The sequence below is a fragment of the Lissotriton vulgaris genome, unplaced genomic scaffold (genome assembly GCF_964263255.1).
Source record: "Lissotriton vulgaris unplaced genomic scaffold, aLisVul1.2 SCAFFOLD_9681, whole genome shotgun sequence".
NCBI classification, from domain to species: Eukaryota; Metazoa; Chordata; class Amphibia; order Caudata; family Salamandridae; genus Lissotriton; species Lissotriton vulgaris.
The window spans coordinates 1-59,787 of NW_028241932.1; the positions used below are offsets into that span (position 1 = coordinate 1).

Below are 59,787 nucleotides of genomic sequence, written 5' to 3' on the forward strand. Positions count from 1 at the left end.
AAGTGGTTCAGACAGGTATGTATGCTGCTGTTTTTCAGTTAAGGTAAGCCATTTTGTTTATTTTTCTAATCTTATGTTTATTACTTTGTTTTTCAGGTCCAATATGGCCCGTGGCGTCTCCGTGCAGCTGTGTGCACTGCTGTGCACGAAGTGGGTCAGACAGGTATGTATGCTTCTGTTTTTCACTTAAGGTAAGGCATTTTGTTTATTTTGCTAATCTTATGTTTATTTCTTTGTTTTTCAGGTCCAATATGGCCCGTGGCGTCTCCGTACAGCTGTGTGCACTGCTGTGCACGAAGTGGTTCAGACAGGTATGTATGCTGCTGTTTTTCAGTTAAGGTAAGGCATTTTGTTTATTTTGCTAATCTTATGTTTATTTCTTTGTTTTTCAGGTCCAATATGGCCCGTGGCGTCTCCCTGCAGCTGTGTGCACTGCTGTGCACAAAGTGGTTCAGACAGGTATGTATGCTGCTGTTTTTCAGTTAAGGTAAGGCATTTTGTTTATTTTGCTAATCTTATGTTTATTTCTTTGTTTTTCAGGTCCAATATGGCCCGTGGCATCTCCGTGCAGCTGTGTGCACTGCTGTGCACGAAGTGGTTCAGACAGGTATGTATGCTTCTGTTTTTCACTTAAGGTAAGGCATTTTGTTTATTTTGCTAATCTTATGTTTATTTCTTTGTTTTTCAGGTCCAATATGGCCCGTGGCGTCTCCGTGCAGCTGTGTGCACTGCTGTGCACGAAGTGGTTCAGACAGGTATGTATGCTGCTGTTTTGTTGTTAGAGGTAAGCCATTTTGTTTATTTTGCTAATCTTATGTTTATTTCTTTGTTTTTCAGGTCCAATATGGCCCGTGGCGTCTCTGTGCAGCTGTGTGCAGTGCTGTGCACGAAGTGGTTCAGACAGGTATGTATGCTGCTGTTTTCCTGTTAGAGGTAAGTCATTTTGTTTATTTTGCTAATCTTATGTTTATTTTTTTGTTTTTCAGGTCCAATATGGCCCGGTCTCCGTACAGCTGTGTGCTTGGCTGTGCACGAAGTGGTTCAGACGGGTATGTATGCTGCTGTTTTTCAGTTAAGGTAAAGTATTTGGTTTTTTTTGCTAACCTTATGTTTATTTCTTTGTTTTTCAGGTCCAATATGGCCCGTGGCGTCTCCCTGCAGCTGTGTGCACTGCTGTGCACAAAGTGGTTCAGACAGGTATGTATGCTGCTGTTTTTTGTTAAGGTAAGGCATTTTGTTTATTTTGCTAATCTTATGTTTATTTCTTTGTTTTTCAGGTCCAATATGGCCCGTGGCGTCTCCGTGCAGCTGTGTGCACTGCTGTGCACGAAGTGGTTCAGACAGGTATGTATGCTGCTGTTTTTCAGTTAAGATAAGGCATTTTGCTAATCTTATGTTCATTTCTTTGTTTTTCGGGTCCAATATGGCCCGTGGCGTCTCCGTGCAGCTGTGTGCACTGCTGTGCACGAAGTGGTTCAGACAGGTATGTATGCTGCTGTTTTTCAGTTAAGGTAAGGCATTTGGTTCATTTTGCTAATCTTATGTTTATTTCTTTGTTTTTCAGGTCCAATATGGCCTGTGGTGTCTCCGTGCAGCTGTGTGCACCGTTGTGCACGAACTGGTTCCGATATGCTGCTCTTTTGATGTTCGAGGTAATCTATCTTTTTGATTTTGCTAATCTTAGGTTTTTTCTCTCTTTTCTAGATACAACATGGCCCGTGGCGTCTCCGTGCAGCTGTGTGCACTGCTGTGCACGAAGTGTTTCAGACAGGTATATATGCTGCTGTTTTTCAGTTAAGGTAAGGCATTTTGTTTATTTTGCTAATCTTATGTTTATTTCTTTGTTTTTCAGGTCCAATATGGTCCGGTCTCCCTGCAGCTGTGTGCACGGCTGTGCACGAAGTGGTTCAGACGGTTATGTATGCTGCTGTTTTTCAGTTAAGGTAAGGCATCTAGTTTATTTTGCTAATCTTATGTTTATTTCTTTGTTTTTCCGGTCCAATATGGCCCGTGGCGTCTCCCTGCAGCTGTGTGCACTGCTGTGCACAAAGTGGTTCAGACAGGTATGTATGCTGCTGTTTTTCAGTTAAGGTAAGGCATTTTGTTTATTTTGCTAATCTTATGTTTATTTCTTTGTTTTTCAGGTCCAATATGGCCCGTGGCGTCTCCCTGCAGCTGTGTGCACTGCTGTGCACAAAGTGGTTCAGACAGGTATGTATGCTGCTGTTTTTCAGTTAAGGTAAGCCATTTTGTTTATTTTGCTAATCTTATGTTTATTTCTTTGTTTTTCAGGTCCAATATGGCCCGTGGCGTCTTCGTGCAGCTGTGTGCACTGCTGTGCACGAAGTGGTTCAGACAGGTATGTATGCTGCTCTTTTGTTGTTAGAGGAAAAACATTTTGTTTATTTTGCTAATCTTATGTTTATTTATTTATTTTTTAGGTCCAATATGGCCTGTGGCGTCTCCCTGCAGCTGTGTGCACTACTGTGCACAAAGTGGTTCAGACAGGTATGTATGCTGCTGTTTTTCAGTAAAGGTAAGGCATTTTGTTTATTTTGCTAATCTTATGTTTATTTCTTTGTTTTTCAGGTCCAATATGGCCCGTGGCGTCTCCCTGCAGCTGTGTGCACTGCTGTGCACAAAGTGGTTCAGACAGGTATGTATGCTGCTGTTTTTCAGTTAAGGTAAGGCATTTTGTTTATTTTGCTAATCTTATGTTTATTTCTTTGTTTTTCAGGTCCAATATGGCCCGTGGCGTCTCCGTGCAGCTGTGTGCACTGCTGTGCACGAAGTGGTTCAGACAGGTATGTATGCTGCTGTTTTTCAGTTAAGGTAAGGCATTTTGTTTATTTTGCTAATCTTATGTTTATTTCTCTGTTTTTCAGGTCCAATATGGCCTGTGGCGTCTCCGTGCAGCTGTGTGCACTGCTGTGCATGAAGTGGTTCAGACAGGTATGTATGCTGCTGTTTTTCAGTTAAGGTAAGGCATTTTGCTAATCTTATGTTTATTTCTTTGTTTTTCAGGTCCAATATGGCCCGTGGCGTCTCCGTGCAGATGTGTGCACTGCTGTGCACGAAGTGGTTCAGACAGGTATGTATGCTGCTGTTTTTCAGTTAAGGTAAGGCATTTGGTTCATTTTGCTAATCTTATGTTTATTTCTTTGTTTTTCAGGTCCAATATGGCCCGTGGAGTCTCCGTGCAGCTGTGTGCACCGTTGTGCACAAACTGGTTCCGATATGCTGCTCTTTTGATGTTCGAGGTAATCTATCTTTTTGATTTTGCTAATCTTAGGTTTTTTTCTCTCTTTTCTAGATACAACATGGCCCGTGGCGTCTCCGTGCAGATGTGTGCACTGCTGTGCACAAAGTGTTTCAGACAGGTATATATGCTGCTGTTTTTCAGTTAAGGTAATGCATTTTGTTTATTTTGCTAATCTTATGTTTATTTCTTTGTTTTTCAGGTCCAATATGGTCCGGTCTCCCTGCAGCTGTGTGCACGGCTGTGCACGAAGTGGTTCAGACAGGTATGTATGCTGCTGTTTTTCAGTTAAGGTAAGGCATCTGGTTTATTTTGCTAATCTTATGTTTATTTCTTTGTTTTTCAGGTCCAATATGGCCCGTGGCGTCTCCCTGCAGCTGTGTGCACTGCTGTGCACAAAGTGGTTCAGACAGGTATGTATGCTGCTGTTTTTCAGTTAAGGTAAGGCATTTTGTTTATTTTGCTAATCTTATGTTTATTTCTTTGTTTTTCAGGTCCAATATGGCCCGTGGCGTCTCCCTGCAGCTGTGTGCACTGCTGTGCACAAAGTGGTTCAGACAGGTATGTATGCTGCTGTTTTTCAGTTAAGGTAAGCCATTTTGTTTCTTTTGCTAATCTTATGTTTATTTCTTTGTTTTTCAGGTCCTATATGGCCCGTGGCGTCTCCGTGCAGCTGTGTGCACTGCTGTGCACGAAGTGGTACAGAAAGGTATGTATGCTGCTGTTTTGTTGTTAGAGGAAAAACATTTTGTTTATTTTGCTAATCTTATGTTTATTTATTTGTTTTTTAGGTCCAATATGGCCCGTGGAGTCTCCCTGCAGCTTTGTGCACTACTGTGCACAAAGTGGTTCAGACAGGTATGTATGCTGCTGTTTTTCAGTAAAGGTAAGGCATTTTGTTTATTTTGCTAATCTTATGTTTATTTCTTTGTTTTTCAGGTCCAATATGGCCCGTGGCGTCTCCCTGCAGCTGTGTGCACTGCTGTGCACAAAGTGGTTCAGACAGGTATGTATGCTGCTGTTTTTCAGTTAAGGTAAGGCATTTTGTTTATTTTGCTAATCTTATGTTTATTTCTTTGTTTTTCAGGTCCAATATGGCCCGTGGCGTCTCCGTGCAGCTGTGTGCACTGCTGTGCACGAAGTGGTTCAGACAGGTATGTATGCTGCTGTTTTTCAGTTAAGGTAAGGCATTTTGTTTATTTTGCTAATCCTATGTTTATTTCTCTGTTTTTCAGGTCCAATATGGCCCGTGGCGTCTCTGTGCAGCTGTGTGCACTGCTGTGCACGAATTGGTTCAGACAGGTATGTATGCTGCTGTTTTTCAGTTAAGGTAAGGCATTTGGCTTATTTTGCCAATCTTATATTTATTTCTTTGTTTTTCAGGTCCAATATGGCCCGTGGCGTCTCCGTGCAGCTGTGTGCACCGTTGTGCACGAAGTGGTTCAGACAGGTATGTATGCTGCTGTTTTGCTGTTAGAGGTAAGCCATTTTGTTTATTTTGCTAATCTTATGTTTATTTCTTTGTTTTTCAGGTCCAATATGGCCCGTGGCGTCTCCCTGCTGCTGTGTGCACTGCTGTGCACAAAGTGGTTCAGACAGGTATGTATGCTGCTGTTTTTCAGTTAAGGTAAGCCATTCTGTTTATTTTGCTAATCTTATGTTTATTTCTTTGCTTTTCAGGTCCAATATGGCCCGTGGCGTCTCCGTGCAGCTGTGTGCACTGCTGTGCACAAAGTGGTTCAGACAGGTATGTATGCTGCTGTTTTGTTGTTAGAGGTAAGCCATTTTGTTTATTTTGCTAATCTTATGTTTATTTATTTGTTTTTCAGGTCCAATATGGCCCGTGGCGTCTCCCTGCAGCTGTGTGCACTGCTGTGCACAATGTGGTTCAGACAGGTATGTATGCTGCTGTTTTTCAGTTAAGGTAAGGCATTTTGTTTATTTTGCTAATCTTATGTTTATTTCTTTGTTTTTCAGGTCCAGTATGGCCCGTGGCGTCTCCTTGCAGCTGTGTGCACTGCTGTGCACAAAGTGGTTCAGACAGGTATGTATGCTGCTGTTTTTCAGTTAAGGTAAGGCATTTTGTTTATTTTGCTAATCTTATGTTTATTTCTTTGTTTTTCAGGTCCAATATGGCCCGTGGCGTCTCCCTGCAGCTGTGTGCACTGCTGTGCACGAAGTGGTTCAGACAGGTATGTATGCTGCTGTTTTTCAGTTAAGGTAAGGCATTTTGTTTATTTTGCTAATCTTATGTTTATTTCTTTGTTTTTCAGGTCCAATATGGCCCGTGGCGTCTCCGTGCAGCTGTGTGCACTGCTGTGCACGAAGTGGTTCAGACAGGTATGTATGCTGCTGTTTTTCATATAAGGTAAGGCATTTTGTTTATTTTGCTAATCTTATGTTTATTTCTTTGTTTTTCAGGTCCAATATGGCCCGTGGCGTCTCCGTGCAGCTGTGTGCACTGCTGTGCACGAAGTGGTTCAGACAGGTATGTATGCTGCTGTTTTTCAGTTAAGGTAAGGCATTTGGTTTATTTTGCCAATCTTCTATTTATTTCTTTGTTTTTCAGGTCCAATATGGCCCGTGGCGTCTCCGTGCAACTGTGTGCACCGTTGTGCACGAACTGGTTCCGATATGATGCTCTTTTGATGTTCGAGGTAATCTATCTTTTTGATTTTGCTAATCTTAGTTTTTTTTCTCTCTTTTCTAGATACAACATGGCCCGTGGCGTCTCCGTGCAGCTGTGTGCACTGATGTGCACAAAGTGGTTCAGACAGGTATGTATGCTGCTGTTTTTCAGTTAATGTAAGGCATTTTGTTTATTTTGCTAATCTTATGTTTATTTCTTTGTTTTTCAGGTCCAATATGGCCCATGGCGTCTCCGTGCAGCTGTGTGCACTGCTCTGCACGAAGTGGTTCAGACAGGTATGTATGCTGCTGTTTTGTTGTTAGAGGTAAGCCATTTTGTTTATTTTGCTAATCTTATGTTTATTTCTTTGTTTTTCAGGTCCAATATGGCCCGTGGCGTCTCCCTGCAGCTGTGTGCACTGCTGTGCACAAAGTGGTTCAGACAGGTATGTATGCTGCTGTTTTTCAGTTAAGGTAAGGCATTTTGTTTATTTTGCTAATCTTATGTTTATTTCTTTGTTTTTCAGGTCCAATATGGCCCGTGGCGTCTCCGTGCAGCTGTGTGCACTGCTGTGCACGAAGTGGTTCAGACAGGTATGTATGCTGCTGTTTTTCAGTTAAGGTAAGGCATTTTGTTTATTTTGCTAATCTTATGTTTATTTCTCTGTTTTTCAGGTCCAATATGGCCCGTGGCGTCTCCGTGCAGCTGTGTGCACTGCTGTGCATGAAGTGGTTCAGACAGGTATGTATGCTGCTGTTTTTCAGTTAAGGTAAGGCACTTTGCTAATCTTATGTTTATTTCTTTGTTTTTCAGGTCCAATATGGCCAGTGGCGTCTCCGTGCAGATGTGTGCACTGCTGTGCACGAAGTGGTTCAGACAGGTATGTATGCTGCTGTTTTTCAGTTAAGGTAAGGCATTTGGTTCATTTTGCTAATCTTATGTTTATTTCTTTGTTTTTCAGGTCCAATATGGCCCGTGGAGTCTCCGTGCAGCTGTTTGCACCGTTGTGCACGAACTGGTTCCGATATGCTGCTCTTTTGATGTTCGAGGTAATCTATCTTTTTGATTTTGCTAATCTTAGGTTTTTTTCTCTCTTTTCTAGATACAACATGGCCCGTGGCGTCTCCGTGCAGCTGTGTGCACTGCTGTGCACGAAGTGTTTCAGACAGGTATATATGCTGCTGTTTTTCAGTTAAGGTAAGGCATTTTGTTTATTTTGCTAATCTTATGTTTATTTCTTTGTTTTTCAGGTCCAATATGGTCCGGTCTCCCTGCAGCTGTGTGCACGGCTGTGCACGAAGTGGTTCAGACGGGTATGTATGCTGCTGTTTTTCAGTTAAGGTAAGGCATCTGGTTTATTTTGCTAATCTTATGTTTATTTCTTTGTTTTTCAGGTCCAATATGGCCCGTGGCGTCTCCCTGCAGCTGTGTGCACTGCTGTGCACAAAGTGGTTCAGACAGGTATGTATGCTGCTGTTTTTCAGTTAAGGTAAGCCATTTTGTTTATTTTTCTAATCTTATGTTTATTACTTTGTTTTTCAGGTCCAATATGGCCCGTGGCGTCTCCGTGCAGCTGTGTGCACTGCTGTGCACGAAGTGGGTCAGACAGGTATGTATGCTTCTGTTTTTCACTTAAGGTAAGGCATTTTGTTTATTTTGCTAATCTTATGTTTATTTCTTTGTTTTTCAGGTCCAATATGGCCCGTGGCGTCTCCGTACAGCTGTGTGCACTGCTGTGCACGAAGTGGTTCAGACAGGTATGTATGCTGCTGTTTTTCAGTTAAGGTAAGGCATTTTGTTTATTTTGCTAATCTTATGTTTATTTCTTTGTTTTTCAGGTCCAATATGGCCCGTGGCGTCTCCCTGCAGCTGTGTGCACTGCTGTGCACAAAGTGGTTCAGACAGGTATGTATGCTGCTGTTTTTCAGTTAAGGTAAGGCATTTTGTTTATTTTGCTAATCTTATGTTTATTTCTTTGTTTTTCAGGTCCAATATGGCCCGTGGCATCTCCGTGCAGCTGTGTGCACTGCTGTGCACGAAGTGGTTCAGACAGGTATGTATGCTTCTGTTTTTCACTTAAGGTAAGGCATTTTGTTTATTTTGCTAATCTTATGTTTATTTCTTTGTTTTTCAGGTCCAATATGGCCCGTGGCGTCTCCGTGCAGCTGTGTGCACTGCTGTGCACGAAGTGGTTCAGACAGGTATGTATGCTGCTGTTTTGTTGTTAGAGGTAAGCCATTTTGTTTATTTTGCTAATCTTATGTTTATTTCTTTGTTTTTCAGGTCCAATATGGCCCGTGGCGTCTCTGTGCAGCTGTGTGCAGTGCTGTGCACGAAGTGGTTCAGACAGGTATGTATGCTGCTGTTTTCCTGTTAGAGGTAAGTCATTTTGTTTATTTTGCTAATCTTATGTTTATTTTTTTGTTTTTCAGGTCCAATATGGCCCGGTCTCCGTACAGCTGTGTGCTTGGCTGTGCACGAAGTGGTTCAGACGGGTATGTATGCTGCTGTTTTTCAGTTAAGGTAAAGTATTTGGTTTTTTTTGCTAACCTTATGTTTATTTCTTTGTTTTTCAGGTCCAATATGGCCCGTGGCGTCTCCCTGCAGCTGTGTGCACTGCTGTGCACAAAGTGGTTCAGACAGGTATGTATGCTGCTGTTTTTTGTTAAGGTAAGGCATTTTGTTTATTTTGCTAATCTTATGTTTATTTCTTTGTTTTTCAGGTCCAATATGGCCCGTGGCGTCTCCGTGCAGCTGTGTGCACTGCTGTGCACGAAGTGGTTCAGACAGGTATGTATGCTGCTGTTTTTCAGTTAAGATAAGGCATTTTGCTAATCTTATGTTCATTTCTTTGTTTTTCGGGTCCAATATGGCCCGTGGCGTCTCCGTGCAGCTGTGTGCACTGCTGTGCACGAAGTGGTTCAGACAGGTATGTATGCTGCTGTTTTTCAGTTAAGGTAAGGCATTTGGTTCATTTTGCTAATCTTATGTTTATTTCTTTGTTTTTCAGGTCCAATATGGCCTGTGGTGTCTCCGTGCAGCTGTGTGCACCGTTGTGCACGAACTGGTTCCGATATGCTGCTCTTTTGATGTTCGAGGTAATCTATCTTTTTGATTTTGCTAATCTTAGGTTTTTTCTCTCTTTTCTAGATACAACATGGCCCGTGGCGTCTCCGTGCAGCTGTGTGCACTGCTGTGCACGAAGTGTTTCAGACAGGTATATATGCTGCTGTTTTTCAGTTAAGGTAAGGCATTTTGTTTATTTTGCTAATCTTATGTTTATTTCTTTGTTTTTCAGGTCCAATATGGTCCGGTCTCCCTGCAGCTGTGTGCACGGCTGTGCACGAAGTGGTTCAGACGGTTATGTATGCTGCTGTTTTTCAGTTAAGGTAAGGCATCTAGTTTATTTTGCTAATCTTATGTTTATTTCTTTGTTTTTCCGGTCCAATATGGCCCGTGGCGTCTCCCTGCAGCTGTGTGCACTGCTGTGCACAAAGTGGTTCAGACAGGTATGTATGCTGCTGTTTTTCAGTTAAGGTAAGGCATTTTGTTTATTTTGCTAATCTTATGTTTATTTCTTTGTTTTTCAGGTCCAATATGGCCCGTGGCGTCTCCCTGCAGCTGTGTGCACTGCTGTGCACAAAGTGGTTCAGACAGGTATGTATGCTGCTGTTTTTCAGTTAAGGTAAGCCATTTTGTTTATTTTGCTAATCTTATGTTTATTTCTTTGTTTTTCAGGTCCAATATGGCCCGTGGCATCTTCGTGCAGCTGTGTGCACTGCTGTGCACGAAGTGGTTCAGACAGGTATGTATGCTGCTCTTTTGTTGTTAGAGGAAAAACATTTTGTTTATTTTGCTAATCTTATGTTTATTTATTTATTTTTTAGGTCCAATATGGCCTGTGGCGTCTCCCTGCAGCTGTGTGCACTACTGTGCACAAAGTGGTTCAGACAGGTATGTATGCTGCTGTTTTTCAGTAAAGGTAAGGCATTTTGTTTATTTTGCTAATCTTATGTTTATTTCTTTGTTTTTCAGGTCCAATATGGCCCGTGGCGTCTCCCTGCAGCTGTGTGCACTGCTGTGCACAAAGTGGTTCAGACAGGTATGTATGCTGCTGTTTTTCAGTTAAGGTAAGGCATTTTGTTTATTTTGCTAATCTTATGTTTATTTCTTTGTTTTTCAGGTCCAATATGGCCCGTGGCGTCTCCGTGCAGCTGTGTGCACTGCTGTGCACGAAGTGGTTCAGACAGGTATGTATGCTGCTGTTTTTCAGTTAAGGTAAGGCATTTTGTTTATTTTGCTAATCTTATGTTTATTTCTCTGTTTTTCAGGTCCAATATGGCCTGTGGCGTCTCCGTGCAGCTGTGTGCACTGCTGTGCATGAAGTGGTTCAGACAGGTATGTATGCTGCTGTTTTTCAGTTAAGGTAAGGCATTTTGCTAATCTTATGTTTATTTCTTTGTTTTTCAGGTCCAATATGGCCCGTGGCGTCTCCGTGCAGATGTGTGCACTGCTGTGCACGAAGTGGTTCAGACAGGTATGTATGCTGCTGTTTTTCAGTTAAGGTAAGGCATTTGGTTCATTTTGCTAATCTTATGTTTATTTCTTTGTTTTTCAGGTCCAATATGGCCCGTGGAGTCTCCGTGCAGCTGTGTGCACCGTTGTGCACAAACTGGTTCCGATATGCTGCTCTTTTGATGTTCGAGGTAATCTATCTTTTTGATTTTGCTAATCTTAGGTTTTTTTCTCTCTTTTCTAGATACAACATGGCCCGTGGCGTCTCCGTGCAGATGTGTGCACTGCTGTGCACAAAGTGTTTCAGACAGGTATATATGCTGCTGTTTTTCAGTTAAGGTAATGCATTTTGTTTATTTTGCTAATCTTATGTTTATTTCTTTGTTTTTCAGGTCCAATATGGTCCGGTCTCCCTGCAGCTGTGTGCACGGCTGTGCACGAAGTGGTTCAGACAGGTATGTATGCTGCTGTTTTTCAGTTAAGGTAAGGCATCTGGTTTATTTTGCTAATCTTATGTTTATTTCTTTGTTTTTCAGGTCCAATATGGCCCGTGGCGTCTCCCTGCAGCTGTGTGCACTGCTGTGCACAAAGTGGTTCAGACAGGTATGTATGCTGCTGTTTTTCAGTTAAGGTAAGGCATTTTGTTTATTTTGCTAATCTTATGTTTATTTCTTTGTTTTTCAGGTCCAATATGGCCCGTGGCGTCTCCCTGCAGCTGTGTGCACTGCTGTGCACAAAGTGGTTCAGACAGGTATGTATGCTGCTGTTTTTCAGTTAAGGTAAGCCATTTTGTTTCTTTTGCTAATCTTATGTTTATTTCTTTGTTTTTCAGGTCCTATATGGCCCGTGGCGTCTCCGTGCAGCTGTGTGCACTGCTGTGCACGAAGTGGTACAGAAAGGTATGTATGCTGCTGTTTTGTTGTTAGAGGAAAAACATTTTGTTTATTTTGCTAATCTTATGTTTATTTATTTGTTTTTTAGGTCCAATATGGCCCGTGGAGTCTCCCTGCAGCTTTGTGCACTACTGTGCACAAAGTGGTTCAGACAGGTATGTATGCTGCTGTTTTTCAGTAAAGGTAAGGCATTTTGTTTATTTTGCTAATCTTATGTTTATTTCTTTGTTTTTCAGGTCCAATATGGCCCGTGGCGTCTCCCTGCAGCTGTGTGCACTGCTGTGCACAAAGTGGTTCAGACAGGTATGTATGCTGCTGTTTTTCAGTTAAGGTAAGGCATTTTGTTTATTTTGCTAATCTTATGTTTATTTCTTTGTTTTTCAGGTCCAATATGGCCCGTGGCGTCTCCGTGCAGCTGTGTGCACTGCTGTGCACGAAGTGGTTCAGACAGGTATGTATGCTGCTGTTTTTCAGTTAAGGTAAGGCATTTTGTTTATTTTGCTAATCCTATGTTTATTTCTCTGTTTTTCAGGTCCAATATGGCCCGTGGCGTCTCTGTGCAGCTGTGTGCACTGCTGTGCACGAATTGGTTCAGACAGGTATGTATGCTGCTGTTTTTCAGTTAAGGTAAGGCATTTGGCTTATTTTGCCAATCTTATATTTATTTCTTTGTTTTTCAGGTCCAATATGGCCCGTGGCGTCTCCGTGCAGCTGTGTGCACCGTTGTGCACGAAGTGGTTCAGACAGGTATGTATGCTGCTGTTTTGCTGTTAGAGGTAAGCCATTTTGTTTATTTTGCTAATCTTATGTTTATTTCTTTGTTTTTCAGGTCCAATATGGCCCGTGGCGTCTCCCTGCTGCTGTGTGCACTGCTGTGCACAAAGTGGTTCAGACAGGTATGTATGCTGCTGTTTTTCAGTTAAGGTAAGCCATTCTGTTTATTTTGCTAATCTTATGTTTATTTCTTTGCTTTTCAGGTCCAATATGGCCCGTGGCGTCTCCGTGCAGCTGTGTGCACTGCTGTGCACAAAGTGGTTCAGACAGGTATGTATGCTGCTGTTTTGTTGTTAGAGGTAAGCCATTTTGTTTATTTTGCTAATCTTATGTTTATTTATTTGTTTTTCAGGTCCAATATGGCCCGTGGCGTCTCCCTGCAGCTGTGTGCACTGCTGTGCACAATGTGGTTCAGACAGGTATGTATGCTGCTGTTTTTCAGTTAAGGTAAGGCATTTTGTTTATTTTGCTAATCTTATGTTTATTTCTTTGTTTTTCAGGTCCAGTATGGCCCGTGGCGTCTCCTTGCAGCTGTGTGCACTGCTGTGCACAAAGTGGTTCAGACAGGTATGTATGCTGCTGTTTTTCAGTTAAGGTAAGGCATTTTGTTTATTTTGCTAATCTTATGTTTATTTCTTTGTTTTTCAGGTCCAATATGGCCCGTGGCGTCTCCCTGCAGCTGTGTGCACTGCTGTGCACGAAGTGGTTCAGACAGGTATGTATGCTGCTGTTTTTCAGTTAAGGTAAGGCATTTTGTTTATTTTGCTAATCTTATGTTTATTTCTTTGTTTTTCAGGTCCAATATGGCCCGTGGCGTCTCCGTGCAGCTGTGTGCACTGCTGTGCACGAAGTGGTTCAGACAGGTATGTATGCTGCTGTTTTTCATATAAGGTAAGGCATTTTGTTTATTTTGCTAATCTTATGTTTATTTCTTTGTTTTTCAGGTCCAATATGGCCCGTGGCGTCTCCGTGCAGCTGTGTGCACTGCTGTGCACGAAGTGGTTCAGACAGGTATGTATGCTGCTGTTTTTCAGTTAAGGTAAGGCATTTGGTTTATTTTGCCAATCTTCTATTTATTTCTTTGTTTTTCAGGTCCAATATGGCCCGTGGCGTCTCCGTGCAACTGTGTGCACCGTTGTGCACGAACTGGTTCCGATATGATGCTCTTTTGATGTTCGAGGTAATCTATCTTTTTGATTTTGCTAATCTTAGTTTTTTTTCTCTCTTTTCTAGATACAACATGGCCCGTGGCGTCTCCGTGCAGCTGTGTGCACTGATGTGCACAAAGTGGTTCAGACAGGTATGTATGCTGCTGTTTTTCAGTTAATGTAAGGCATTTTGTTTATTTTGCTAATCTTATGTTTATTTCTTTGTTTTTCAGGTCCAATATGGCCCATGGCGTCTCCGTGCAGCTGTGTGCACTGCTCTGCACGAAGTGGTTCAGACAGGTATGTATGCTGCTGTTTTGTTGTTAGAGGTAAGCCATTTTGTTTATTTTGCTAATCTTATGTTTATTTCTTTGTTTTTCAGGTCCAATATGGCCCGTGGCGTCTCCCTGCAGCTGTGTGCACTGCTGTGCACAAAGTGGTTCAGACAGGTATGTATGCTGCTGTTTTTCAGTTAAGGTAAGGCATTTTGTTTATTTTGCTAATCTTATGTTTATTTCTTTGTTTTTCAGGTCCAATATGGCCCGTGGCGTCTCCGTGCAGCTGTGTGCACTGCTGTGCACGAAGTGGTTCAGACAGGTATGTATGCTGCTGTTTTTCAGTTAAGGTAAGGCATTTTGTTTATTTTGCTAATCTTATGTTTATTTCTCTGTTTTTCAGGTCCAATATGGCCCGTGGCGTCTCCGTGCAGCTGTGTGCACTGCTGTGCATGAAGTGGTTCAGACAGGTATGTATGCTGCTGTTTTTCAGTTAAGGTAAGGCACTTTGCTAATCTTATGTTTATTTCTTTGTTTTTCAGGTCCAATATGGCCAGTGGCGTCTCCGTGCAGATGTGTGCACTGCTGTGCACGAAGTGGTTCAGACAGGTATGTATGCTGCTGTTTTTCAGTTAAGGTAAGGCATTTGGTTCATTTTGCTAATCTTATGTTTATTTCTTTGTTTTTCAGGTCCAATATGGCCCGTGGAGTCTCCGTGCAGCTGTTTGCACCGTTGTGCACGAACTGGTTCCGATATGCTGCTCTTTTGATGTTCGAGGTAATCTATCTTTTTGATTTTGCTAATCTTAGGTTTTTTTCTCTCTTTTCTAGATACAACATGGCCCGTGGCGTCTCCGTGCAGCTGTGTGCACTGCTGTGCACGAAGTGTTTCAGACAGGTATATATGCTGCTGTTTTTCAGTTAAGGTAAGGCATTTTGTTTATTTTGCTAATCTTATGTTTATTTCTTTGTTTTTCAGGTCCAATATGGTCCGGTCTCCCTGCAGCTGTGTGCACGGCTGTGCACGAAGTGGTTCAGACGGGTATGTATGCTGCTGTTTTTCAGTTAAGGTAAGGCATCTGGTTTATTTTGCTAATCTTATGTTTATTTCTTTGTTTTTCAGGTCCAATATGGCCGGTGGCGTCTCCCTGCAGCTGTGTGCACTGCTGTGCACAAAGTGGTTCAGACAGGTATGTATGCTGCTGTTTTTCAGTTAAGGTAAGGCATTTTGTTTATTTTGCTAATCTTATGTTTATTTCTTTGTTTTTCAGGTCCAATATGGCCCGTGGCGTCTCCCTGCAGCTGTGTGCACTGCTGTGCACAAAGTGGTTCAGACAGGTATGTATGCTGCTGTTTTTCAGTTAAGGTAAGCCATTTTGTTTATTTTGCTAATCTTATGTTTATTTCTTTGTTTTTCAGGTCCAATATGGCCCGTGGCGTCTCCGTGCAGCTGTGTGCACTGCTGTGCACGAAGTGGTTCAGAAAGGTATGTATGCTGCTGTTTTGTTGTTAGAGGAAAAACATGTTGTTTATTTTGCTAATCTTATGTTTATTTATTTGTTTTTTAGGTCCAATATGGCCCGTGGCGTCTCCCTGCAGCTGTGTGCACTACTGTGCACAAAGTGGTTCAGACAGGTATGTATGCTGCTGTTTTTCAGTTAAGGTAAGGCATTTTGTTTATTTTGCTAATCTTATGTTTATTTCTTGGTTTTTCAGGTCCAATATGCCCCGTGGCGTCTCCCTGCAGCTGTGTGCACTGCTGTGCACAAAGTGGTTCAGACAGGTATGTATACTGCTGTTTTTCAGTTAAGGTAAGGCATTTTGTTTATTTTGCTAATCTTATGTTTATTTCTTTGTTTTTCAGGTCCAATATGCCCCGTGGCGTCTCCGTGCAGCTGTGTGCACTGCTGTGCACGAAGTGGTTCAGACAGGTATGTATGCTGCTGTTTTTCAGTTAAGGTAAGGCATTTTGTTTATTTTGCTAATCTTATGTTTATTTCTCTGTTTTTCAGGTCCAATATGGCCCGTGGCGTCTCCGTGCAGCTGTGTGCACTGCTGTGCACGAAGTGGTTCAGACAGGTATGTATGCAGCTGTTTTTCAGTTAAGGTAAGGCATTTGGCTTATTTTGCCAATCTTATATTTATTTCTTTGTTTTTCAGGTCCAATATGGCCCGTGGCGTCTCCGTGCAGCTGTGTGCACTGTTGTGCACGAAGTGGTTCAGACAGGTATGTATGCTGCTGTTTTGCTGTTAGAGGTAAGCCATTTTGTTTATTTTGCTAATCTTATGTTTATTTCTTTGTTTTTCAGGTCCAATATGGCCCGTGGCGTCTCCCTGCAGCTGTGTGCACTGCTGTCACAAAGTGGTTCAGACAGGTATGTATGCTGCTGTTTTTCAGTTAAGGTAAGCCATTTTGTTTATTTTGCTAATCTTATGTTTATTTCTTTGCTTTTCAGGTCCAATATGGCCCGTGGCGTCTCCGTGCAGCTGTGTGCACTGCTGTGCACAAAGTGGTTCAGACAGGTATGTATGCTGCTGTTTTGTTGTTAGAGGTAAGCCATTTTGTTTATTTTGCTAATCTTATGTTTATTTCTTTGTTTTTCAGGTCCAATATGGCCCGTGGCGTCTCCCTGCAGCTGTGTGCACTGCTGTGCACAAAGTGGTTCAGACAGGTATGTATGCTGCTGTTTTTCAGTTAAGGTAAGGCATTTTGTTTATTTTGCTAATCTTATGTTTATTTCTTTGTTTTTCAGGTCCAATATGGCCCGTGGCGTCTCCCTGCAGCTGTGTGCACTGCTGTGCACAAAGTGGTTCAGACAGGTATGTATGCTGCTGTTTTTCAGTTAAGGTAAGGCATTTTGTTTATTTTGCTAATCTTATGTTTATTTCTTTGTTTTTCAGGTCCAACATGGCCCGTGGCGTCTCCGTGCAGCTGTGTGCACTGCTGTGCACGAAGTGGTTCAGACAGGTATGTATGCTGCTGTTTTTCAGTTAAGGTAAGGCATTTTGTTTATTTTGCTAATCTTATGTTTATTTCTTTGTTTTTCAGGTCGAATATGGCCTGTGGCGTCTCCGTGCAGCTGTGTGCACTACTGTGCACGAAGTGGTTCAGACAGGTATGTATGCTGCTGTTTTTCAGTTAAGGTAAGGCATTTTGTTTATTTTGCTAATCTTATGTTTATTTCTTTGTTTTTCAGGTCCAATATGGCCCGTGGCGTCTCCGTGCAGCTGTGTGCACTGTGGTGCACGAAGTGGTTCAGACAGGTATGTATGCTGCTGTTTTTTAGTTAAGGCAAGGCATTTGGCTTATTTTGCCAATCTTATATTTATTTCTTTGTTTTTCAGGTCCAATATGGCCTGTGGCGTCTCCGTGCAGCTGTGTGCACTGTTGTGCACGAAGTGGTTCAGACAGGTATGTATGCTGCTGTTTTGCTGTTAGAGGTAAGCCATTTTGTTTATTTTGCTAATCTTATGTTTATTTCTTTGTTTTTCAGGTCCAATATGGCCCGTGGCGTCTCCGTACAGCTGTGTGCTTGGCTGTGCACGAAGTGGTTCAGACGGGTATGTATGCTGCTGTTTTTCAGTTAAGGTAAAGTATTTGGTTTTTTTTGCTAACCTTATGTTTATTTCTTTGTTTTTCAGGTCCAATATGGCCCGTGGCGTCTCCCTGCAGCTGTGTGCACTGCTGTGCACAAAGTGGTTCAGACAGGTATGTATGCTGCTGTTTTTTGTTAAGGTAAGGCATTTTGTTTATTTTGCTAATCTTATGTTTATTTCTTTGTTTTTCAGGTCCAATATGGCCCGTGGCGTCTCCGTGCAGCTGTGTGCACTGCTGTGCACGAAGTGGTTCAGACAGGTATGTATGCTGCTGTTTTTCAGTTAAGATAAGGCATTTTGCTAATCTTATGTTCATTTCTTTGTTTTTCGGGTCCAATATGGCCCGTGGCGTCTCCGTGCAGCTGTGTGCACTGCTGTGCACGAAGTGGTTCAGACAGGTATGTATGCTGCTGTTTTTCAGTTAAGGTAAGGCATTTGGTTCATTTTGCTAATCTTATGTTTATTTCTTTGTTTTTCAGGTCCAATATGGCCTGTGGTGTCTCCGTGCAGCTGTGTGCACCGTTGTGCACGAACTGGTTCCGATATGCTGCTCTTTTGATGTTCGAGGTAATCTATCTTTTTGATTTTGCTAATCTTAGGTTTTTTCTCTCTTTTCTAGATACAACATGGCCCGTGGCGTCTCCGTGCAGCTGTGTGCACTGCTGTGCACGAAGTGTTTCAGACAGGTATATATGCTGCTGTTTTTCAGTTAAGGTAAGGCATTTTGTTTATTTTGCTAATCTTATGTTTATTTCTTTGTTTTTCAGGTCCAATATGGTCCGGTCTCCCTGCAGCTGTGTGCACGGCTGTGCACGAAGTGGTTCAGACGGTTATGTATGCTGCTGTTTTTCAGTTAAGGTAAGGCATCTAGTTTATTTTGCTAATCTTATGTTTATTTCTTTGTTTTTCCGGTCCAATATGGCCCGTGGCGTCTCCCTGCAGCTGTGTGCACTGCTGTGCACAAAGTGGTTCAGACAGGTATGTATGCTGCTGTTTTTCAGTTAAGGTAAGGCATTTTGTTTATTTTGCTAATCTTATGTTTATTTCTTTGTTTTTCAGGTCCAATATGGCCCGTGGCGTCTCCCTGCAGCTGTGTGCACTGCTGTGCACAAAGTGGTTCAGACAGGTATGTATGCTGCTGTTTTTCAGTTAAGGTAAGCCATTTTGTTTATTTTGCTAATCTTATGTTTATTTCTTTGTTTTTCAGGTCCAATATGGCCCGTGGCGTCTTCGTGCAGCTGTGTGCACTGCTGTGCACGAAGTGGTTCAGACAGGTATGTATGCTGCTCTTTTGTTGTTAGAGGAAAAACATTTTGTTTATTTTGCTAATCTTATGTTTATTTATTTATTTTTTAGGTCCAATATGGCCTGTGGCGTCTCCCTGCAGCTGTGTGCACTACTGTGCACAAAGTGGTTCAGACAGGTATGTATGCTGCTGTTTTTCAGTAAAGGTAAGGCATTTTGTTTATTTTGCTAATCTTATGTTTATTTCTTTGTTTTTCAGGTCCAATATGGCCCGTGGCGTCTCCCTGCAGCTGTGTGCACTGCTGTGCACAAAGTGGTTCAGACAGGTATGTATGCTGCTGTTTTTCAGTTAAGGTAAGGCATTTTGTTTATTTTGCTAATCTTATGTTTATTTCTTTGTTTTTCAGGTCCAATATGGCCCGTGGCGTCTCCGTGCAGCTGTGTGCACTGCTGTGCACGAAGTGGTTCAGACAGGTATGTATGCTGCTGTTTTTCAGTTAAGGTAAGGCATTTTGTTTATTTTGCTAATCTTATGTTTATTTCTCTGTTTTTCAGGTCCAATATGGCCTGTGGCGTCTCCGTGCAGCTGTGTGCACTGCTGTGCATGAAGTGGTTCAGACAGGTATGTATGCTGCTGTTTTTCAGTTAAGGTAAGGCATTTTGCTAATCTTATGTTTATTTCTTTGTTTTTCAGGTCCAATATGGCCCGTGGCGTCTCCGTGCAGATGTGTGCACTGCTGTGCACGAAGTGGTTCAGACAGGTATGTATGCTGCTGTTTTTCAGTTAAGGTAAGGCATTTGGTTCATTTTGCTAATCTTATGTTTATTTCTTTGTTTTTCAGGTCCAATATGGCCCGTGGAGTCTCCGTGCACCTGTGTGCACCGTTGTGCACAAACTGGTTCCGATATGCTGCTCTTTTGATGTTCGAGGTAATCTATCTTTTTGATTTTGCTAATCTTAGGTTTTTTTCTCTCTTTTCTAGATACAACATGGCCCGTGGCGTCTCCGTGCAGATGTGTGCACTGCTGTGCACGAAGTGTTTCAGACAGGTATATATGCTGCTGTTTTTCAGTTAAGGTAATGCATTTTGTTTATTTTGCTAATCTTATGTTTATTTCTTTGTTTTTCAGGTCCAATATGGTCCGGTCTCCCTGCAGCTGTGTGCACGGCTGTGCACGAAGTGGTTCAGACAGGTATGTATGCTGCTGTTTTTCAGTTAAGGTAAGGCATCTGGTTTATTTTGCTAATCTTATGTTTATTTCTTTGTTTTTCAGGTCCAATATGGCCCGTGGCGTCTCCCTGCAGCTGTGTGCACTGCTGTGCACAAAGTGGTTCAGACAGGTATGTATGCTGCTGTTTTTCAGTTAAGGTAAGGCATTTTGTTTATTTTGCTAATCTTATGTTTATTTCTTTGTTTTTCAGGTCCAATATGGCCCGTGGCGTCTCCCTGCAGCTGTGTGCACTGCTGTGCACAAAGTGGTTCAGACAGGTATGTATGCTGCTGTTTTTCAGTTAAGGTAAGCCATTTTGTTTCTTTTGCTAATCTTATGTTTATTTCTTTGTTTTTCAGGTCCTATATGGCCCGTGGCGTCTCCGTGCAGCTGTGTGCACTGCTGTGCACGAAGTGGTACAGAAAGGTATGTATGCTGCTGTTTTGTTGTTAGAGGAAAAACATTTTGTTTATTTTGCTAATCTTATGTTTATTTATTTGTTTTTTAGGTCCAATATGGCCCGTGGAGTCTCCCTGCAGCTGTGTGCACTACTGTGCACAAAGTGGTTCAGACAGGTATGTATGCTGCTGTTTTTCAGTAAAGGTAAGGCATTTTGTTTATTTTGCTAATCTTATGTTTATTTCTTTGTTTTTCAGGTCCAATATGGCCCGTGGCGTCTCCCTGCAGCTGTGTGCACTGCTGTGCACAAAGTGGTTCAGACAGGTATGTATGCTGCTGTTTTTCAGTTAAGGTAAGGCATTTTGTTTATTTTGCTAATCTTATGTTTATTTCTTTGTTTTTCAGGTCCAATATGGCCCGTGGCGTCTCCGTGCAGCTGTGTGCACTGCTGTGCACGAAGTGGTTCAGACAGGTATGTATGCTGCTGTTTTTCAGTTAAGGTAAGGCATTTTGTTTATTTTGCTAATCCTATGTTTATTTCTCTGTTTTTCAGGTCCAATATGGCCCGTGGCGTCTCCGTGCAGCTGTGTGCACTGCTGTGCACGAATTGGTTCAGACAGGTATGTATGCTGCTGTTTTTCAGTTAAGGTAAGGCATTTGGCTTATTTTGCCAATCTTATATTTATTTCTTTGTTTTTCAGGTCCAATATGGCCCGTGGCGTCTCCGTGCAGCTGTGTGCACCGTTGTGCACGAAGTGGTTCAGACAGGTATGTATGCTGCTGTTTTGCTGTTAGAGGTAAGCCATTTTGTTTATTTTGCTAATCTTATGTTTATTTCTTTGTTTTTCAGGTCCAATATGGCCCGTGGCGTCTCCCTGCTGCTGTGTGCACTGCTGTGCACAAAGTGGTTCAGACAGGTATGTATGCTGCTGTTTTTCAGTTAAGGTAAGCCATTCTGTTTATTTTGCTAATCTTATGTTTATTTCTTTGCTTTTCAGGTCCAATATGGCCCGTGGCGTCTCCGTGCAGCTGTGTGCACTGCTGTGCACAAAGTGGTTCAGACAGGTATGTATGCTGCTGTTTTGTTGTTAGAGGTAAGCCATTTTGTTTATTTTGCTAATCTTATGTTTATTTATTTGTTTTTCAGGTCCAATATGGCCCGTGGCGTCTCCCTGCAGCTGTGTGCACTGCTGTGCACAATGTGGTTCAGACAGGTATGTATGCTGCTGTTTTTCAGTTAAGGTAAGGCATTTTGTTTATTTTGCTAATCTTATGTTTATTTCTTTGTTTTTCAGGTCCAGTATGGCCCGTGGCGTCTCCTTGCAGCTGTGTGCACTGCTGTGCACAAAGTGGTTCAGACAGGTATGTATGCTGCTGTTTTTCAGTTAAGGTAAGGCATTTTGTTTATTTTGCTAATCTTATGTTTATTTCTTTGTTTTTCAGGTCCAATATGGCCCGTGGCGTCTCCCTGCAGCTGTGTGCACTGCTGTGCACGAAGTGGTTCAGACAGGTATGTATGCTGCTGTTTTTCAGTTAAGGTAAGGCATTTTGTTTATTTTGCTAATCTTATGTTTATTTCTTTGTTTTTCAGGTCCAATATGGCCCGTGGCGTCTCCGTGCAGCTGTGTGCACTGCTGTGCACGAAGTGGTTCAGACAGGTATGTATGCTGCTGTTTTTCATATAAGGTAAGGCATTTTGTTTATTTTGCTAATCTTATGTTTATTTCTTTGTTTTTCAGGTCCAATATGGCCCGTGGCGTCTCCGTGCAGCTGTGTGCACTGCTGTGCACGAAGTGGTTCAGACAGGTATGTATGCTGCTGTTTTTCAGTTAAGGTAAGGCATTTGGTTTATTTTGCCAATCTTCTATTTATTTCTTTGTTTTTCAGGTCCAATATGGCCCGTGGCGTCTCCGTGCAACTGTGTGCACCGTTGTGCACGAACTGGTTCCGATATGATGCTCTTTTGATGTTCGAGGTAATCTATCTTTTTGATTTTGCTAATCTTAGTTTTTTTTCTCTCTTTTCTAGATACAACATGGCCCGTGGCGTCTCCGTGCAGCTGTGTGCACTGATGTGCACAAAGTGGTTCAGACAGGTATGTATGCTGCTGTTTTTCAGTTAATGTAAGGCATTTTGTTTATTTTGCTAATCTTATGTTTATTTCTTTGTTTTTAAGGTCCAATATGGCCCATGGCGTCCCCGTGCAGCTGTGTGCACTGCTCTGCACGAAGTGGTTCAGACAGGTATGTATGCTGCTGTTTTGTTGTTAGAGGTAAGCCATTTTGTTTATTTTGCTAATCTTATGTTTATTTCTTTGTTTTTCAGGTCCAATATGGCCCGTGGCGTCTCCCTGCAGCTGTGTGCACTGCTGTGCACAAAGTGGTTCATGCAGGTATGTATGCTGCTGTTTTTCAGTTAAGGTAAGGCATTTTGTTTATTTTGCTAATCTTATGTTTATTTCTTTGTTTTTCAGGTCCAATATGGCCCGTGGCGTCTCCGTGCAGCTGTGTGCACTGCTGTGCACGAAGTGGTTCAGACAGGTATGTATGCTGCTGTTTTTCAGTTAAGGTAAGGCATTTTGTTTATTTTGCTAATCTTATGTTTATTTCTCTGTTTTTCAGGTCCAATATGGCCCGTGGCGTCTCCGTGCAGCTGTGTGCACTGCTGTGCATGAAGTGGTTCAGACAGGTATGTATGCTGCTGTTTTTCAGTTAAGGTAAGGCACTTTGCTAATCTTATGTTTATTTCTTTGTTTTTCAGGTCCAATATGGCCAGTGGCGTCTCCGTGCAGATGTGTGCACTGCTGTGCACGAAGTGGTTCAGACAGGTATGTATGCTGCTGTTTTTCAGTTAAGGTAAGGCATTTGGTTCATTTTGCTAATCTTATGTTTATTTCTTTGTTTTTCAGGTCCAATATGGCCCGTGGAGTCTCCGTGCAGCTGTTTGCACCGTTGTGCACGAACTGGTTCCGATATGCTGCTCTTTTGATGTTCGAGGTAATCTATCTTTTTGATTTTGCTAATCTTAGGTTTTTTTCTCTCTTTTCTAGATACAACATGGCCCGTGGCGTCTCCGTGCAGCTGTGTGCACTGCTGTGCACGAAGTGTTTCAGACAGGTATATATGCTGCTGTTTTTCAGTTAAGGTAAGGCATTTTGTTTATTTTGCTAATCTTATGTTTATTTCTTTGTTTTTCAGGTCCAATATGGTCCGGTCTCCCTGCAGCTGTGTGCACGGCTGTGCACGAAGTGGTTCAGACGGGTATGTATGCTGCTGTTTTTCAGTTAAGGTAAGGCATCTGGTTTATTTTGCTAATCTTATGTTTATTTCTTTGTTTTTCAGGTCCAATATGGCCGGTGGCGTCTCCCTGCAGCTGTGTGCACTGCTGTGCACAAAGTGGTTCAGACAGGTATGTATGCTGCTGTTTTTCAGTTAAGGTAAGGCATTTTGTTTATTTTGCTAATCTTATGTTTATTTCTTTGTTTTTCAGGTCCAATATGGCCCGTGGCGTCTCCCTGCAGCTGTGTGCACTGCTGTGCACAAAGTGGTTCAGACAGGTATGTATGCTGCTGTTTTTCAGTTAAGGTAAGCCATTTTGTTTATTTTGCTAATCTTATGTTTATTTCTTTGTTTTTCAGGTCCAATATGGCCCGTGGCGTCTCCGTGCAGCTGTGTGCACTGCTGTGCACGAAGTGGTTCAGAAAGGTATGTATGCTGCTGTTTTGTTGTTAGAGGAAAAACATGTTGTTTATTTTGCTAATCTTATGTTTATTTATTTGTTTTTTAGGTCCAATATGGCCCGTGGCGTCTCCCTGCAGCTGTGTGCACTACTGTGCACAAAGTGGTTCAGACAGGTATGTATGCTGCTGTTTTTCAGTTAAGGTAAGGCATTTTGTTTATTTTGCTAATCTTATGTTTATTTCTTTGTTTTTCAGGTCCAATATGCCCCGTGGCGTCTCCCTGCAGCTGTGTGCACTGCTGTGCACAAAGTGGTTCAGACAGGTATGTATACTGCTGTTTTTCAGTTAAGGTAAGGCATTTTGTTTATTTTGCTAATCTTATGTTTATTTCTTTGTTTTTCAGGTCCAATATGCCCCGTGGCGTCTCCGTGCAGCTGTGTGCACTGCTGTGCACGAAGTGGTTCAGACAGGTATGTATGCTGCTGTTTTTCAGTTAAGGTAAGGCATTTTGTTTATTTTGCTAATCTTATGTTTATTTCTCTGTTTTTCAGGTCCAATATGGCCCGTGGCGTCTCCGTGCAGCTGTGTGCACTGCTGTGCACGAAGTGGTTCAGACAGGTATGTATGCTGCTGTTTTTCAGTTAAGGTAAGGCATTTGGCTTATTTTGCCAATCTTATATTTATTTCTTTGTTTTTCAGGTCCAATATGGCCCGTGGCGTCTCCGTGCAGCTGTGTGCACTGTTGTGCACGAAGTGGTTCAGACAGGTATGTATGCTGCTGTTTTGCTGTTAGAGGTAAGCCATTTTGTTTATTTTGCTAATCTTATGTTTATTTCTTTGTTTTTCAGGTCCAATATGGCCCGTGGCGTCTCCCTGCAGCTGTGTGCACTGCTGTCACAAAGTGGTTCAGACAGGTATGTATGCTGCTGTTTTTCAGTTAAGGTAAGCCATTTTGTTTATTTTGCTAATCTTATGTTTATTTCTTTGCTTTTCAGGTCCAATATGGCCCGTGGCGTCTCCGTGCAGCTGTGTGCACTGCTGTGCACAAAGTGGTTCAGACAGGTATGTATGCTGCTGTTTTGTTGTTAGAGGTAAGCCATTTTGTTTATTTTGCTAATCTTATGTTTATTTCTTTGTTTTTCAGGTCCAATATGGCCCGTGGCGTCTCCCTGCAGCTGTGTGCACTGCTGTGCACAAAGTGGTTCAGACAGGTATGTATGCTGCTGTTTTTCAGTTAAGGTAAGGCATTTTGTTTATTTTGCTAATCTTATGTTTATTTCTTTGTTTTTCAGGTCCAATATGGCCCGTGGCGTCTCCCTGCAGCTGTGTGCACTGCTGTGCACAAAGTGGTTCAGACAGGTATGTATGCTGCTGTTTTTCAGTTAAGGTAAGGCATTTTGTTTATTTTGCTAATCTTATGTTTATTTCTTTGTTTTTCAGGTCCAACATGGCCCGTGGCGTCTCCGTGCAGCTGTGTGCACTGCTGTGCACGAAGTGGTTCAGACAGGTATGTATGCTGCTGTTTTTCAGTTAAGGTAAGGCATTTTGTTTATTTTGCTAATCTTATGTTTATTTCTTTGTTTTTCAGGTCCAATATGGCCCGTGGCGTCTCCGTGCAGCTGTGTGCACTGCTGTGCACGAAGTGGTTCAGACCGGTATGTATGCTGCTGTTTTTCAGTTAAGGTAAGGCATTTTGTTTATTTTGCTAATCTTATGTTTATTTCTTTGTTTTTCAGGTCCAATATGGCCCGTGGCGTCTCCGTGCAGCTGTGTGCACTGCTGTGCACGAAGTGGTTCAGACAGGTATGTATGCTGCTGTTTTTCAGTTAAGGTAAGGCATTTGGTTTATTTTGCCAATCTTATATTTATTTCTTTGTTTTTCAGGTCCAATATGGCCCCTGGCGTCTCCGTGCAGCTGTGTGCACCGTTGTGCACGAACTGGTTCCGATATGATGCTCTTTTGATGTTCGAGGTAATCTATCTTTTTGATTTTGCTAATCTTAGGTTTTTTTCTCTCTTTTCTAGATACAACATGGCCCGTGGCGTCTCCGTGCAGCTGTGTGCACTGATGTGCACGAAGTGGTTCAGACAGGTATGTATGCTTCTGTTTTTCAGTTAATGTAAGGCATTTTGTTTATTTTGCTAATCTTATGTTTATTTCTTTGTTTTTCAGGTCCAATATGGCCCATGGCGTCTCCGTGCAGCTGTGTGCACTGCTCTGCACGAAGTGGTTCAGATAGGTATGTATGCTGCTGTTTTGTTGTTAGAGGTAAGCCATTTTGTTTATTTTGCTAATCTTATGTTTATTTCTTTGTTTTTCAGGTCCAATATGGCCCGTGGCGTCTCCCTGCAGCTGTGTTCACTGCTGTGCACAACGTGGTTCAGACAGGTATGTATGCTGCTGTTTTTCAGTTAAGGTAAGGCATTTTGTTTATTTTGCTAATCTTATGTTTATTTCTTTGTTTTTCAGGTCCAATATGGCCTGTGGCGTCTCCCTGCAGCTGGGTGCACTGCTGTGGACAAAGTGGTTCAGACAGGTATGTATGCTGCTGTTTTTCAGTTAAGGTAAGGCATTTTGTTTATTTTGCTAATCTTATGTTTATTTCTTTGCTTTTCAGGTCCAATATGGCCCGTGGCGTCTCCCTGCAGCTGTGGGCACTGCTGTGCACAAAGTGGTTCAGACAGGTAGGTATGCTGCTGTTTTTCAGTTAAGGTAAGGCATTTTATTTATTTTGCTAATCTTATGTTTATTTCTTTGTTTTTCAGGTCCAATATGGCTCGTGGCGTCTCCGTGCAGCTGTGTGCACTGCTGTGCACGAAGTGGTTCAGACAGGTATGTATGCTGCTGTTTTTCAGTTAAGGTAAGGCATTTGGTTTATTTTGCCAATCTTATATTTATTTCTTTGTTTTTCAGGTCCAATATGGCCCGTGGCGTCTCCGTGCAGCTGTGTGCACCGTTGTGCACGAAGTGGTTGAAACAGGTTTGTATGCTGCTGTTTTGCTGTTGGAGGTAAGGCATTTTGTTTATTTTGCTAATCTTATGTTTATTTCTTTGTTTTTTAGGTCCAATATGGCCCGTGTCGTCTCCGTGCAGCTGTGTGCGCTGCTGTGCACGAAGTGGTTCAGACAGGTATGTGTGCTGCTGTTTTGCTGTTGGAGGTAAGGCATTTTGTTTATTTTGCTAATCTCATGTTTATTTCTTTGTTTTTCAGGTCCAATATGGCCTGTGGCGTCTCCGTGCAGCTGTGTGCACTGCTGTGCACGAAGTGGTTCAGACAGGTATGTATGCTGCTGTTTTTCAGTTAAGGTAAGGCATTTTGTTTATTTTGCTAATCTTATGTTTATTTCTTTGTTTTTCAGGTCCAATATGGCCCGTGGCGTCTCCCTGCAGCTGTGTGCACTGCTGTGCACAAAGTGGTTCATGCAGGTATGTATGCTGCTGTTTTTCAGTTAAGGTAAGGCATTTTGTTTATTTTGCTAATCTTATGTTTATTTCTTTGTTTTTCAGGTCCAATATGGCCCGTGGCGTCTCCGTGCAGCTGTGTGCACTGCTCTGCACGAAGTGGTTCAGACAGGTATGTATGCTGCTGTTTTGTTGTTAGAGGTAAGCCATTTTGTTTATTTTGCTAATCTTATGTTTATTTCTTTGTTTTTCAGGTCCAATATGGCCCGTGGCGTCTCCCTGCAGCTGTGTGCACTGCTGTGCACAACGTGGTTCAGACAGGTATGTATGCTGCTGTTTTTCAGTTAAGGTAAGGCATTTTGTTTATTTTGCTAATCTTATGTTTATTTCTTTGTTTTTCAGGTCCAATATGGCCCGTGGCGTCTCCCTGCAGCTGTGGGCACTGCTGTGCACAAAGTGGTTCAGACAGGTAAGTATGCTGCTGTTTTTCAGTTAAGGTAAGGCATTTTATTTATTTTGCTAATCTTATGTTTATTTCTTTGTTTTTCAGGTCCAATATGGCCCGTGGCGTCTCCGTGCAGCTGTGTGCACTGCTGTGCACGAAGTGGTTCAGACAGGTATGTATGCTGCTGTTTTTCAGTCAAGGTAAGGCATTTTGTTTATTTTGCTAATCTTATATTTATTTCTTTGTTTTTCAGGTCCAATATGGCTCGTGGCGTCTCCGTGCAGCTGTGTGCACTGCTGTGCACGAAGTGGTTCAGACAGGTATGTATGCTGCTGTTTTTCAGTTAAGGTAAGGCATTTGGTTTATTTTGCCAATCTTATATTTATTTCTTTGTTTTTCAGGTCCAATATGGCCCGTTGCGTCTCCGTGCAGCTGTGTGCACCGTTGTGCACGAAGTGGTTGAAACAGGTTTGTATGCTGCTGTTTTGCTGTTGGAGGTAAGGCATTTTGTTTATTTTGCTAATCTTATGTTTATTTCTTTGTTTTTTAGGTCCAATATGGCCCGTGTCGTCTCCGTGCAGCTGTGTGCGCTGCTGTGCACGAAGTGGTTCAGACAGGTATGTGTGCTGCTGTTTTGCTGTTGGAGGTAAGGCATTTTGTTTATTTTGCTAATCTTATGTTTATTTCTTTGTTTTTCAGGTCCAATATGGCCCGTGTCGTCTCCATGCAGCTGTGTGCACTGCTGTGCACGAAGTGGTTCAGACAGGTATGTATGCTGCTGTTTTGCTGTTAGAGGTAAGCCATTTTGTTTATTTTGCTAATCTTATGTTTATTTCTATCACTTACTGCTGCACTCTCTCCTCAGCCTCTTACTGCACCATCCCTTCACTCTCTTTTCAGCTCCACTATATTGTCTCTTCACTGTTGCACTCTCCTCAGTCTCTCACTGCACCATCCTTTCACTGCTGCACTCTCTCATCACCCTCTCCCTGCACCATCCTTTCACTGATGCACTCTCTCCTCAGCCTCTCCCTCCACTGTCCCTTCACTGATGCACTCTCCTCAGCCTCTCCCTGCACCGTCCCTTCACTGATGCACTCTGTTCAGCCCCCCATTGCATCGTCCCTTCACTGCTGCACTTTCCTCAGCCTCTCACTGCACCATCCCTTCACTGCTGCACTCTCCTCAACCTCTCACTGCACCATCCCTTCACTGCAGCACTCTCTCCTCAACCTCTTCCTGCGCCATCGCTTCACTGCTGCACTCTCTCTCAGCCTCTCACGGTACTATCCCTTCACTGCTGCACTCTCTTCAGTCTCTCACTGCACCATCCCTTCACTGCTGCACTCTCTCCTCAGCCTCTCCCTGCACCGTCCCTTCACTGATGCACTCTCTCCACAGCCTCTCCCTGCACCGTCCCTTCACTGATGCACTCTCTCTACAGCCTCTCCCTGCACCGTCCATTCACTGATGCACTCTCTGCTCAGCCCCCCATTGCATCGTCCCTTCACTGCTGCACTCTCCTCAGCCTCTCCCTGCACCGTCCCTTCACTTGTGCACTCTCTGTTTAGCCCCCCATTGCATCGTCCCTTCACTGCTGCACTCTCCTCAGCCTCTCCCTGCACCGTCCCTTCACTGGTGCACTCTCCACAGCCTCTCACTGCATTATCCCTTCACTGCTATGCTCTCTCCTCAGTCCCACTGTACAGTCCCTTCACTGCTGCACTCTCTGCTCAGCCCCCCACTGCACCGTCCTTTTAATGCTGCACTCTCCTCAGCCTCTCCCTGCACCGTCCCTTCACTGCTGCACTCTCTGCTCAGCCTCTCCCTGCACTGTCCCTGCACTGTCCCTTCACTGCTGCACTCTCCTCAGCCTCTCCTTGCACCGTCCCTTCACTGATGCCCTCTCTGCTCAGCCCCCATTGCATCGTCCCTTCACTGCTGCACTCTCCTCAGCCTCTCCCTGCACCATCCCTTCACTGACGCACTCTCTGCTCAGCCCCCCATTACATCGTCCCTTCATTGCTGCACTCTCTGCTCATCCCCCCCATCCAGGCTGCAGCCCTCACTCCTCCACTGCACCATCACTCACTGCAGCACTCTCTCCTCAGCCTCTTACGGTACCGTCCCTTCACTGATGCACTCTCCTCAGCCTCTCACTGATGCACCATCCCTTCAATCTCTCCTCAGCTCCACTATACCGTCCCTTCACTGTTGCACTCTGCACCCTCACTTCACTGCTGCACTCTCTGCTCAGCCTCTCCCTGCACCGTCCATTCACTGATGCACTCTCTGCTCAGCCTCCCATTGCATCGTCCCTTCACTGCTGCACTCTCCTCAGCCTCTCCCTGCACTGTACCTTCACTCATGCACTCTGCTCAGCCCCCCCATTGCATCGTCCCTTCACTGCTGCACTCTCCTCAGCCTCTCCCTTCACCGTCCCTTTACTGGTGCACTCTCCTCAGTCTCTCACTGCACCATCCCTTCACTCTCTCCTCAGCTCCACTATACCATCTCTTCACTGTTGCACTCTCCTCAGTCTCTCACTGCACCATCCTTTCACTGCTACACTCTCTCCTCAGCCTCTCCCTGCACCATCCCTTCACTGATGCACTCTCTCCTCAGCCTCTCCCTGCACCGGCCCTTCACTGATGCACTCTCTCCTCAGCCTCTCCCTGCACCATCCCTTTATTGCTGCACTCTCTCCTTAGCCTCTCCTTGCACCGTCCCTTCACTGCTGCACTCTCCTCAGCCTCTCCTTGCACAGTCCCTTCACTGATGCACTCTCTGCTCAGCCCCCTATTGCATTGTCCCTTCACTGCTGCACTCTCCTCAGCCTCTCCCTACACCACCCCTCCACTGACGCACTCTCTGCTCAGCCCCCCATTGCATTGTCCCTTCATTGCTGCACTCTCTGCTCAGCCCGCCCCCATCCAGGCTGCAGCCCTCACTCCTCCACTGCACCATCACTCACTGCTGCACTCTCTCCTCAGCCTCTTACGGTACCTTCCCTTCACTCTCTCCTCAGCTCCACTATACCGTCCCTTCAAACTCTCTCTCTCACTACCTCACTCTCACTACCCCACTCTCTCTTTCACTAACTCACTATCTCTCTCACTACCTCACTATCTCTCACACTACTTCACTATCTCTCATTCACTCTCTCTCTACCTCAATCTCTACCTCACTACTCAACTCTCTCTTTCTCACAGCATCACAATATCACTACCACAGTAACTATCTCTCTAACACACTACTTCACAACTTCACTCTCTCTATCTCAGTACCTCACCCTCTCTACATCACTACCTCACTCTATTACTATCTCACTATCTCACTGCCTCACTATATCATGACACTCTCAAAAATTCACTACAACACTCTCTCACTACCTCACAACTTCACTCTCTCTCTCTCTCTCTCTCTCTCTCTCTCTCTAACTCAGTGCTTCACTCTCTCTCTATCTCACTACCTCACACTCTCTCTATATACTACCCCACTCTATTTCTATCTCACTATCTCTCTCTCACTATATCACGACACTCTCTCTAAAGTTCACTACATCACTCTCTCACTACCACACAACTTCACTCTATCTCTCTAACTCACTACTTCACTCTCTCTCTATCTCACTACCGCACTCTCTCTCTCTCTCTCTCTCTCTCTCTCTCTAAAATACACTTACTCACTTTCACTCTCTCATACACTACCTCACTCTCTCTCTAGCTCACTACTTCACAACATCTCTCTGTTTCTATCTCAATACAGCACAACAACTCTCACCCTCACTACCTCATTCTTTCACTACCTCACTCTCTCTCACTACCTCACTCTATATCTACTTCACTCTCCCACAAAACAAAAATAACTACATCACTACTCAAATTATGTCTATAACACTATCTCACTCTCTCTCTCACTAACTCTCTCCATAACATCACTCTATCTATTTCCATATCACTCTCACTACCTAACTATAACACAAGTCACTCACTCAAAAAATAACTACAACACTCTCTCGCTGACTCACTCTCTATCTCACTAGCTCACAAGTTCACTCTCTCTCTCCAACTCACTACGTCACTCTCTCTCACTAACTCACTCTCTCTCTTTCTATCTCACTAAGTCACTTTCACTCTCTCTTACACTACCTCAATCCTCCTCTATCTCACTATGTCACAACATCACTCATTGTTTCTATCTCACTACCACCAAAAATCACTCTCCATCACTAACTCACTCTTTCCATACCTCACTCTCTCTCTCACTACCTCACTCTCTCTATTTCTATCTCACTAAGTCACTTTCACTCTCTTTCACTACCTCACTCTCTGTCTCTGTTTTCTTTCAAAGGTAAGCCATTTTGTTTTTTTTGCTAATCTTATGTTTATTCTCTCTTTTCTAGGTTCAACATGGCCCGTGGCGATTCCCTTCAGTGATGTGCACCGCTATGCACGGGGTTGTTCAGACAGGTATGTATGTTGATTTTAGTTTATGTTCGAGGTAAGGCATATTTTTATTTTTACACTGCACTGTCCTTTTACTGCTGCACTCTCTCCTCAGCCTCTCCCTGCGCCATCGCTTCACTGCTGCACTCTCTGCTCAGCCCCGCCCCCCCATCCAGGCTGTAGCCCTCACTCCTCCACTGCACCATCACTCACTGCTGCACTCTCTCCTCAGCCTCTCACGGTACCATAGCTTCACTGATGCACTCTCCTCAGCCTCTTACTGCACCATCCCTTCACTCTCTCCTCAGCTCCACTATACAGTCTCTTCCCTGTTGCACTCTCCTCAGTCTCTCACTGCACCATCCTTTCACTGCTGCTCTCTCTCCTCAGCCTCTCCCTGCAACATCCTTTCAGTGATGCACTCTCTCCTCAGCCTCTCCCTGCACTGTCCCTTCACTGATGCACTCTTCTCAGCCTCTCCCTGCACCGCCCCTTCAATGATGCACTCTCTGCTCAGCTCCCCATTGCATCGTCCCTTCACTGCTGCACTCTCCTCAGCCTCTCCCTGCACCGTCCCTTCACTGATGCACTCTCTGTTCAGCCCCCCATTGCATCGTCCCTTCACTGCTGCACTTTCCTCAGCCTCTCACTGCACCATCGCTTCACTGCAGCACTCTCTGCTCAGCCCCCCCATCCAGGCTGCAGCCCTCACTCCTCCACTGCACCATCACTCACTGCTGCACTCTCTCTCAGCCTCTCACGGTACTGTCCCTTCACTGCTGCACTCTCCTCGGCCTCTCACTGCACCATCCCTTCACTGCTGCACTCTTCAGTCTCTCACTGCACCATCCCTTCACTGCTGCACTCTCTCCTCAGCCTCTCCCTGCATCGTCCCTTCACTGATGCACTCTCTCCACAGCCCCTCCCTGCACCGTCCCTTCACTGCTGCACTCTCTGCTCAGCCTCTCCCTGCACCGTCCCTTCACTGCTGCACTCTCTGCTCAGCCTCTCCCTGCACCGTCCATTCACTGATGCACTCTCTGCTCAGCCTCCCATTGCATCGTCCCTTCACTGCTGCACTCTCTTCAGCCTCTCCCTGCACCATCCCTTCACTGGTGCACTCTACTCAGTCTCTCACTGCACCATCCCTTCACTGCTGCACTCTCTCCTCAGCCTCTCCCTGCACCATCCCTTTACTGATGCACTCTCTCCTCAGCCTCTCCCTTCACCGGCCCTTCACTGATGCACTCTCTCCTCAGCCTCTCCCTGCACCGTCCCTTTATTGCTGCACTCTCTCCTTAGCCTCTCCTTGCACCGTCCCTTCACTGCTGCACTCTCCTCAGCCTCTCACTGCATTATCCCTTCACTGCTACACTCTCTCCTCAGTCCCACTGCACCGCCCCTTCACTGCTGCACTCTATGCTCAGCCCCCCACTGCACCGTCCTTTTACTGCTGCACTCTCTGCTCAGCCCCCCACTGCACCGTCCTTTTACTGCTGCACTCTCCTCAGCTTCTCCCTGCACTGTCCCTTCACTGCTGCACTCTCTGCTCAGCCTCTCCCTGCACTGTCCCTTCACTGATGCACTCTCTCCTCAGCCTCTCCCTGCACTGTCCCTGCACTGTCCCTTCACTGCTGCACTCTCCTCAGCCTCTCCTTGCACCGTCCCTTCAATGATGCACTCTCTGCTCAGCCCCCCATTGCATCGTCCCTTCACTGCTGCACTCTCCTCAGCCTCTCCCTGCACCATCCATTCACTGACACACTCTCTGCTCAGCCCCCATTGCATCGTCCCTTCATTGCTGCACTCTCTGCTCAGCCCCGCCCCCATCCAGGCTGCAGCCCTCACTCCACTGCACCATCACTCACTGCTGCACTTTCTCCTCAGCCTCCTATGGTACCGTCCCTTCACTGATGCACTCTCCTCAGCCTCTCACTGCACCATCCCTTCACTCTCTCCTCAGCTCCACTATACCGTCCCTTCGAACTCTCTCTCTCACTACCTCACTCTCTCTATCACTACCTCACTCTCTCTTTCACTAACTCACTATCTCTCTCACTACCTCACTATCTCTCACACTACTACACTATCTTTCATTCACTCTCTCTCTACCAGAATCTCTACCTCACTACTCAACTCTCTCTTTCTCACAGCATCACAATATCACTACCACAGGAACTATCTCTCTAACACACTACTTCACAACTTAACTCTCTCTATCTGACTACCTCACTCTCTCTACATCACTACCTAACTCTATCTATTACTATCTCACTATCTCATTCTCACTGCCTCACTATATCACGACTTCCTCTCTCAAAAATTCACAACACTCTCTCACTACCTCACAACTTCACTCTCTCTCTCTAACTCACTGCTTCACTCTCTCTATCTCACTACCTCACACTCTCTCTATATACTACCTCACTCTATTTCTATCTCACTATCTCTCTCTCACTATATCACAACATACTCTCTTTTTAAAGTTCACTACATCACTCTCTCATTACCCCACAACTTCACTCTATCTCTATCTCACTACCGCACTCTCTCTCTCTCTCAAATATACTAACTCACTTTTACTCTCTCATACACTACCTCACTCTAGCTCACTACTTCACAACATCGCTCTGTTTCTATCTCAATACAGCACAATAACTCTCACCCTCACTACCTCATTCTTTCACTACCTCACTCTCTCTATTACTCACTACCTCACTCTATATCTACTTCACTCTCCCACAAAACAAAAATAACTACATCACTACTCAAGTTAAATCTATAACACTATCTCACTCTCTCTCTCACTAACTCTCTCCATAACATCACTCCATTTCGATATCACTCTCACTACCTAACTATAACACAAGTCACTCACTCAAAAAATAACTACAACACTCTCTCGCTGACTCACTCTCTATCTCACTAGCTCACAAGTTCACTCTCTCTCTCCAACTCACTACGTCACTCTATATCTCACTAACTCACTCTCTCTCTTTCTATCTCACTAAGTCACTTTCACTCTCTCTTAAACTACCTCAATCCTTCTCTATCTCACTACGTCACAACATCACTCATTGTTTCAATCTCACTACCACCAAAAATCACTCTCCATCACTAACTCACTCTTTCACTAACTCACTCTCTCTGTCTCACTCTATCTACCTCACTCTCTCTCACTACCTCAATCTCTCTATTTCTATCTCACTAAGTCCTTTCACTCTCTTTCACTACCTCACTCTCTCTCTATCTCACTACCTCACAAACTCACTCACTGTTTCTATCTCACTACCTCAGAACATCACTCTACCTCACTCTTTCACTACCTCACTTTCTCTGTCTCACTACCTCACTCTCTATCTACCTATCTCTCACTACATAACTCTCTACCTCACTACTCCACTCTATCTCACTACCTCACAACTTCTCTCTCTCAAAACATCACTACCTCACTCTCACTACCGCACTCTCTAGCTCACAACCTCACAACTTCACTCTCTTTCTCTAACTCACTACCTCAATCACTATCTATCTCACTACCTCACTCTTTCTATCTCACTAACTCACTTTCACTCTCTCTTTCACTACCTCTTTCTCTATCTCACTACATCACAACATCACTCTATGCTTATATCTCACTACCTCACAACATCCCTCTCCCTCACTACCTCACTCTTTACTACCTCACTCTCTCTCACTACCTCACTCTCTCTATTTCAACACCTCACTAGCTCTCGCTATCTCACTACCTCACTCTCTCTCTGCTAATGCAATAGGTATCACATATGCAAAAAACAAAGCTAATGCCAATACAAATGACAAAAATGCCATTTATTTAGGGATACAAAAAAGATAAAAAAATAATGAGCAATTCTAATAGCTCTACCTATAATATTGCCGAGACCATTGCATTGTAAATGCTTGTTTTTTTTTGAGTGGTTGCACATGTTGTTGTGGTGTGTTTCTTATATTTTTTTGTAGTGAAGACCGTCATCCATTTAAAGTCAGGAGCTTTCTCCTGAACTTAATTGTATGGCGCTCTTCACTATAGTTAAAGTACACCCGTCCTCAGTCTTTTTTGTGGCAGAACTGGTGTAGAAGTTCTAGGGGCTAGGAGTATTGGCGATCATCTCCCCTGCCAGGCTGGCAGTGCCAGTATGTTTCAAGGTGGAACAGTCTGGAATTTTCGTTTAGACGCTCTACATCCCACCCCTGTATTGCAATCCTTGAAGTCAGCCGTATTCGGACGAGCTGCCTTTCCCTTTCGTTTCAGCCGAAGTTTCATATTGATGAAAAGAGCCTCGGGGAGATATTCGGGTTCACTTCTTCTTTTGGTTCATAAGAATTTCCAAAATAACAGAAATTGTAGAACAATATTGGCTCTAATAGGCAGGCTGTCTCTCTGGGAGTAAGTTTTCTTTAGACAGACTGTGTACCCTTCAGGCCTGTTTCGTGAGCCATGAATGAATGTGTTTAGGAGTTGGTTAATTGTGAGAAGCGAAGCAGATACAAGCATACGGACTCCTACATGACTAGGCTCGTTCTTGCGACCAGTCAAGGCTGGCGCTGTTACAGTTAAGTTGGCTCTTGTGACAGTCATGAGGCTATTGCAGGCATTCTGGCTCTTGTGATGTTCCTGGTGTCTATAGCGACTGGCTACGTCCATGACTCTGTTAGACACAGCCTGGCTCTTACGGTAGAGGCAGACCATAGGTATGTTGAAATATCTTGTAGACTGTCCAAATGTCCGAGGTTGGTCATTTCTTTGTTCTGACCCAATAGTAACGTACCGGTCGGGGAAAATAAGTGACTTTTTATGGTTCACCTTTGCCCACGTCTGATCTCTGTCACACTGTGGACCTCTGTGCTCTGTCTTCCATTGTTGCGTGGCAGTCACGTGGGGGAGGTGGCTAGTTTGGGAGATTGGGATTTGAGGACAGTACTTGATTCCACTTGTGTGCTGCCTTTCGGCGAACTTTATGCAGTGATACCTTGTACCCTGCAAGTCCCGGTGCAGCTGCCAGTTCACAGCCAGCAGATATCTGCATGTTTTTTTTCCTGTCCTAGCAGATATTCACAAAACTAGCATGCGATTTTGTATCGGTACACAGACCAGGCATTCATCAAGCACTTTTTATTGATTTTTTTGTCCTTTGCTTCAGTATTCGAAGTATCTCATTTTATGTTGGCTGCTTGTGGGGCACTTCAACTGTTTTCTGTGGCTGCTTCAAAGCAGAGGTAGGAAATTGGGGTAAGTTGGGAAGGAAAGAGCTGGACAATTTGTATCATTGGAGAGGGAATGTGAGAGAAGCTTTGTGGACATAATGGGCTACCCCAAAATGTTGACACTGGTGGCCTTGGACTTCTGCTGTCTTGGACAGGAAGGCGGTAATAGAAGAGGCCTGGCAGATTAAGCAATAATGCTTCAGTTTTGCCAAAGTAATGAATAAAGAGCTGCTTTTCAAAAATCATCGTCCAGGAAAAGGAAAAAGCTTTCTAACAAATAAGACAGGAGTGGAGAGGATGTGGTGCAACGGCCAGGGCTGCTGACTCGAGAGCTGGGGGTCCCAGTTCAAGTCTGCTGCGCCATGCAACACTCCGAGATTCTATGCAAATCACTTGTTTTACTGTGCTTTCAGTTTCATTGCGACTGTGCGCATTTGTTTACATGTGGCTGCCGTATTTACTTTACCGCGGCTGCACAGACGGGATGTAGCAGGGGGCTCAGCCACATGGACGCCCCCACCCTCACTACAGTAAGGAGCCGCTGTCAGATGTCATGTCATGCAATCTGGTGTTCTGAAAGGGGGTTGCCTTTTTAGGTTTTGACTGGCAATGCGCACGTAGTGCGCATGCGCCAAAAAACGTTATGATTTCTGTGTGGGGTCGGGTATCCGCCCCCTCCTCCCATTAGCTAGCTCCATAAATGGAGGCTAGCCATTGGTAGAGGGCTCTGTCCGTCAATCTCAGACCAGATTCGGGGGCGTTCCCGAGAATTTTTGGCTTTTGGCTACGTCAGCCGAAAGCCTCTTCTCGTCAACGCCCCCGAATCTGGTCCGGGATTGAGGGCACCCGCCTTCCTGCTCCTGTCTCACGCGGCGCCTTACAAGGCTGGTCTTGGCACGATTTTGGCTTTCTAGTGAGCCTCCCCATCCGTGGATATGGTGAAGGGTAATTTTTATTATAAGTAGCTTGGAGATGGTGCTAATTGACAACGATCCTCTGAGGGAAACATTTGGCCGAATTTGTGACCCTGTCCGGGGTTGGTTGGCTGCGGAGACTGCTTCTCAGGACTTGTCCGTGTAGCTCCCCCTTATTTGTTTTTTCCACAATGCTTTCCCCAACTTATCCACTTATTATGTATAATATACACCCGTCTTCCTGCCGAAGGAAGCAGCCGTCCATCTACAGCCAGGGCCGCGCTGGGATTGACCCAGCCGGCCGAGCCTCCGCCGTGTCATCAGGAGGAGGAGGAGTGGAGAGCAGGAAGCAGCCTGCGTCATCTGTCCCGAGGCTCCCGAGCGAAGGAGGAGCCCCGGGGAAAGAGCAAGTCCCGCCTCGGCCCCAGAACGAAGTCCAGGTGAGTGCTTTGTTTGTTTGCCCTCCGTGCTGGGGCTAGGGGAGGCTCCCTCCCGCTACCCGTGTGTCCGTTTCCGCCCCCCCCCCCCCCTCCCCCTCTCCGCTGTTTCCAATTTGGTCTTGCTGAAGCCAACTCAGTTCATGTCTTTTCCATTTTGTCCTATTCTGCTGTTGTATTGGGAATTTGTTTTTGGTAAACTGCATTGCATCACTAACCTGGTGGTAGTGGCTGACTCTAAGCTGATTATTTTGGGACACTCACCAGCTAGTCCGTCTCATTTATATGGTTTATATTTATTCTCTATTTTGCTTACAAGGCGGGTCTTGGCACGATTTTGGCTTTCTAGTAAGCCTCCCCATCCGTGGATATGGTGACGGGTAATTTTTAATATAAGTAGCTTGGAGATGCTGCTAATTGACAACGATCCTCTGAGGGAAACATTTGGTCGAATTTGTGACCCTGTCCGGGGTTGGTTGGCTGCGGAGGCTGCTTCTCAGGACTTGTCCGTGTAGCTGCCCCTTATTTGTTTTTTCCACAATGCTTTCCCCAATTTATCCACTTATTATGTATTATATGGATTTGCATTTTCCTTGTTTTCGATTTGTTGGAACAAAGAGACATAAAGGGAGGGAGGGAAAAGAGGGGAAAATATATTTTTCATTATATTTTTTTTCTCTCTTTTTTCTCTTTCAATCTACCTCCATTTTTGCTCTAATCTTATTTGCTGGATAAGTAATTTATTTTGTCCCCTCGCTTTTGGCTTGTGATGTTAGGTAAGTGGCCCTGTAGGGAGCTGGAAGAAGGCAAAGATCCGAAGCGAGAGATGAGGGTCCTACAGGGGGGAACCAGCAGGACAAATAAGAGGTCTGTTAGGGACTGGGAGGGGCAGATGAGAGACATTCAGCAAATGGGAGGCTAGAAAACTACCCAAAGGAGTAGATGAGAAACCAATAAGAATCAATAGAGCAGCAAGCACTTTAACAGCAAAGCTAACAAAGTTTAGATTGACATGTATGAGCCCTAACTAATTCCCAGCGTTTGAATTCATCAAGGCTACATTTTGCTGAATTCTTAGCTTCCAAATTCTGCCTGGTAGTTAAGTTAAGGAAATATTATAAACCAAATAGATGGCATGTGTTCCCTTCAGTTAGTGCTGCCTTTTTAGCCAACAGCCCATTCTTGCAATGTATAAGCATTAAACTACAAATCTCAGAATGCAGTTGTTGTTGGATAAAAAAGCTGTAATGGTTTAAGGATCCAGGATGGCTCTGCTAGAAAAGAGGAAAAAGGCATGCATGCCCCAATTCCCAATTCAAACTGGAGACTCATATTTTTTTGACAGAAACAGGCTTCATTTTAGCATGCAATTGCTTAGAATTCCCACCATCCCATTCTTAACGGAAATTCATTTGAACCAATTTTTTTCCAAATCTCCTTCATAGCCACTCCCAGCCTGCCCTCTCCCAGCCTGCCCACTCCCAACCTGCCCACTCCCAGCCTGCCCTCTCCCAGCCTGCTCCCAGCCTGTCCTCTCCCAGCCTGTCCTCTCCCAGCCTGTCCTCTCCTAGTCTGCCCTCTCGCAGCCTGCCCTCTCGCAGCCTGCCCTCTCGCAGCCTGTCCTCTCGCAGCCTGTCCTCTCCCAGCCTGTCCACTTCCAGCCTGCCCTTTCCCAGCCTGTCCTCTCCCAGCTTGTCCACTTCCAGCCTGCCCTTTCACAGCCTGTCCACTTCCAGCCTGCCCTCTCCCAACCTGCCCTCTCCCAGCCTGTCCTCTCCCTGCCCTCTCCCAGCCTGCCCTCTCCCAGCCTGTCCCCTCCCTGCCCTCTCCCAGCCTGTCCTCTCCCTGCCTGATGTTGTGTCCCGGCGGCAGCAGGCAGGAGCGTGCACTGCGTCCCCGAAGTAACAGCTCTAAACCAAGCAAGAAGTACGCCCCCCTCCCACCAATCCCTGTTAGGTAGTGGAAACTGTCCAAACTGGGGTGCAGACAGCCCCTCTCACCTTTCGGCCTGGTACCACTGCACCAGCCGCACTACTTCCCTACTGACCGTTCTCCACTTCAGCCCCGTCTAAATTACAATTCATGCTTGTGACCCTTTTTGCCTGCTTGTGCCTCTGTGTGCCCCTGTTGCCTCCTTGTGCCTCCGTGTGCCCCTGTTGCCTGCTTGTGCCTCAGTTTTCATGCCCCTGTTGCCTGCTTGTGCCTCAGTTTTCATGCCCCTGTTGCCTGCTTGTGCCTCAGTTTCCGTGCCCATGTTGCCTGCTTGTGCATCCGTTTTCGTGCCCCTGTTGCATGCTTGTGCCTCTGTGTGCCCCTGTTGCCTGCTTGTGCCTCCGTGTGCCCCTGTTGCCTGCTTGTACCTCCGTGTGCCCCTGTTGCCTGCTTGTACCTCCATGTGCCCCTGTTGCCTGCTTGTGCCTCCGTGTGCCCCTGTTGCCTGCTTGTGCCTCAGTGTGCAGCTGTTGCCTGCTTGTGCCTCCATTTTCGTGCCCCTGTTTCCTGCTTGTGCCTCCGTTTTCCTGCCCCTGTTGCCTGCTTGTGCCTTCATGTGCCCCTGTTGCCTGCTTGTGCCTCCGTGTGCCCCTGTTGCCTGCTTGTGCCTCCGTGTGCCCCTGTTGCCTGCTTGTGCTGTGTGGGTGTGTGTGGAGGGCTCTGTGTAGCTGTGTGTGTGGGAAGCTTTGTCTGGCTGTGTGTGTGGGGGGCTGTGTGGGTGTGTGTGTGGGGGGGGCTCTGTGTGGGTGTGTGTGTGGGGGGGCTCTGTGTATGTTTGTGTGTGTCATTAGCGAGAGATAAAGCTAGTGGCATTGTAAATGGCAATGCCATTTATTTATGTTAAAAAAACATAAAAATAATGTCAAGAGCAATGCCAATAGCTCTAACTTTAACAAAGGCAAAACCATTGCATTGTAAATGCTTGTTGAACTATATATTTGTGCCATCACAAATCGCTGCAGTAGAATGATATCTATAACCAGCGCCATGAGAATGGGAGGGCACAAACTGCATATTATTTATCTCAAAATCACTTCCTATGCTCAACTCTTGATAAAAAACTATTTATTGGTTTTAAAGAAAGTCACCCTGTTAATTAATGAATAGGCTACTCTACAAGGTCATACCAGTGGATGGTGCAGGATGCTACAGCATTCTTTCTTTTACCCTGAAGATACTTTTTTTATACTTTGTAGCAAGTTGGTCCTTCCCGTAATAACGTCTGACAGGACCAGTGCTTAGTTTGAACCAGTGGTTGCCGTTGAGGGCCATAAGCACTCATTTTTTGGGACAGGCATTTGTTAACAGCAAGAAAAGGAAAAACAAACAAAGCTGAAAGACGGAGAAAGAAAAAACACTGTAAAGGGAGAAAGTAGGAATTAGCCAGAATGAGATAATGGGATAGAGAGTGTCTGGTAGTAGATTAAAGAGGCAGGAGGTGAATATAAAGCTACGCAGCCACCAACAATGATTTGACCGGCTCTGAGCTTCTGAGGCTCCAGCCAGGACTAATTCTTTTACAAACTAAACAGTGGGTAGGCCTGTCTATAATAAAATATTACAGTTGATTATAACCTCACAATGTCTCCTGCCACCCCCAGAAAGACCATTTGAAAGGCAGTTTCCTGAGCAAATATTAGTTGCCACCTCCCGGGGCAGATCGTTTCCCCTGGCCTTCCCTTTTCTGAAATTCACAGTCATTGCCTGATAAGGAGGCATTAGAGAAGTGAGCTTATTTTGGCGTACTGCTGAAATTCAGTTGTGTCTCCCTGTGTGTTACCAAATCTAGCTGATTTCCAAAGTTGGAAGAAGTACGCAATTGGAACTCTCATTTGATGTATCTCAATTTGACAAAGACCGTGAATAAATAACAATAAGTGGCATAACATAATATAATATAACATTACATAACATAGCATATCATAACAAAATGTAACATAAACATAACGTAAGACTGGAGTAAGGTATGTGGAGAAGTGAAAGTTTGGCTTTGGGGTGAAAATGCACTAAGAAGTTGAACATGGCTGTCGAGCACCCAAGGTTGCTTGATATTGCTATGGACCTCCACCTCCATATCAAGCTGCTGTGCCGAAATGGAGTAAGTAGGACAGCACTATATCTACTAAGATATGCCACGTTTGCTCTCTCCTATAGTGCCAGCTCACATTAGACTGCTTTGTGCCACTTATCCACCCCTGCACCTTAGTACAAGGGTGTACCTAAATGCCTAGCATGCTTTTTGTAGTGGAAGGGTACCCTGCCACTATAAAAATACTGTAAGAGAGTGTTAAAGCTCTGGTATGTAGCCAGAGGTGCATTTTGGAGTACATAGTTGCATATTTATATATATATATATATATATATTTTCACTAAAAAAAACATAGGTTATAGACCATATATAGTTAGGAATTAGCATTTACAAAACCTTATTTTACTCACACAAAACCATTGAAATTCGCATATATAGTTAGTTGAACTAACTATATATCGCGCACCCGCAATCCACTGCTGATCATGTCACATATTACATCATTCATGACATGGTCAGTGACATCACTGATGACATCACTGATGACATTTCAAATGACATCACTGATGACATCACTGATGACATCTCAAATGACATCAGTGATGACATCACTGATGACATCTCAAATGACATCACTGATGACATCACTGATGACATCTCAACTGACATAACTGATGACATCTCATTTGACATTACTGATCACATCACTGATGACATCATTCATGTGATAATACGATGAACCTCTTCAGACTCTAATATAACCTTAGATACACTCAGTGTAAACAGACTCTCACAGACTGTCACTCATTTGCACGAAACTTGGCAAAATTGTAGGGACTGTTAGCCCGATGTGCCTTTGCTGGGTCTCAATATATGTGCTCCAGTGGATTTTGAGAAATTAACGTTTTAAAAAACAGATATATCTGTGACAGCCTCCCGGGTAGCGCTCCGGTTCGCGAACTTTTCGCGTAACGGAGCTTTGCGAAGCGAAGCTGATTGGCTCTCTGGCGTCTGTCAACATTCTAAACAGTCTGGTGCGGCCGCCATCTTGTCTCTCGGTAGGATCGAGAGACTAAAAGAGGAGAAAAACGAAGGGCGAATTTAATGAAAGGGGGCAAGGTAGACCCTTCTTGACCCCCTAGGAATGATGTTGGGGTTATTAAAGGGTCCCGTGGGGCAAATAAAAAAAATTGATTTTTTGCGGAAGAAGCGCTTTCCGGTTTGCGAACCGGGTAGCCAATCGGGACGCGAAACGGGAATTCGCCATTTTGTGTTTTGTTTTAATTAAATTACAAGATGGAGGAAAAACAATGTGAGAAATGGGTATAAGGGGGTACGGGAGACGTACCTGACCCCCTATGTTTTCTGAGGGTGGCTGAGGATGCTCATATATGTTGATACTTGTCTTCCAGCGGCTGCGCGTGAGCATTTTTTTTTTTTTTGTTGCTGCGTGATGTCTGTTAACGTTCGATTCGAAGGAAATCAGGAAGTGTTGACCTCCATTTTGACACTGCGAGTAAATATATTGTTAAAAAGAATTGTTATAAATGAATCCGTATTGATAAACGATGCTGCGCCATCTTGCTTTTTTTCCAATGCCACACTTTTGTCGTGCACGGCAGCCATTTTAGATGCCTTGACCAGACCCACTCTCTGCACGACGCCGATCGTGACGTCTGTTAACGTTCGATTCGAAGGAAATCAGGAAGTGTTGACCGCCATTTTGATACTGCAAGTAAATATATTGTTAAAAATAATTGTTATAAATTAATTCGTATTGATAAACATTGTCTGCACCATCTTGCTTTTTTTCCAATGACACACCTTTGTCGTGCACGACAGCCATTTTAGATGCCTTGACCAGACCCACTCTCTGAACGCCACCGATCCTCAGCATGGCTCCCCACCCTCGCAAGCATCTCCCCCACGCCCTGGTCACCCCCGCTCTCTGTCTTATGCATGGGCCATAAACCTCCCCCCATCTGTGCTGCTCTTCCCTGAGAATCACACCCTGTGCCCGCCCGACACCACCCTTTCACCCTATTCACTACCGCACCCTCTGACACTCCTCTTCCTCTGTGTCCGATTGTCCAGGCCGGTCCCAGGCTATCACCTAGCCCTGCGGATGTAGTTTATGGCCCCAACTGTAAAGAATCACCCCTCTTCAAAGGAGTTACAGTAGATCAAGGCCCCACCCCATGAGATCCGTCACACCACACGCGTTCCTACTATCTGATAACTATCCTGTATTGTGATTGGGGAGGGGATTCTCACTGTAAGGGTGTGTGAGACCGACCCTGAAGCGGAAGATTCCAGGGATGCCATTTTGTACATCAAAGTCTTCACAATTATGTGTCACATTAAAAATATATAGCACTCCAACAAAGTAGTAGGATTATAACACTTTAATAACTTATAAATATATACATCGCAACAAAAACAGTAAACACCTTAAATTTTTTTTATTAAAACAGAAGCAACAATGGTCAGTAGCGGTCTGTTGTGCGAATAGTTCCAAGGCAGCACAACGTGCTGAGTTCTGGACGGCACCCAGGTGAAGAACCATCCCTTCTTTAAACCCCATGGTGACCAACTATAGTTTATTCTCTATTTCGTTCCCTTGCCATAACAAAATAAAAGTCTTGGGTTATTTATGGAAGGGAAGACTTTTTGTTTCTTCCAATTCTTTTTTAAAAACAAAGGTTTAAGGAAAGGCGACCCTTAATGTGCATGTTTTCCACAGAAATTTGCCTTTGAAAACTAAATAAGGCCGAAATCTGTATTTTGTTTTTGGATACACGACTAAGACAGAAGGCCGAGCCTCTTTTGCTCAACGGCTCCCTCATGGGACGAAGAAACACCCTTTTTCTCGAAAAAGGAATATTTTACTTGCAGGACAGTTGTAAATTTCCCGGGAAAATACATTAGCCTGGAACATTGTAAGTGATAAACTGTAAATGCATCTGGGTCCTTTGCTTTACAAGTCAGAGTGAGAAAAAAAGGTGGGGCTTTCATCATTTGGGAAAAAAAAAACATATAACCAAGCCTTTCATCATTAGAATAACAAAAGTAAAATGAACCAATGAAAAGTTTTATTAACAAGTCACATGACCTGTTATGCTTACGTTACGCGCTGCGCGCCGCGCTCTGGATCGTTTCCGGGAAGCTGCGCCTTGCGCACCAGAGCATTTCCGGGTGCGCTAACGCGGCGCGTCATATGACGCATTACGCGACAACGCAGGTCCAGAATATAGTCAAAATGTCTCCACCAACCAGCGGTCGGAATACAACCCCTTTCAGCAGTCCAAAAAGTTCTGTTAAATGACAAGAGAAGGGACAGGCAACAAGAACAATCAGTCAAAGAGGGGAGGGCAAGTTCTTCTCTACCGGGTCACGTTGGGGCTCCACCGGAACTGATTGAATTGGTAGTCTACAGTGTTTCTGGATGTTTCAGATTGAAGCTGGCGTCAGCATGAGAGCACCCAATTCTAAAACAGTAAATGCTTGGATAACAATCAATCAAATGTAGAGGGAAGCAGGCACGACGGGTTACAATGGGGGCAAAGGCTTACGTTACCTACCCTTCACTATCTGCAAAGAGAGAATACTCCAAAAAAAAAAGAGGAGGGGGGGGCAGCGTTCAAAGCACATCAGCGTGCATAAATACGAAAATGTTTTTACCTACCACGTACTTGATATTTTACAGCTTTTGATATTTGCTATTAAAAAACCATTGAAATTCACTGAAAAAACCGTAGGTTATAGACCATATATAGTTAGGAATTAGCATTTACAAAACCTTAATTTACTCGCACAAAACCATAGAAATTCGCATATATAGTTAGTTGCCATAACTATATATCGCGCACCCGCAATCCACTGCTGATGATGTCACATATTACATCATTCATGACATGGTCAGTGACATCACTGATGACATCATCCAGTGTTTGTATGTTTCTGTAAAGTTAAAATATGTCTTACATATTGAAGAATGAGTGGATGTATAAGTGTCTGGATGAAGGATTTAGTAGGTGCATGACTGACTGTATGAGAGAGTGATTAAATGTGTTTCACTGAGTGCATGGGTTAGTGACTAAACTGTCTTAATTTGTGCATCATTATGTCTGTTGTTCTGTAAACTGCTGCATGTGTTAATCAGTAGCTATATGAGTAACTATATGGGTTATTGATTGGTTGCCCAAGTATTTGTATGGGAGACTGAGTATGTGTGTGGGTGGCTGTGACAACGATCCTCTGAGGGAAACATTTGGTCGAATTTGTGACCCTGTCCGGGGTTGGTTGGCTGCGGAGGCTGCTTCTCAGGACTTGTCCGTGTAGCTGCCCCTTATTTGTTTTTTCCACAATGCTTTCCCCAATTTATCCACTTATTATGTATAATATGGATTTGCATTTTCCTTGTTTTCGATTTGTTGGAACAAAGAGACATAAAGGGAGGGAGGGAAAAGAGGGGAAAATATATTTTTCATTATATTTTTTTTCTCTCTTTTTTCTCTTTCAATCTACCTCCATTTTTGCTCTAATCTTATTTGCTGGATAAGTAATTTATTTTGTCCCCTCGCTTTTGGCTTGTGATGTTAGGTAAGTGGCCCTGTAGGGAGCTGGAAGAAGGCAAAGATCCGAAGCGAGAGATGAGGGTCCTACAGGGGGGAACCAGCAGGACAAATAAGAGGTCTGTTAGGGACTGGGAGGGGCAGATGAGAGACATTCAGCAAATGGGAGGCTAGAAAACTACCCAAAGGAGTAGATGAGAAACCAATAAGAATCAATAGAGCAGCAAGCACTTTAACAGCAAAGCTAACAAAGTTTAGATTGACATGTATGAGCCCTAACTAATTCCCAGCGTTTGAATTCATCAAGGCTACATTTTGCTGAATTCTTAGCTTCCAAATTCTGCCTGGTAGTTAAGTTAAGGAAATATTATAAACCAAATAGATGGCATGTGTTCCCTTCAGTTAGTGCTGCCTTTTTAGCCAACAGCCCATTCTTGCAATGTATAAGCATTAAACTACAAATCTCAGAATGCAGTTGTTGTTGGATAAAAAAGCTGTAATGGTTTAAGGATCCAGGATGGCTCTGCTAGAAAAGAGGAAAAAGGCATGCATGCCCCAATTCCCAATTCAAACTGGAGACTCATATTTTTTTGACAGAAACAGGCTTCATTTTAGCATGCAATTGCTTAGAATTCCCACCATCCCATTCTTAACGGAAATTCATTTGAACCAATTTTTTTCCAAATCTCCTTCATAGCCACTCCCAGCCTGCCCTCTCCCAGCCTGCCCACTCCCAACCTGCCCACTCCCAGCCTGCCCTCTCCCAGCCTGCTCCCAGCCTGTCCTCTCCCAGCCTGTCCTCTCCCAGCCTGTCCTCTCCTAGTCTGCCCTCTCGCAGCCTGCCCTCTCGCAGCCTGCCCTCTCGCAGCCTGCCCTCTCGCAGCCTGTCCTCTCGCAGCCTGTCCTCTCCCTGCCCTCTCCCAGCCTGTCCTCTTCCTGCCTGATGTTGTGTCCCGGCGGCAGCAGGCAGGAGCGTGCACTGCGTCCCCGAAGTAACAGCTCTAAACCAAGCAAGAAGTACGCCCCCCTCCCACCAATCCCTGTTAGGTAGTGGAAACTGTCCAAACTGGGGTGCAGACAGCCCCTCTCACCTTTCGGCCTGGTACCACTGCACCAGCCGCACTACTTCCCTACTGACCGTTCTCCACTTCAGCCCCGTCTAAATTACAATTCATGCTTGTGACCCTTTTTGCCTGCTTGTTCCTCTGTGTGCCCCTGTTGCCTCCTTGTGCCTCCGTGTGCCCCTGTTGCCTGCTTGTGCCTCAGTTTTCATGCCCCTGTTGCCTGCTTGTGCCTCAGTTTTCATGCCCCTGTTGCCTGCTTGTGCCTCAGTTTCCGTGCCCATGTTGCCTGCTTGTGCATCCGTTTTCGTGCCCCTGTTGCATGCTTGTGCCTCTGTGTGCCCCTGTTGCCTGCTTGTGCCTCCGTGTGCCCCTGTTGCCTGCTTGTACCTCCGTGTGCCCCTGTTGCCTGCTTGTACCTCCATGTGCCCCTGTTGCCTGCTTGTGCCTCCGTGTGCCCCTGTTGCCTGCTTGTGCCTCAGTGTGCAGCTGTTGCCTGCTTGTGCCTCCATTTTCGTCCCCCTGTTTCCTGCTTGTGCCTCCGTTTTCCTGCCCCTGTTGCCTGCTTGTGCCTTCATGTGCCCCTGTTGCCTGCTTGTGCCTCCGTGTGCCCCTGTTGCCTGCTTGTGCCTCCGTGTGCCCCTGTTGCCTGCTTGTGCTGTGTGGGTGTGTGTGGAGGGCTCTGTGTAGCTGTGTGTGTGGGAAGCTTTGTCTGGCTGTGTGTGTGGGGGGCTGTGTGGGTGTGTGTGTGTGGGGGGCTCTGTGTGGGTGTGTGTGTGGGGGGGCTCTGTGTATGTTTGTGTGTGTCATTAGCGAGAGATAAAGCTAGTGGCATTGTAAATGGCAATGCCATTTATTTATGTTAAAAAAACATAAAAATAATGTCAAGAGCAATGCCAATAGCTCTAACTTTAACAAAGGCAAAACCATTGCATTGTAAATGCTTGTTGAACTATATATTTGTGCCATCACAAATCGCTGCAGTAGAATGATATCTATAACCAGCGCCATGAGAATGGGAGGGCACAAACTGCATATTATTTATCTCAAAATCACTTCCTATGCTCAACTCTTGATAAAAAACTATTTATTGGTTTTAAAGAAAGTCACCCTGTTAATTAATGAATAGGCTACTCTACAAGGTCATACCAGTGGATGGTGCAGGATGCTACAGCATTCTTTCTTTTACCCTGAAGATACTTTTTTATACTTTGTAGCAAGTTGGTCCTTCCCGTAATAACGTCTGACAGGACCAGTGCTTAGTTTGAACCAGTGGTTGCCGTTGAGGGCCATAAGCACTCATTTTTTGGGACAGGCATTTGTTAACAGCAAGAAAAGGAAAAACAAACAAAGCTGAAAGACGGAGAAAGAAAAAACACTGTAAAGGGAGAAAGTAGGAATTAGCCAGAATGAGATAATGGGATAGAGAGTGTCTGGTAGTAGATTAAAGAGGCAGGAGGTGAATATAAAGCTACGCAGCCACCAACAATGATTTGACCGGCTCTGAGCTTCTGAGGCTCCAGCCAGGACTAATTCTTTTACAAACTAAACAGTGGGTAGGCCTGTCTATAATAAAATATTACAGTTGATTATAACCTCACAATGTCTCCTGCCACCCCCAGAAAGACCATTTGAAAGGCAGTTTCCTGAGCAAATATTAGTTGCCACCTCCCGGGGCAGATCGTTTCCCCTGGCCTTCCCTTTTCTGAAATTCACAGTCATTGCCTGATAAGGAGGCATTAGAGAAGTGAGCTTATTTTGGCGTACTGCTGAAATTCAGTTGTGTCTCCCTGTGTGTTACCAAATCTAGCTGATTTCCAAAGTTGGAAGAAGTACGCAATTGGAACTCTCATTTGATGTATCTCAATTTGACAAAGACCGTGAATAAATAACAATAAGTGGCATAACATAATATAATATAACATTACATAACATAGCATATCATAACAAAATGTAACATAAACATAACGTAAGACTGGAGTAAGGTATGTGGAGAAGTGAAAGTTTGGCTTTGGGGTGAAAATGCACTAAGAAGTTGAACATGGCTGTCGAGCACCCAAGGTTGCTTGATATTGCTATGGACCTCCACCTCCATATCAAGCTGCTGTGCCGAAATGGAGTAAGTAGGACAGCACTATATCTACTAAGATATGCCACGTTTGCTCTCTCCTATAGTGCCAGCTCACATTAGACTGCTTTGTGCCACTTATCCACCCCTGCACCTTAGTACAAGGGTGTACCTAAATGCCTAGCATGCTTTTTGTAGTGGAAGGGTACCCTGCCACTATAAAAATACTGTAAGAGAGTGTTAAAGCTCTGGTATGTAGCCAGAGGTGCATTTTGGAGTACATAGTTGCATATTTATATATATATATATATATATACATATATATATATATATATATTTTCACTAAAAAAAACATAGGTTATAGACCATATATAGTTAGGAATTAGCATTTACAAAACCTTATTTTACTCACACAAAACCATTGAAATTCGCATATATAGTTAGTTGAACTAACTATATATCGCGCACCCGCAATCCACTGCTGATCATGTCACATATTACATCATTCATGACATGGTCAGTGACATCACTGATGACATCACTGATGACATTTCAAATGACATCACTGATGACATCACTGATGACATCTCAAATGACATCACTGATGACATCACTGATGACATCTCAAATGACATCACTGATGACATCACTGATGACATCTCAACTGACATAACTGATGACATCTCATTTGACATTACTGATCACATCACTGATGACATCATTCATGTGATAATACGATGAACCTCTTCAGACTCTAATATAACCTTAGATACACTCAGTGTAAACAGACTCTCACAGACTGTCACTCATTTGCACGAAACTTGGCAAAATTGTAGGGACTGTTAGCCCGATGTGCCTTTGCTGGGTCTCAATATATGTGCTCCAGTGGATTTTGAGAAATTAACGTTTTAAAAAACAGATATATCTGTGACAGCGTCCCGGGTAGCGCTCCGGTTCGCGAACTTTTCGCGTAACGGAGCTTTGCGAAGCGAAGCTGATTGGCTCTCTGGCGTCTGTCAACATTCTAAACAGTCTGGTGCGGCCGCCATCTTGTCTCTCGGTAGGATCGAGAGACTAAAAGAGGAGAAAAACGAAGGGCGAATTTAATGAAAGGGGGCAAGGTAGACCCTTCTTGACCCCCTAGGAATGATGTTGGGGTTATTAAAGGGTCCCGTGGGGCAAATAAAAAAAATTGATTTTTTGCGGAAGAAGCGCTTTCCGGTTTGCGAACCGGGTAGCCAATCGGGACGCGAAACGGGAATTCGCCATTTTGTGTTTTGTTTTAATTAAATTACAAGATGGAGGAAAAACAATGTGAGAAATGGGTATAAGGGGGTACGGGAGACGTACCTGACCCCCTATGTTTTCTGAGGGTGGCTGAGAATGCTCATATATGTTGATACTTGTATTCCAGCGGCTGCGCGTGAGCGTTTTTTTTTTTTTTTTGCTGCGTGATGTCTGTTAACGTTCGATTCGAAGGAAATCAGGAAGTGTTGACCTCCATTTTGACACTGCGAGTAAATATATTGTTAAAAAGAATTGTTATAAATGAATCCGTATTGATAAACGATGCTGCGCCATCTTGCTTTTTTTCCAATGCCACACTTTTGTCGTGCACGGCAGCCATTTTAGATGCCTTGACCAGACCCACTCTCTGCACGACGCCGATCGTGACGTCTGTTAACGTTCGATTCGAAGGAAATCAGGAAGTGTTGACCGCCATTTTGATACTGCAAGTAAATATATTGTTAAAAATAATTGTTATAAATTAATTCGTATTGATAAACATTGTCTGCACCATCTTGCTTTTTTTCCAATGACACACTTTTGTCGTGCACGGCAGCCATTTTAGATGCCTTGACCAGACCCACTCTCTGAACGCCACCGATCCTCAGCATGGCTCCCCACCCTCGCAAGCATCTCCCCCACGCCCTGGTCACCCCCGCTCTCTGTCTTATGCATGGGCCATAAACCTCCCCCCATCTGTGCTGCTCTTCCCTGAGAATCACACCCTGTGCCCGCCCGACACCACCCTTTCACCCTATTCACTACCGCACCCTCTGACACGCGTTCCTACTATCTGATAACTATCCTGTATTGTGATTGGGGAGGGGATTCTCACTGTAAGGGTGTGTGAGACCGACCCTGAAGCGGAAGATTCCAGGGATGCCGTTTTGTACATCAAAGTCTTCACAATTATGTGTCACATTAAAAATATATAGCACTCCAACAAAGTAGTAGGATTATAACACTTTAATAACTTATAAATATATACATCGCAACAAAAACAGTAAACACCTTAAATTTTTTTTATTAAAACAGAAGCAACAATGGTCAGTAGCGGTCTGTTGTGCGAATAGTTCCAAGGCAGCACAACGTGCTGAGTTCTGGACGGCACCCAGGTGAAGAACCATCCCTTCTTTAAACCCCATGGTGACCAACTATAGTTTATTCTCTATTTCGTTCCCTTGCCATAACAAAATAAAAGTCTTGGGTTATTTATGGAAGGGAAGACTTTTTGTTTCTTCCAATTTTTTTTTAAAAACAAAGGTTTAAGGAAAGGCGACCCTTAATGTGCATGTTTTCCACAGAAATTTGCCTTTGAAAACTAAATAAGGCCGAAATCTGTATTTTGTTTTTGGATACACATGTTATTTGTGTCTGTGTATTCATTTTTATGCATGACTTTATATGGAATGGTTAAAATAACTTATGATGCAACTTAACAGGAAAGATCACAAACATTCCAATGAGTGGTATGTCCCAGGTTTTACATAAAGTAGTGTTTACCTAGAGTGGTGCTGTGTAGGACACTCTGAATGGAAATTAACCAGAACTATAACCATCTACTTCCAATAATATAACTTGTATGCCCAAATTACGCAAAGATTTAGCTAATCTGCTAAAGGGGGGAGTCGCCATTTCTTTTGATAATTTATTCACCCATCCGTAGCCTCTCTAATCTCCATTACAATGTGTTTGTTGCTGTCGCTAGCTGATGAAAAAACTAAAGTGACAACTTCCTCATCCTTAATTTGTCTTTCTTTGTTCCTTAAGATGTCATCTGTGTCAACCTCTTCCGAGAATGCTGATGCGTTAGGGATTTCCTTGTGTTTCTTAATAGCATTGGTGTCTGCACACTTCTTTGTCAATTCTGTGAACATGACAGCTGCTTCATAGACAGACGATATCTTTGTTAAGTCATTAGTGTTAAGTGTGTCTGAAACTACAGTGCCCTTCTCTGTTTTACTTTCCTCAGACACTACAGAGTTTTGTGTGTTGTTCTTCTGAGCGACAATTATTCCAGAGGTTTCAGGTTCACTTGTTTTGTCCTGCTGTGCGTCAACTGCTTCAGAGACGTCAGCCTCATTTGTTATGTTTGACTATATCCTGGACATGCCCGGCCGCGCCCAAAATGTCGCCGGTATAAATGGGACTCGTAACTCCTTGTTGTGTACTGGTTGCCCAACCTTGATATCACGAGATACGTATGCAGTTTTGAAGCACATGGCGAGCAGGGACGAGAATTGATTGAACATTTTGGCATCCCTATTGATATTAAGTTCTGATGTGTTATTGATTACTGTACTATTAAAAGTTCGAATTAACGTCACCCATGGTACTTGCCCACAAATGTATATCTAGATAATTTTATTGTAACTGGCCCTGTCGTACTTTAATTATAAAATGTACGTCCACCGATTCCGTAAATGGTAGACACCTTAGTTCTTGCAATCTAATAGGTCGCCCGTTACGTTCTTCTACAGTGTAAATGTGCCCTCATCATATACGATTCCAGTTTGCTCCGTGGCCGGCCCACGTGGTTATAGGCCCGTATTTGTATACTGACATTTTCACAATAAAGGTTTTTTTTTTAAAAACATGGTAGTAGTACCTACATTGGTAAAGTTTTGAATAATAGCCACTGTTTTCGAATCAGTAAAAGGCAAGTGAAATAAAGCAGTCCAATACATGACTGTTAAAAGGTATAATACGCAGGAACGCAGTAAAGAAAAATGGTCAAGGGCTGTTGTGTTTTCTACTCCTGCAACATAAAGTGATTGATAAGAATCTGATATTCATGACTATCAGCGACTAAGACAGAAGGCCGAGCCTCTTTTGCTCAACGGCTCCCTCATGGGACGAAGAAACACCCTTTTTCTCGAAAAAGGAATATTTTACTTGCAGGACAGTTGTAAATTTCCCGGGAAAATACATTAGCCTGGAACATTGTAAGTGATAAACTGTAAATGCATCTGGGTCCTTTGCTTTACAAGTCAGAGTGAGAAAAAAAAGGTGGGGCTTTCATCATTTGGGAAAAAAAAAACATATAACCAAGCCTTTCATCATTAGAATAACAAAAGTAAAATGAACCAATGAAAAGTTTTATTAACAAGTCACATAACCTGTTATGCTTACGTTACGCGCTGCGCGCCGCGCTCTGGATCGTTTCCGGGAAGCTGCGCCTTGCGCACCAGAGCATTTCCGGGTGCGCTAACGCGGCGCGTCATATGACGCATTACGCGACAACGCAGGTCCAGAATATAGTCAAAATGTCTCCACCAACCAGCGGTCGGAATACAACCCCTTTCAGCAGTCCAAAAAGTTCTGTTAAATGACAAGAGAAGGGACAGGCAACAAGAACAATCAGTCAAAGAGGGGAGGGCAAGTTCTTCTCTACCGGGTCACGTTGGGGCTCCACCGGAACTGATTGAATTGGTAGTCTACAGTGTTTCTGGATGTTTCAGATTGAAGCTGGCGTCAGCATGAGAGCACCCAATTCTAAAACAGTAAATGCTTGGATAACAATCAATCAAATGTAGAGGGAAGCAGGCACGACGGGTTACAATGGGGGCAAAGGCTTACGTTACCTACCCTTCACTATCTGCAAAGAGAGAATACTCCCAAAAAAAAAGAGGAGGGGGGGGCAGCGTTCAAAGCACATCAGCGTGCATAAATACGAAAATGTTTTTACCTACCACGTACTTGATATTTTACAGCTTTTGATATTTGCTATTAAAAAACCATTGAAATTCACTGAAAAAACCGTAGGTTATAGACCATATATAGTTAGGAATTAGCATTTACAAAACCTTAATTTACTCGCACAAAACCATAGAAATTCGCATATATAGTTAGTTGCCATAACTATATATCGCGCACCCGCAATCCACTGCTGATGATGTCACATATTACATCATTCATGACATGGTCAGTGACATCACTGATGACATCACTGATGACATCATCCAGTGTTTGTATGTTTCTGTAAAGTTAAAATATGTCTTACATATTGAAGAATGAGTGGATGTATAAGTGTCTGGATGAAGGATTTAGTAGGTGCATGACTGACTGTATGAGAGAGTGATTAAATGTGTTTCACTGAGTGCATGGGTTAGTGACTAAACTGTCTTAATTTGTGCATCATTATGTCTGTTGTTCTGTAAACTGCTGCATGTGTTAATCAGTAGCTATATGAGTAACTATATGGGTTATTGATTGGTTGCCCAAGTATTTGTATGGGAGACTGAGTATGTGTGTGGGTGGCTGTGAGGTGTATGACTCTGTGCATAGATGTGTGAGCAGTTGTTTCACTAGATGTATTGGTTCAAACGTGCATGTGGAAACAGCTGTATGGGCAGTTGACTGTGTGCATGAGTGTATTGGTGAGTGAATGGATATCTCAGTGCTACATGTCAAAGTAAGTACATATGTAAAACACAGTACATGTGAGAGTTGACATATATAAATAACTGAGCATAAGAGCCAGTGAATGTGAGAGTGGCTTTATGAATCATTGTGAACTTGTATCAGAGATTGTATAAGAGAGTAAATATGTGTTAGAATATGTTTGAATTAGTAAGGTGTGTATAACTGTATAGTTGAGGAAATGGAGGAGTGATTGATTCTCTTCATGACTGACTAGATGTGTGAGTAACTCCATGGATGAGTGACAATCTGTGAGTGTCTGTGTACACTGATTGTATCTAAGGTTATATTAGAGTCTGAAGAGGTTCATCGCATTATCACATGAATGATATTATCAGTGATGTGATCAGTAATGTCAAATGAGATGTCATCAGTGATGTCATCAGTGATGTCACTGACCATGTCATGAATGATATAATATGTGACATCATCAGCAGTGGATTGCGGGTGCGCGATATATAGTTATTGCAACTAACTATATATGCGAATTTCTATGGTTTTGTGCGAGTAAATTAAGGTTTTGTAAATGCTAATTCCTAACTATATATGGTCTATAACCTATGTTTTTTTCAGTGAATTATATATATATATATATATATATATATATATATATATATATATATATATATATATATATATATATATATATTTATATATATATATATATGGTGTGATAGACCACTTTTGTTTACAGAGAGCACATTTTCCATTGAAATGTCCACAAAATGCGCACATTCAATTTTACTGATAAAACGATATAGCACACAACCAATAAGTATGTGTAGACCAGGTTTTTGCAAATATTTATCCTTTGCACATCACGAAATTAAGTGTCTTGTTTTTTTTGATCATATTAAAATCTTTGTTTCCATCAATCCTCAGAAGGCACAAAAATGTGCTTTGTTTGTGCTTTCCTAAAAGCTGATATGTTTTAAAATAGGTGGACCGTTTATTTATAAGTATTCCATTTTGTTTTGTGTTAAAAAATAAACTGATATGCTACAGCCTTTGGTTTCACACTTGTTGAACTACATCAAGAATGTCAGACTGTTCAATTAACAAAATCCTTTCACTTTACAGTCAAAGAAAGAAAAGTAAACATCTGTTTCTATGTTAAAAATATAAGCCCCTGTTTGTCAGAAGACTTATCCGAAAATTTGACCCCTGTCTTTGAATACACAACAAATGTGACAAGGCACAATCTAAATTTAAAGGCATCTTCATTGCTCGTTCACTTTCTGAGCTCCAGGGGGTACTGGAGAACCCATGCACCCTTAATTCCAGGGCCTATGTCCATATCTCCCTATAATGTGAGGCATATAAATAGTAAATGATGGAATGATGAATTAAAATCAGCCACTGGTAATTGCTCAGAGCCGCATGCCAGTCATCGTTATTTTGCACACCATACAACCTTCGTTTGGACTGACCCATCCGTATGCCAATCATTTTTGACCCACCTCCATTAGGAACAGCCAAGACCAAACTGTTCTGCTTGAATCAGAACACAAGCAAGTCAAGTCCAGTTTCACATTTACTAAGTCTAATCAGTCAGGAATAGCTCAGTTCCAGTGGCACAGTGTGCATGGGACTCACGTTTGGTCATTTCCATCATTAAGAGATGCCACTTGGTAATTTGTGTCATTGCAGCTGGGAATAGTAGTAATAATTGTTTTGCTAATTGTGCTAATGCTTGCATAAACATCTTGTTGAACTTTACTCACTATACTCACTCCAGATAAGGGCAGTAACTCAAAGGCCATCCTTTGCCTTCTTTTGGCTTATTTGCAACCAACCTGCCTGAAAGTGCCTACTTTACTGGTGTTAAGCTGGAGATCCTGCTTCTTCTCTCTGAATATACCTCTCCATACTGATACTGTATTCAATATTAACTGTACATCACGTAAGCCAATTACATGTTATTAAAGCATATAAGCATGGTCTTGGGTGGTGAAGATATGCAATGGAGCAAGATGGCCAATGGTTTAATGGCTCCGGCGCCTGCAATGATCTACCGCTTCCTTTCATGCCATCCCCAGATGCGCAGAAGCTCTGGAGGGGCGTGCACACCAATGTACCAATGCCCTCGCCCCTGTTTTTGCATACACAGCCGCCCAGAGCCTATGACTAGGCAGGTGACCTGGTAGAGCACCGGAGTGTGCTGTTTGATATGCGGCAGCTGCTGCAGGGCTGCATGGACTATAGCAACACCTGATTCTTCATGGACCATGGATGACAAACTACCCAGGAGCAAGGTGCTCCCGCCCTTGGGCCCTGACCAATTAGAAAGGAGACTAGCCCATGGAGAGACAAGATTCTTGTGATAGAGGCTGCATGGATGGATGGGTGGAGTGATGAATAGCACTGCTTCATGAGCGGTGGCTGCTGATGCGGCTGCTTGAATTTTGAGCATCGAGGAAACGAGGTGCTCCTGTTTTTTGGGCCATGTCTGCATGCAGAGGTGAAACGGGGCATTGCTCTTTTGCTTCCCTGCTCATTCTTTTACTGGTCCTCCTAATCATAGACCTCTTTCAACAGATGTCCTTTCCTCACCACATTAGGGTGGGGGCTCCTGCACTATTTGGGGCTGTTTCTTCTTGCCACTTCCTTCTGCCAGCGATGGGGAGGAATACTCCTAGCAGGGACCCAGCTTCCAAACTTGGATGCTGGCCTATTGATGTTGCATCTGGCCTGCTGCTGTGGTCTAGAACTCTTCTGACAGTAAATTCCTAGAGCTGGAGCTTTCCCTGGCACTACTCATTTGGTACTCTGTCAGAGGAGAAACTGTCTATTCTGTACACATGCCCCTTTGACAGTGGTACTTCCCTTACAGGACAAGAGGGTAGATGGACTGGACAGTTTCTAAGGTCAACAGCCCAACTGGGGTACTGGCATTTCGTGGCTGCAATGGAAGATCTTGGACTTAGAGGACTGGACCGAAGCTATATTATCCAGTGCTATGGAATCCTGGAGGGTTTGGAGGGTGACAAAATGCTGGTCTTTGTTGCCGCCTTTCTGTCCACTCTGATCCACCTGACGTTCAAGGAGACATTGGAATTCCAGCATGCACACAGAATGCGGGCACATCCGAGGCAGTCCTCTGGTACTCCTAGAGCTATCATAGCATACCTATTATGCCAGCAACATGCCAAGGCTGTCCTTCAGGCAGACAGAAAATATGGTGGAACGTTTTTGCACCCTCGATACATATCAGAAGATTTCTCACATGAGATGGTGGTCAGACCAAAGAAGATGCTGGCACTGCGCCCCTGGCCTAGGAGATGCAGAGATTAAATTCAGTCTTTTAGACCCAGCCGTACTGCAGAATTTGACAACCTAGACCCGCTGTCATTCTATCTTGATACCTTGGAGGATACAAAAGACTTGCCTTCTACCCCTGATCTGTCTTTGCTTAGATAAACATTTTTTAAAGTTAAGTGGCTCTAAAATCATGCTGATTGTGCAGATCAACTGTGGAGGCCACCTTTACCACCCAATTTGCATCAAAAGAGGCACAAGGCAGGGTTGTCCGCTTTCACCTTTACTCCTACTCCTTATACCTGGTATAACAACTGCAGCAAGACCCATTATTTCTTTTGCATACACTGATGAATCCTGATGATGGTCTCCCAACCACGAATGTCCAAACTGGCAAAGTTGTCCTTACTAGATTCTTTCTCAGAATTTTCAAGTTACTGTGTGAACTGGGGGAAATATGAGGTGATGCCAATTACTATAGTCATGACCCAGGATTGCATAGAGGGGGTGGGGAAAAGGATGCCCTGAAAATATCTGGGCATTCATATGTCCCGGAGCTGCACCATTTGGCACACAACAACATATCTCTTCTGCTGGT

The 59,787-nt window shown here is 44.0% G+C and overlaps 1 protein-coding gene across 1 annotated transcript; it reads left to right on the forward strand.

Annotated features, from left to right (window-relative positions):
* Positions 1-1,704: 1,704 nt before the first annotated feature.
* LOC147669134 (uncharacterized) lies at positions 1,705-31,976 on the forward strand (the record flags this gene model as incomplete). The annotated part of the gene is made up of 31 exons (XM_086948200.1): positions 1,705-1,771; positions 2,293-2,359; positions 2,738-2,804; positions 4,643-4,709; positions 5,089-5,183; positions 6,991-7,057; positions 8,023-8,089; positions 8,612-8,678; positions 9,039-9,105; positions 9,479-9,573; positions 10,072-10,138; positions 11,681-11,747; positions 11,977-12,043; positions 14,325-14,391; positions 14,765-14,859; positions 17,710-17,776; positions 18,298-18,364; positions 18,743-18,809; positions 19,319-19,385; positions 19,611-19,705; positions 20,648-20,714; positions 21,538-21,604; positions 21,686-21,752; positions 21,975-22,041; positions 22,123-22,218; positions 22,855-22,868; positions 22,996-23,062; positions 24,177-24,243; positions 24,325-24,391; positions 24,770-24,836; positions 31,879-31,976. Coding segments are annotated over 31 exons (2,196 nt in total), but the record flags the coding sequence as incomplete, so codon positions are not given.
* Positions 31,977-59,787: the final 27,811 nt, after the last annotated feature.